At 33.8% G+C, this 66,887-nt stretch overlaps 8 protein-coding genes across 8 annotated transcripts; 2 read left to right on the forward strand and 6 right to left on the reverse strand.

The window, feature by feature from the left end:
- Positions 1-11,546: 11,546 nt before the first annotated feature.
- On the forward strand, positions 11,547-12,618 carry LOC109009442 (homeobox-leucine zipper protein HAT22-like). Its single transcript, XM_018989896.2, has 3 exons — positions 11,547-11,943; positions 12,203-12,282; positions 12,384-12,618. Exons 1-3 carry the CDS (start codon positions 11,569-11,571, stop codon positions 12,589-12,591), a joined length of 663 nt encoding a protein of 220 aa, XP_018845441.1. The 5' UTR covers positions 11,547-11,568; the 3' UTR covers positions 12,592-12,618.
- Positions 12,619-26,304: 13,686 nt separating this feature from the next.
- Positions 26,305-29,296, reverse strand: LOC109009452 (putative receptor-like protein kinase At4g00960). The gene is made up of 7 exons (XM_035683002.1): positions 29,009-29,296; positions 28,755-28,922; positions 28,537-28,670; positions 27,948-28,161; positions 27,290-27,521; positions 26,847-26,997; positions 26,305-26,757 (listed from the first exon to the last, which is right to left on the reverse strand). Exons 1-7 carry the CDS (start codon positions 29,241-29,243, stop codon positions 26,431-26,433), a joined length of 1,461 nt encoding a protein of 486 aa, XP_035538895.1. The 5' UTR covers positions 29,244-29,296; the 3' UTR covers positions 26,305-26,430.
- A 4,286-nt stretch (positions 29,297-33,582) lies between these two features.
- On the forward strand, positions 33,583-34,848 carry LOC109009451 (probable xyloglucan endotransglucosylase/hydrolase protein 23). The gene is made up of 3 exons (XM_018989903.2): positions 33,583-33,970; positions 34,126-34,319; positions 34,395-34,848. The coding sequence occupies exons 1-3, from the start codon at positions 33,683-33,685 to the stop codon at positions 34,774-34,776; spliced, it is 864 nt and encodes a 287-aa protein (XP_018845448.1). The 5' UTR covers positions 33,583-33,682; the 3' UTR covers positions 34,777-34,848.
- Positions 34,849-38,919: 4,071 nt separating this feature from the next.
- Positions 38,920-42,273, reverse strand: LOC109009453 (ribosomal RNA processing protein 1 homolog A-like). The gene has a single exon (XM_018989906.2). The coding sequence runs from the start codon at positions 42,029-42,031 to the stop codon at positions 40,337-40,339; it is 1,695 nt and encodes a 564-aa protein (XP_018845451.1). The 5' UTR covers positions 42,032-42,273; the 3' UTR covers positions 38,920-40,336.
- A 556-nt stretch (positions 42,274-42,829) lies between these two features.
- Positions 42,830-48,538, reverse strand: LOC109009454 (extracellular ribonuclease-like). The gene is made up of 8 exons (XM_018989907.2): positions 48,184-48,538; positions 47,202-47,448; positions 46,952-47,016; positions 46,787-46,851; positions 46,324-46,410; positions 46,103-46,233; positions 44,817-44,922; positions 42,830-43,235 (listed from the first exon to the last, which is right to left on the reverse strand). Exons 1-8 carry the CDS (start codon positions 48,402-48,404, stop codon positions 42,964-42,966), a joined length of 1,194 nt encoding a protein of 397 aa, XP_018845452.1. The 5' UTR covers positions 48,405-48,538; the 3' UTR covers positions 42,830-42,963.
- A 520-nt stretch (positions 48,539-49,058) lies between these two features.
- Positions 49,059-51,438, reverse strand: LOC109009455 (RING-H2 finger protein ATL43). Its single transcript, XM_018989909.2, has one exon. The coding sequence runs from the start codon at positions 51,084-51,086 to the stop codon at positions 49,518-49,520; it is 1,569 nt and encodes a 522-aa protein (XP_018845454.2). The 5' UTR covers positions 51,087-51,438; the 3' UTR covers positions 49,059-49,517.
- Positions 51,439-56,346: 4,908 nt separating this feature from the next.
- On the reverse strand, positions 56,347-59,402 carry LOC109009456 (midasin-like). Its single transcript, XM_018989910.2, has 2 exons — positions 59,178-59,402; positions 56,347-57,895 (listed from the first exon to the last, which is right to left on the reverse strand). Exon 2 carries the CDS (start codon positions 57,849-57,851, stop codon positions 56,670-56,672), a length of 1,182 nt encoding a protein of 393 aa, XP_018845455.1. The 5' UTR covers positions 57,852-57,895; positions 59,178-59,402; the 3' UTR covers positions 56,347-56,669.
- Positions 59,403-65,031: 5,629 nt separating this feature from the next.
- On the reverse strand, positions 65,032-65,700 carry LOC109009412 (EPIDERMAL PATTERNING FACTOR-like protein 2). The gene is made up of 3 exons (XM_018989869.2): positions 65,586-65,700; positions 65,457-65,494; positions 65,032-65,313 (listed from the first exon to the last, which is right to left on the reverse strand). The coding sequence occupies exons 1-3, from the start codon at positions 65,698-65,700 to the stop codon at positions 65,032-65,034; spliced, it is 435 nt and encodes a 144-aa protein (XP_018845414.2).
- Positions 65,701-66,887: the final 1,187 nt, after the last annotated feature.

The following is a 66,887-nucleotide window of genomic DNA, read 5'->3' on the forward strand; positions in this document are numbered from 1 at the left end:
ATATATTACAAAAATTAGAAAAAAAAAAAAAAAACAGCGCCACCATGAGGGATGGCCATTGTGCTAGCAGATCGGACAATCTAAGAGGTGACCACCATGGGCCATTTCGTGGGTGGCCCAAATGGGCCGAACACTCCAGTACTATTAACCACGATTGGAGTCACCTACTTATAGAAACATTGCACAATTCCAGTGATTTGTGATTCAACATTTATTGACATCTTTGAGGGAAAAATTACCTTTGGTAACTTGTTTGCTTGGTTACTTGCTTAGATAAGGTGTATCTATCTATATTATATTAGAAGAATTATGTTTCATCTACTTGGAGTTTGAATTGTCATTGATCTGGTAAAAAATTGCATTTTATCTGCCCAAATTATCATTGTTATTGATTGTATAAAAATCGCACAATCTTTTTGAAAAAGAATTGAGTTATTATTAAAAAATTAATTTTTTCATATAGATAACATATTTTATATTTACTCACTTTTTTTTAAAAAAAAAGAATGCCCGACCCTTACACACTTTATAACTGTAAATATAACTTGATATTTTGTTAAAAATCTTAAATTGACGTTTAAATCTCCTTTTAAAGTAAAAATGTCAGAAAATTACCAAAAAAGAATACAATTACTAGATCATAGGTGGGCGAAATGCAACTTTATTCACATTGGCAAGTCAACCGGAGGGAAAAAAAATAAGCAGCTTACCAAATAATGATGAGTGATTCAAAGATATCTCTGCTCATTGCATCATAATGGGTCATGCTAGCTTGCTGTTGGTGAACATCCTTGGATTCTAAATAATCAATCAACAATAGTATTGCTTGAGCCTAACTAGCTGTCTGATTCCATGTCTGTATAAATTTAATTAGACCCCATGCAATAGCCATCTTTAATTGATTCGCATCGGCCATGCCCATTGGTCCACTAAAAAGGGACTCAATTGGATTGGTCAGTCAACAAATTCTTGGATCTAGGGCGGTCTTTTTAGCACGTGGGTTGGCCATCTGTTGCAATCTAAAAACTATTAATTAATAATAAGAAGCATCAACATGACTGTCACGTACGAGTGAATTCATGTTGTGTGGTGGATCTCAGATTCTCAATTACAAGGCCGACCACTAGTCTTAATATGCCCTACTGCTTAATTACATGAAGAGTCTACTCAAATCTCTCCGATCAAGCACTTTGCATCGACTGGAGGCTACTAATTTAGAGTAGTTTGGCGACTATAAAAGAAAATCAGAAAATCATGATTGCCTCACATGATTATTATTCATTTCAATGATTTTTTCTTAAAATATGAATCTATGTAGTGATTGCAAAGTGATCTTCTTTATGATTGGAGTGCTATATATCTTTAAAAAGCTGAAAACAGTGCATGTGGGCAACTGACCCATTTTCTTGACCAAATAATATGGTAAAGGCATTTATGTCTATAAGACATGAGACAGGCCGTTCAGGACCCATTATCTTGGAGAGCTGCACCACTACTGTATAATGTCTCTAAGATGTGATGTGATAACAATCTTAGACGTAGTAGATTTACAGGCTGCGATCTCCTTAATTACATAGATCAGGAATAGGATCATGATCATAATGTCTCTAAGATGTGATGTGATAACAATCTTAGATGTAGTAGATTTACAGGCTGCGATCTCCTTAATTACATAGATCAGGAATAGGATCATGATCAAAATGGTTACAATTCATGTGCTTCTTTGGTTGTGATCTGTCTATATATGAGAGTTTGTTTGCGTAAAGTGAGAGAATTTGAACCCCTTGTAGTATTAATTAGTACCATTAATTAGATCCATTCACTGATGGTTTTAAATGATTCAAGCAAGTGAATTTCAATCACTAGTCATGTGTTTGACATGGCGAAATATATATGATCAGTTGTATTCAGATCAATGAGTACTTTGTCGTAGACGGTGGATTCTCATGTTGGTGTTGCTATATTAACCATTAAATTAAGAGTAAAAGGACAGCAAAACAAAAGTACTGTTGGTCCTGATATTGTGGTTAAGAGCTAGCTGTTTTAAAATTTATAAAGAAAGTCGTCAGAATATTGTTTCGTATTGAAATCACGAGGATCGAGTTAATCTGAGAGATTATATATTGAAGTTGAAAGTGCTGCAGGTGGGAGGGTTTTGCTCATATTTCATTACTTTGTTGGTGGAACCACAGCCAGAACCAGAACTTGAAAATTGAAAGTGCTGAGCTTGCCCTCATTTATTTTCGAGTGTGCTAATTTGGAACGTTTTTAGTACTATTGAGATCAGTTTCATCGTTTCATGAACTTCAGGACAGAGAACTCATTTTGATCACTTGTGTCCAATCCCTTTCTTTTTTTTCTTTTTTTTTTTTTGGGGGGGGGGTATGCTTGCCAATAAATGTACGCAAGAAGCAGCACTAAAAGCCTAGATCGGTATATATTTTTAATTTTATCAAATTACAGAAACGAACATATAAATCCCGTTCTCGACTTCTCCTACTTGAATTTTGGAGGGTTTAAATGTTCGTTTGGAAACTTTGTAACCAACTTGCACCGGGAAAAAAAAAAAAAAAAAACAAACTCAGAGAGAAAAGAGAAAATCAGCACCTCTTACTATCTTTACAATCATAGATTGGTTTTTGTTTCTTTGTAACAAGTATACTGATCGCCTTCATTATTAGCGTTTCTGGGCTATCGTTTTGGTTGAGAAATTGGCATATATAGCTGAGACGTCTATAAAGAAAACAATATATTTATATATATATATGTTTATATATATATGTCTCAGGACTTGATCTTCTCATGCATCTATTCAAACATACTAATACAAAGTAGTATTGCATGCATATTCCTCCTCATATATAAAAACGAATTATAATTAGCACTCCTAAACTGTCCTAAGGTTTAGGGTGCCTCGGAGTTGGGATCGGATGTGTTGTCACCCCATGATAATCAATGTGGTAGACAAGCTCACGATCTAAGTTGTACTGGCCGCTTCTTGTACGTTTGAGGGCCATTGAGCCTTCTGCGACGGTACTTGATCCTTTCATCTGATCTTCACCAATCTGCATTTCGATACATGCATACCCAATATAAGCTAGGCCGTATCCCGAAGTAAGATCATTTCGATTGTAAAAGGTGTAGATATCGATTGATCATCTGGTAGAGAAGTATTGGCAATTGGCATGGGGAAGCTAAAAGGTAACTTTGTTAGCTTGTTTTTCCCTCAGAAAATAACTAGATCAATATTAATGGGAGTATAACTTGACAGTATGCAATCTTTTGGTAAGTCTTCTGAAAAAAACTTCACATGGAGAGGGACTTTTGAGCTTACCTTTACCTTGTGATATTTATGCTTGTCGTAGGGACTTAACATGATGCCCAGTTTCCTCACGGACGGACGGCCTGCAGGGAGCTCAATAAAGGAAGATGAGGTAGTAATTAGAGTTGGGGAAAAGAAGTAGAAAGCGGTTGAAAGTAGACATGATAAGAAAACGATGCGGGAAGATCTCATTATTTATATAGCCAAAATATAAAAACTTCCTATTCTTTTGGGTCGACGAAAAAATGGGTAGAAAACCAAGTATATATAGAAGGGCGCCATGGCGTTGCACAGAGAGAGAGAGAGAGAGAGTCTATTATTGCGTAATTAAGGGGACGGGGAAACATGTCTCAGCCCATGCCTATGATTCTGCAGCTAATATAGATGAGAGAGACCCAAGACGGACCCCAAACCCTAAGGCCAGAAGACAAGCTATGTCCCATGCTCTTTACGAATTAACTCTCTTTGGGGAGACTCCCGCTGTACTATTATAGCGGAAGAAGTCATTTTCTCCTTGGTATTGTTTGGGGAAGTGAAGGGAAGAAACTGAGTTCACGTGCGTGTCTCCATGCCAAACAAAACCACTCACGATCGATTGAATCATTCATCCATGGTTGTCCTCATCGATAAGGACTCTAGCAATATTGTGGTTATGTCATCTCTCTCTCTCTCTCTCTCTCTCTCTCTCTCTCTCTCTCTCTCCAATGCCCCATAGGGCATGCCCTTTATTTCTTTCCTAAGTAAGTTTTTCATGGATAACAAATTAAAAGATGAAAGGTATATAAGAGGGGGGAATGGGGTCCTGATAAAACTAGAGTGTTTTACTTTATTTAGTTGAATGGAAAACTAAATTAAGAGAAAAATAATAAGTATTTAATACTAAATTGATCATGGTTGTACACAAAATTTATACTATTATCGTCATATATATGCTTATAACTTAATAGCATCTATATTCTATATAGATGACAAAAAAAGTGAGGACCATAAAGATTAAATACATAAATTAGGTGAAACTATTTTTATTCATACAATAATATTATTGTTGAAACTAGTCAACAAATTAATTCATATTTTAAACTCTTTTTTACATGATTTTAAATATTTAAATCGCATCATATATATTGTTACTATTTTTTATTTATATTAAAATAATTAATCTAAAATTGTCATAAAATATCGTCTAATTCATTAAATTGTTCCTTCGTTAACTATTCCCATTTATTAAAACCTTTGGTTCAGAGCTAAGTTGAATATGGGTGTGACAAACGTACGAAACTCTTTTCCTTTCCTCGGATGGTCGACTCTCTTCCAATAGTGACCGTAACTATATATATATACCCTCGTGTTGAATGTGTAATCAACTTGACCGGCTCAATGCAGGCAATTCCCTATAATAAGGAAACTACAGCTATTGATCAAGATCATGCACCAGCCATGCAGTCAAAGACCTTGGCGACTACTTCTAATTACCGGCTCTTCTTCTTCAGCCGGTAATAAATTCAGCAGTGACTTCGCTCATCAAGTTTCTCAGTCAAGTTTCTTCTTTCTCAGGCTTGAAGCTATTCCCACACCAGAAGGCCTGCTTCTTAGTCAAAAAACGCAACATCATAGACCTTCTTGACCGCACAAAAATGTCAAATGCAAAAGCCATGCATTCTCCTATGGCCTCCAGCACTCAACTTTCTATGTAAGATGGTGCGAATTTCTTTGACCCAAGCCTTTATCGCAGTGTGGTTGGTGCCCTTTAATATCTATCCCTTACTCAACCTGACATTGCATTTTCGGTGATCAACAAGGTCTGCCAATTTATGCACAAGCCCACTGACAAGCATTGGGCGGTTGTTAAACGCATCCTGCGTTACCAGCGTGACATAGCAGATTTTGGACTCCTACTCTGTCTCAGCAAGACCTTTGGCTTATCTATGTATTCCGACGACGCTGATTGGGCGGGTAGTCCAGATGACAGAAAATCGACGGGCGGCTATTGTGTCTTTTTTGGTCAGTCCTTGGCCTCATGGAGTTTGAAGAAACAACCCACGGTGGCTCGATCTAGTACCGAGGTGGAATATTAAGTCTATTGCCAATGCTACCTCTGAATTGTTGTGGATTAATTCCCTCTTGCAAGAATTGGGCATTTCCTCCACTACTTGTCCGAATCTTTGGTGTAACAATCTTGGGGTTACGTACTTATTGGCTAATCCAGTACTCCTTCATGCACGTACTAAACATGTTGAGATCAATTATCTCTTCGTGCATGCGTGAGCAAGTTCAACCACGTGCATTATTCGTTCAGTTTTTGCCGAATGAAAAGCTCAACTTGCAGATGCCCTCACCAAGCCTCTGCCTACTGCCAAGTTTCAAGATCTTCGCACCAAGCTGTGCGTCCGCTCACTCCCGCTGGTGATAATAAGGAAACTACAGCTATTGATCAAAATCATGCATCAGCCATGCCTCCAGACATGTCACCGTGATTCATGCACCAGCAATATGCATTGTCTTCTTTCCCTATATAGCTTGGCCTTTTTTCCCTGTATAGTACAATATGCTACAGCTGTATATGTACTTGTAATCCTATATGTATACATGAATATACCACTCTGCTGATGATAGAGAGAGTTTACCAAAGGTGCCTCTTTGTCCGTAGCTCTTTACCCCATGAGGAGAAACAACTCAGTACTATTTAATTATCTTTTGCAAAACTAAATTAATGTTTAACGCCGCAGAATGGCCTCTTATATATGGGCCTGAATGATCCAGTCCAAATACTCCAATGAACAAAGCCCAGAACCCAGTACTGGAACGTTGCTGGCCACAAGAAAAGGGTTGGCCCTTTTTTGTGCAAGAGGGCATGAAGGGAATTTATTGTAGGCCGATTGGGTAAAATGGATGAATCTACTTGGACTCATGTCTTCCTCCAATCTTTAGATCTAAGCGGCCTTCAAAGTCCAAACAGGATGTCAAGCATTGTCCTGGATTTCCTGAAATGGCATTATTAATTCTAACTTTTTAAGGTGTTTGACGCTATGAACAAGGACTCGCCATTCAAATGAACAATACTAATTAATTTGCCGAAAGTTTAGGATTCACCATATATAAATTTGGAAAATGTTAGTTGAACTTATAAAAGTGACGGATAAAAGTGATCAATTGATTTTTTTTTTAACTTAATGGTTAAGAAAGTGAATATTAATGAATTAGTATTTTTTTCTATTTTTTGAAAATATTTAAAGATATTTAAAAAATGATTCTAATTAAGTACATTTACACTTAATGGTTACAATTTTCAGTTTAATTATCGATTGATGTAGCACTATCCTATAAATTTAACATTTCTTTTACGTTATTTGATTTCCACAAAAAAGTCAAATATAGGAATTGCAAATTGAGTTATAATAATAGCCTAAAGTCCATCTAAGCATTTATTTCTATAATTCAATTATATATATCTACTCTATTATAATAAGTGATTATCTAAATATAAATAGTAATTTTTATTTTTTTCATTAACTTTTTTTATTTTTCTATTAAATCCGTTAAGTCCTATTTTATCATAAAGTCTTTAAAACTCTTAACCATTTGACTGTATCTTCATTGAAGAATTTAATGAATGATCATGTTTTACTAAAAGATCCTTAAGACTCTTAACCATTTGACTTGTAACTTTCTTATAGAATTTAATAAATAATTATATTTTACCAAAAAACCCTTAATAGCCTCAGGCGCACATGAATTGATGTTTTTTTTCATGTCTTTTTTATTCTGACAGGTTATTCATTTTCCTTTTTTTTTTGTTTCACTTTTTTAAAATTAAAAATTAAAAAATATTTTATTATTATATAGAGAATAAATAAATAATTTAATATAGATGCAAATTAATACTCATATATTGTTAAAGTTTGATTTTTTTTAAGACTAACGCATTCAAAGCGATTCTTCAAAAATATATATATATATATTGTGCGTGACGTCACAAAAACTTCTGACGATATAATTAATGATTACAGGAGTTGGACAAGAGGAAGACACGCAAATTGACCTAGGCCTTTGGACAATCCACCACCAAACACGTAATAATGGTTCGTACAACACAATTTGGGTCTTCTCACATGTCAAAAAAGTCCGAAACAAAAATACAAAACACCGAATGGCACGACCATTCAACGCCCACAACCGTCATCAATTGCAAATACGTATATATTAATACTGCACAGGGAAGTGCTAAATGTTAAAACGTTTTTCAAGAGATAAATCTTAGAGTGCTCCAATCATTAAAAATGAAAATGGTATTTGTTAATGTCAAAAAATTACACAACATGTCGAAATAGGAGATAGAATCATTTCTGGTCCACGATGGTGTTTCGGGCCTCAATCAAGGTGGTTTGGAGCCTCCGGTAGCGGTCCGAAGCGGCTATACGAGATTCGTACATATATCCACAGCAATGAACAGAAAATAAATACATGAAAAATAAATAGAAGAAACATATAAATTTATGTGGTTCAGTACTAGGTCTATACCTATGAGTCGTTTGAAGGACAAGTTCACTATAATATGAGTATTTTATAGTATTTCATAATCTTTTATTTCTCACTGTATAATGTAAGTCAGAAATTTATTTGTTGGAAGATATATTATCTCTGGAGCTCTCGTTGCAAAGTTGAAGAAGCCTTCCTTTTCTCCTTCGGTCTAATCACTTTTTATCCCTGCTGACCTTGAAAGTGATGAGAGATGACAGATTTATTTCACTCATCACTTGCGTGCCTGACTTGCGTTCCCCACTTTCTAATTTTTCTCTTCTTTTTCCTATGACATCTTATTCTCCCTTGTTCCCTCCTTATCTCTTCTGTATTTTCTTTCTCTCTCATTCTATTATCCTCTAGTAAGGTCTTTTGATAGGCTGAGCTTGATTTATTTAGGTATGAGACATTTTATCTCATTTAGTATCAGTCATGATATCAGAGTTAATTTCAACCAAATATATTATATTTAAGTTGTGTTATTTACAATAAAATAGTATGTTAAAGATTATAATAGTTAAGAGTAATGATAAATTTACATATGTTTTATAATTGAGCAATACTATATATAATATTAGGGTGTGCAAGCTCCCCCATACTTACTTTGAAAAAAATGGGATCCATTATTAACAAAATAACTTTTTTCATATGAATCTTAGATGTATTCATTTTTTTTAAAATAAATGCACATGACTTGTACATTTTAGAACTATAAATATCATCACTCTTTTATAATTGAATAATACTAAATACAGTTTTAAAGTATGCAAGTTTTGTGCACCACATTTGAAAAAAAAAAATTCTATTATTAAAAAATATTTTTCTTTATTTAGATTTTAAACTTATCCACATTTAAAAACGGAATACGCCAAACTTATAAATTTTAAATTTCCTTGTAAATAATACTTGTACGATGGAATAAGGTACATTCTCTTTGGAAAGTAATATTGTATCAACACAGTACTGGTCATTGTGATTTTCGGTAGGAAATAATAATTGAAAAATTTTATTCATCATCCTCACATCACACATTATGCATAATTTTTTATATATTTTTTTATCTTATTAAATGTGTAATGTATGGATGATTTATAGAAAAAATCAATTGATTTAGGAAGAATAAAACAAAATAAATAAATAAATAAATGTAATATGTGATGTGTAGGGCTGCAACCCGACCAATCCATTTATTGTTTGGGGGACGACCCGATTCAAGAGTGGGCCAACCTGACCCGAGATTGGAAGAAGGCAAACTGCGAATCGGCTCCAGAATAATGCAAAACCCAAATCAAAATCGAGTAGTTAGTAGAGGCCCATTTTGCGAACACTAATCACCAAGCCTAGGGACGCATCACCTTCTCCAATCTTCGTAGCCATGAGAAAATAGTAAAACACGAGTATCACCGAAGATCCAATCTTAATACATAAAATGGGAAAAACAAAAGGACAGGAAGAGTTTTTGATTTGGGGAGGAAACTTCAAAGTTTTTGGTTTCTAATTCCTACATGAAACAAATGCTTCTACTCTTCAATATAATGGGATTCGATTGCCTGCTTCTACTCTTCAAGTTCTGTGAAGTCTCCTTAAAATAGAGAGGGATGACTAGGGTTTGAGATCCTTAAAACGTATAGTCGGTTTCAACGGGTTCGACCCACAAATTACTTCAACCCTCTTTTTTGGTTGGATCGGGTCGCACGGACGGATGGACTGGGTCTTAGAGTTTTCTACACAGGCCTAGTGATGTGTATGGATGATGAATAACAAAACTATTAATAATTATGACGTAAATTGTCAACATTAAGGTTGTATTTAGGTAGTGAATTTATCTCAGATATTCTGTTAATAATTTTGAGAAAGTAATGATAGAATATTGAATAATAATAAATAGTAAATAATAAATAGTAATAAAATAATAAATAAAATATTAGAGCATGCACTAGAACTCGTATTCAAGTCAACCCCTCGGTGGTATGCATACGGTTCTAGCCGGCCTAAACGATCCATGATATCCATAACTTGAATTAGCACTTAATTTTTAATAAATGATAACGACAGAATTACGACTTTTTTACAATTATATATCTTACACTCATTTCACCATTTATGAATGCAATTGCATTAATTTATTAAAAGGGGAAATAATATTTGCACACATAGAATGTCTAAACATTATATATGTTTTTTTTTGAAAAAAATAATAAATATAAGATTTACATAAAAATAATAATTTTTAATAATAAATCTTATTTTTTTTCAAAAAAAATATTACTTATACAATTTATAATTGTATTTAACATTACTATTGTTTTTGTTTCTATCTAATTTATTGTTCAATAAATTCCCTTTCAAACGTCGTAACTCCAAAACTCAATAATTAAAGAAAAACATGCAGTTTCGAAAAATAATCATTCATCATCATATAAATTCTGCTGTTTCTTCTAGTTACCTAGCTGAATATAATGCATGTTCTTCAAATTTTCCAAGTTATGTATTACGGAAAGTTATTGATTTGGTCAAAGTGCATGAATCGTGGGACTTAGAAGAACAACGCGTGCTTAAACGTACGGATTCAAAAGGAGTAGCCTTCACGTACAATCATTGGGAATTTTCACTTTCCCAACCCAATGCATCAAATCATGCGACATCGTGCGTATCAACAGAATATTTCCACTTTTGAGTTGATACATACAATATATTTTCACAATATATTTCATAATAATATTATAAAATAAATATATTTTTATAAAATAATATTATTTTTATAAAATTACCTATCATTTAATACATTATTGAGAAATATATTGTAAAAAATATTGTGTATATATATCATTTTCCTTTCACTTTTGCCATAAAAAATAAACAACTATGCATTTATAATAATATTAGGATCTCAAGGCATGTTTGTTTTCGCATATAAAATGAAATGAGTCGAGATAAAAATTAAAATTAAGTCAAATAAAATATTATTATAATATTATTTTTATTTTAAAATTTTAAAATATTAAATTATTTATTTTATTTTATATGATAATTTAAAAAAATTATAATAATTAAATGAAATAAAATAAGATAATATGTGAATGGTTGTAAAAACAAATAAGTCCTAAACTCCCTGCAATTATTTTTAAAAGTTATAATTGCAAATGACGTGGAAACATTGTAGACGTAATAGAATTTAATTTATAAAATTAATTAATTTTTTTTATAAATAAAATCCCATAATGTCAACAATTAACATGAAAAATGTACACGTCACACGTGGAAAGACTTTTTTTTTTTGTCTTTACTATCTATCATATATAGTTTGGAAATATATGGTGTGGACTCGTGGGGACAGTGGACTTCAAAAATGCATCAAATTTGAAAAGTCCTGTAGAATTCGAAAAGTCAAACATCTTATGGCATCAAGCTAGGAAGTTTGGGTTTCCTGAAAGGAGTCATGACATGAATTCTAACGCATGCCTTTACTCTCTGGTATTAAAGTCTCGAGATGTCATTACTACTGATTGCTAAAATATTACATAAGTCTAATATCTACTAATAACTGATTGAAAATATTGAATTTCCCAAGTTAATATCGATCTGTAGCAAATCCTCTTCTTATTGCCTTCAGCTCTCCCATTTGGCAATTTCATTCATCTCTTCCTTCCTTTCTTTCTTTGTTTTTAAAAAAAAAAAAAAAAAAGAATTCTCTCTGTCTCTGATCTCTCTTTCTTTCGATCTGTACCATGGAAGATGATGGAGCATGCAACACAAGGCTCCAACTTCGACTTGGCTTGGGCGAACATGCTCCGAGGAACGAGAGACACGATGATGATCACAAGGCCGAAAAGTCTCTGGTTTGCTTGGGCTTAACGTTTGCTCTTCGCCCAGAAGAGGAAGGCGCCATCGACGTGGATCATAAGGCAGCTGACAGATCATCGACGCTAAAAAACATCGACAGGGACGATGAAGAAGAATATCCGAATAAGGAAAATGATTCCAATTACAACCACAACAAGATGATCAAGCTGGAAGCTGGTGGGAGAAGGAAACTGAGGCTCACTAAAGAGCAATCCATCTTGCTTGAAGACAGCTTCAAACTTCATAGCACCCTTAATCCGGTAACATTTCCCATGCAGATACTTCATTTTTTTAATATTTTGTTTGTCATATATATATATTGTTAGTAATTTATTGGATTTGTTTAATTTTCAATATTGATCAGTTTGATCATTTGGATGCCGCCCAGATCGTATTATATATATATATATATCATTAATTTATTGGATTTGTTTAATTTCGATTCATCTAGATTTATGCGTTCAAGAGAGACTAAAGTAGTACGGATGGATATTGAATGAAAAAACATGCATGATGCAGGCACAGAAACAGATACTTGCTGAACAATCGAATCTGAAGCCCAGACAGGTGGAAGTTTGGTTCCAAAATAAAAGAGCAAGGTATATTAATGTCCGATAATGAATTTTTACATCGATCTCGTTTTTTCATTTATTTTTTCGTAAATAATAAAAAGGAAATAATTAATCCATTCATGCTGCAGAACCAAGTTAAAGCAGACAGAAGTAGACCATGAATTCTTGAAGAAATGGTGTGGAAGTCTAGGTGATGAGAATAGAAGATTGAAGAAAGAATTGGAGGAGCTACGATCGCTAAAATTAGTTGGATCAGGAGTACCATCTCCTTCATACATTCAACTCCAAAAGGCTGCAACTCTTAGGATCTGCCCCTCGTGTGAAAAAAAATCCTAGAACCTAATGAAAGGGAAGAACGCGGCGGTCTCCGGAAGAATAATTAAGAAATTGTAGATCGATCGATCGAGCGGCTTTGGTGCTGCTTGCAAACTGCTCGAGAGATATTTTATTTGCTTCATATATATATATATATATATAGCCACAGATGCAATTTTAACAAGTACTTAATTAACAACAAAAAGCACTTATCATGATCTTAATGCATTCAACATGAATTAGTAGTACTACTGAGCTTTAACCCAAATAAGTATTGGATGGCGCCTATTTATGATGAAGAACCTTTTAACAGATGTATGGTTAGCCACATGACCATATATGCATGCATATATTTCCTTTCCCCAAATTTATTATTTGACAAGAAAGTCCATACATTTTTCTTTCCAAAGTACTCTCTCTCTCTCTCTCTCTCTCTCTCTCGCCAATATATATTGGACAAACCTGATCATGATGACATGAGTTTCATGGAGACTGGAGTTGAAATAAAAGCAGCAGCCGGTATTTTTGGTGTTTTAGGTATATTTTGTCATTTTTCCAATCAAATTAGAAAAAAACTGTTTAGTTGTAACTATTTATCTCTTGTAAAAATGACTATTTTCTATTAAAATGATTCTATTTTAATTATAAATAGTCACTCTCGTCATATATAATCTGTCACAAATGGTCATTTTTTTAATATAAATGTTTTATGTAATTAAAAATCTCTTAATTCCAACCATTAGCGCTACATCTTTGGGTTCTTTTGGGAGGTGAAACTCATTCTCCATTTTTTTAAAAAAAAAATTCTGCAATGGACTTATCTGAGGCTAAAGAAAAGGAGGGATTTGACGAGAGGATTTTGTTTTGTTTTGTTTCTTTGCCTTCTTTTTGTGTGCTTGGTTATTTTATATATATATATATATATATATATATATATATATATATTCGATTCCATTTTTTCAGGAAAAAGTCTATTTGCAGCCGGCTAGGAAAACTGAAGGGACACCGCGTCCCACGTGGCCAGTTGCAAATAGACTTTTTCTTCCTCAAAACCAACTTAATAAGCTTTTCCCTCCCTCTTCGTATTCTTCTGATTTTCCCTATGTGGTTTGTTCTTTTCATTTTCCTTGTTTTAAATTTATTAGCTTGTCAATGAGCAGATGTTTCTCCGTCGGTGCACTTCTCCTACTGGTAGAGATTTGCTTCATGCTCTTTTGGTATCATTTTTTACATATTGTTTCGTTAACGAGGCCCTAATTTTTTTTCCTCACCAGCTTGTAAGCAGTAGAGGATATGGCCTTCTTGGCATCTGGTTTGAACTAGTGGGGCTAGAACAAAATCACCCATTTTTTCCTCTCTCTTCGGCGTGTTCTTTCTCCAAATGATGTTCTTTCTTCAGCATGTTCTTTCTTGGTGGCGTTTCATGCTTCCCCTGAAATCCCCTTTCTCCCATCTTTCTGCTTTCTCAAAATCGCCTTTCCCCCATCTTGATTTGGGCATGCCTCCATTTGTCGGATCCAGCCAGTCCATCGTCCGAGAAGCTCCTCCCCAACAACAGACAATGCTGGAAAGCCCAGTCATAGCCACCAGCAGCTATAATAGTCCCTGGATAGTGCAGTGCGTCTTGATCTGGGCACGGTATATGGTACACAGTATATGGTAGTCCCTATTTCTCTTTGGCATCAATTACTAACAGACTTTCAGTAATCTCTCAAAGAAGCGAAAGTAGAATGGTGAGGTGGTTGGAGCTTACGGGGAGGATGATGGCTCATGTTTGTTTACTCCGTTTGTTTTATATATATATATATATATATAGGCTGCCACATCAACCGGTTACCCGACGGCTCCCCACTGTCGGTTGTATGTAGTAGAATTATTTTTCCAGAGCTACTCGGATTCCCATCCTCCTCCACTCCAAATACCATACATGTACACCTTCTACCTTCTAGGTTTTTTTTTTTAAAAGTATCTTCTACCTTTTATTTTTATAAAAATAAAATATAAAAAATTAATTGCTCCGGTGGTTTCTTTCAAATTCTTGTATGCACATCATATAATTCTTTTGCAACTTGTTTTAATTTAGTACGTAACATCGATTGAGAACATGATCTCATGCATGTTTGAGTTCGTAAGCTAGTTTAATTCAACTTTAAACCACGTACGTACAGTTAATAAATGAATAGAGATTAATGTAAAAGTAAGGGTGTCAATATGTGATACGACCTATTAATTCAACACAAATATGACACGATAAAAGCAGGTTAGGATTTAATTTTAACGGATTTGAGTCAAAACGGATTGACCCGTTAAGACACGATTGCTTAATGAGTTTAATAACGGGTCAACCCGTTATGACCCGTTAAAAAAATTAAAGTTACAATTATACATTTATACCTAAAAATAAAATTATTGGAATTTTAATTTCGATATTTTTATTATTTGGATTGTAATTTTAGACTTGTAGTTAGTTTTATATTTTTTATAGATATTGTGATTTTAACATTTATATAAAATTATGCTAAACTTAACTAGGTTAAACGAGTTAATTTCGGGTTTGTTTAACTAATTTATATAAACGGGTCAAAACGGATTGACACGACATGACCCGTTACGTTAATATGTCGTGTTAGGGTTTGAGATTTTGACACGATAAACTTAATGGACCGGGTTAGGGTTGACTTATATAATATAATATACATGTTTTGACACGACCTGTTAACACGATTTGACACCCATATGCGAAAGGAGCGAGCTAGCTAGCTAGTTTGGTATATAGAGATATTATATACATGTACAACACAAAGTGCATGCATGCATGATTAGCATAACATACATGATGTACATACCATTGTGCATGGAAATATATACCATGCATGGAAATAATATATATATATATATATATATTATTCCAGTAATTATATATATTGATCGTTATAATTTTAGTAGAAATTATGCACATATACTTTATGTACGAATTAAGCATTTATAGCAACCGCTTGTTTCCGTGCTGCATTCACGATTAACCAAGAAATTGAACTGATCACAGAATTAGACTTAAATTTTCCTTCGTACGTGCTGTTGGGGTCTCATTATTCTTGTTATTAGTTTAATCTGTAACTCTTCTTCAATGATGTTGGTACCGTACAATTTGACTTTAGCAAGTATTATAATGACATTTTTAGTCTTTTTTTTCCCAAAAAAAAATAAAAACAAAGGAATTCTAGATATCAACTTGGTTGGGAAGGGGGGAGTTGATGATTAATGCACCTCAGTCATGGTATGGTTCCATCAAAATGATGCAGATGTTAGTAGGCCGCCACTATATATATATGATCTATTTAATTGCTATAATTAATATTGTATCAGATTCAGTACCCCTGCTTTTGGTTTAAGATGTAGCTAATTAATTATTATAAGTATCTCTTTCAAAATAATATATATATATATATATAAGAGTAGTACTACATCATGTATTTATAATTTTACTTATATTTTTACTTACAAAATTCATTTTGTAATTAGTTATATTTTGAAATTCAATTTTGAAATTTCATAATTTTTAACATTATAATGAAATAAGTTTCATAATTTTTTTAAAATACATTTAGCATTTTCTATATTACTAATTTATAATTTTGATCATTTTGCAATGGAATACTGCATGGGACAAGGAAGTCAACCATTTGACTACTTAATCCCACTGATATTCCTATTCCTCTCCATTCATGTCTCAAGTTTTAATTTTCCAAGGGATCAATATATCCTTTTGTCAGTGCCCCGAGGGACACTTAACGGACTTAACCCAAAATTTACCGTTCTACCATAAATATACGTAATCAATTACGTACGTACGAAGAATCAGACCCAGTACTCAAACTATACTGTCTAATTATCCAAATTCTAATTAAATGATTACCCCAAACTTAAGGGAAAATCAGCTACAATATTAAAGGACAGCTCCACAAAGTACTGAATAAATTACTCGAAATCCATTTTTTTCACTGCCAATTATATAACATTAATTAGCAACTGCCCAGAAAGAGTTTTTTTTTTTTTTAAAGAAAAGCCAGATCAAGATTTAATTGTTCGGATTATATCGTGTTCTTCTTTACATAGTTTTAGCAATAATCATGCACTTCCTGCTAGGAACAAAGGAAGATCACATTTTTTGGAGGGTGAAAGAACCAAAAAAGGAGAAAAAACTGAAAAAAAAAAAAAAAGATCGTCTTAATGACTCGTAAATATTTTTCTAAAAACTTTCATGATCAGTTACTGTCCCACTTTCTTAATCAATTATAACAGTACTATTTAACCATTGGTACACCCATTTATAATTAATGAAAAACAGCAGTTTTGAGTCTATGATCGTGATCCCGTTCCCCAACCATACTTCCATAATTAAGAGATGAGAAAGAGGCATGATCATTATTCATTACAAAACAAATTAAACTATGGGTACTGCTAGGAGTGCTACACACACCATGCACTTAAGAGTAACCCCCTCCCTGCCTTCCGTCCCGCATGGTCGGGGGAGGCTGTCCCTCCCCCCACTCAATTTAATAAATTACAGTCTACCAAACTCAAAAATTATTCATAGGTATAAAATTGATTAAAAATATATTTTTGGACCCAACTTGTAAATTTAAACTTGTAAATATGACTATAATTTAAAAATTGTATAGTTTTTAAATTTGTTAGTGCATATTTTGTGTAAGTTGTAGTGTAGTAGGGTGGTCCTTTTATAGATTGCCTTCAAAATACAAGTCTCACACTTAAAGCAATGTTAGACTCTTGTATTATCTTGGCATACAATACAATCTATAAAAGGGTCACCCTACTACACTACAACTTACACAAAATATTACTTAATATATATTACTATATTTATATATAGTACAAATAATAAAAATTTATAAATATATAATATAAATATATATTTATATAATAAAATATATAAGAGTGCGGGGTGGGATTGGGCCTCCCCCTGGGTCCAGTGCTGGGCGGGACAACGGGGTGTGGGGGCCCGCTACCCGCCCCTAGGTAACTCTACTATACACCCATGTTTGTCTACTTGATGTACCCCTAGTGCAAATTGTACTTTTTTTTCACTTTTTAGTTTAAACATTTTCTAAATATGTTTAAGCATTTAAAAAAAAATCAATACACTAATAGTTACTTCTTTAACTATTAAGTATAAAAAATTAAAAAATAAAATAAAATATATGAGCGGTCAAATTGAAGAGGCAAACTCAATAAGCATATTATCTTTTTCCTTAAACTATATGTCAAATTAAGATATATCCTTCGATTTTAAAATAAAGATATTATTTGTCACACTTTCATTTCAATTAAATATATTAGAGTATTTCACCATTGTATTTTTAAATAGATTAAACATAAAAGAGTACTTACCCGTCAATATTTTAAACTAAATAAATAATCTACATTTCGATTTTTCGAGTATATTTCCCCAATTTTGACTTTGTGAATATGATTTCTAATAATCTATATTCCCCATGAAAAATATTGTGAAAAATACTGTGTATCATTACTCTAATTAATTATGAATGCGTGCAAGATGACTAAAGAATTCAATACAATCTTGTCGTAATAAAGAATGCGTGCTTTCCATCTAAGTTTTTAAGCGTTATTATTAATTAATGTTGTAGCTAGCTTTATACGATAACGGCGACCTTAATAATTAATTAATGTTTTTTTAAACATTGCGGTATGGCTATTCTAGGTTTTTTTTTTTTTTTAAACGCTAGTTTGCTCCATATTTAAAGATATTTAAAAAATATTTGAAAAAAAAAAAGTGAGACACGCCCTCATGTAGAAAGATTTATTTTTCCTCCGAGTCTATAATTTGGGGGCGGGGGATATTTTTTGGCATATTTTTTTTTTTTAAGTAACGTGAGATACAAGTCTCACAAGTTTTGTACGAACACTTTATAAAAAAGTGGGTAATACTAAAAAATAATAAATTCTTTTATATTTTTTAAAGTGGAGTCTAGTTTTATACAAAATGTCTATACAAGACTTGTCTATGTAAGATTTGTATAAATTATTTCTCTATTTTCTTATACAAATTATCTTTATTATTAATCTTTTTGGCATATTTTCTACTTTGTTATAATTAATGACCATACAAAATAATCATGTGTAGTCCCATGTAACAGCATTCTTGACGTATCATCTAATGAGTAATGTTACACGTCAAGAGTATTGTTACACAATCTCTTAAACTTTCACATATATTTTTTTTAAAAAAAAATTTAAAATTTAAAATATTATTTTTAGTTTATTTTTTTAAACTAATGCAATTCTTTTATTTATTATTTATATATTAAATATTTGATAAAATAAAAATTTTAAAAAATATGATATATAAAAATTGTATAAATAATAAGAGATTGTAAAATTTTTTTCTCAGGCTGTGAAATTTTGACAGTGATGACTAAAATAAAATCATAGCAAAATATATTAAACAAAGACGAGGGTGGTCAGCGCATGCACCTCTCAATGGGGTGGCTGATCACTATTTTCTCTCTATTTTTTTAATCATTTGTTTATAAATATTTTTAATTCCTTTGATTTGCTTTTAAAAATTTGGCATAATATCATGTGGCTCATAATTTTCCAAACAAAAGTACATTAGATTTTCTTTATTATTATTGATTATAACCTGAGTAATCGTACTAGTGGCTAGAAGAAAATGGGATCCATTAACAATTTTTAATTGCTAATTGTGTGTTGATTCTCCATCCTTTTTTCTAAGAAATAAAAAATTCCATAAAATCATCTAGGTCCAGCGATGATACAGAGATGAATAATTATTCTAGATTATTTTCAAATTATTTTATTATTATTTATAAATAATTTAGTACTATTTATAATTAATTATTCACTACTATTTCATTTCTACTTACAAATGATTTTATTAATATTTACAGATAATTTGAAATATATTTAGATTTCGTTTGAATAATAAAATGAGATGAGATGAGATGATTTGTGACTAGTAGTGAAATGATTTGAGTTAATATATTTATCAGATTTTAAGAAATAAAAGAGATAAAGTTAAATAAAATATTATAAAATTATAATATTATTTTTATTTTGAAATTTGAAAAAATTAAATTTTTTTTTTTTATATTTTGTTTATAAGTTTAAAGAAATTACAACGATTAGGAAATAATTAGATAAAAAAAAATTAAAAATTAAAAATTAAAAAATATTTATATTTATTATATTTAAATATTATGATGAGATAAAATAAAATGAGATGTAATAAAAAGAGATTATATGAGAGTATTTTACTATCTAAACTAAAGCTTAGCAGTCAAAGAGGAACTTCTTCCGCACCATTAATTGGAAGCATCTTCTTCTTCCACGCGTAGGTACGCCTCTCTTTATTTATTTATTTAGCATGGAAACAAAGTCAATCAATCCTTACCATCCATTACCTTATTTAATTTATTATTATTATTTTTTTTCCACAACTTATAAGACAGTTTGACTAAACTTTTGAAGACGGATGCACGTTTATTCCTTGATGATTGATTGGTTATATTTGGACCCCATCATGTCTGATGGTCCAAGCAAATTAGATGAGGACTTTAGGCTTCAATATTATTTTCTGATCTACTATGTACATCATCATCATATCTCGAAACCCACCAGGTAATTAATTACTAGTACTCAAAACTGTCTCTTAATTTCACTCTATAAATTCTTTAATAATATTAACTGATCCTTCACGCACAAGCAATTCTATAGAAAAATATATATTTAAAAAAAAATGTACATGCATGCATTAATCTTGTCCCCCCGCCTAGTGGAAATAGTCTTGTTTATTTTGAAAAAAAATTTCAATTTATTTCATCTAATTATTATAATTTTTATAAATTCACATATAAAATAAAATAAATAATTTAATTTTTTTTTAATTTAAAATAATATAATATTAAAAAAAATATTTTTTAATTTTAATTCATTTCATCTAAATTTCTTCCTTGTCACGTTCATGAATAGTTTCACTGGAACCTGCATGCATCTCCTTGGACCTTGACCACCTCATTCACTATCTTCTTCATTTTTAGAGGCCCCACTTAAGACTGGCATGGTCCAGACTCCAGTCTACCCATTACAGCCCCAATCTCCGCCTCTACTTCTAAACAATTCTCAACTAAGCCATGTTCCTAATGCTTTTGCAAAATATTCCAACTAAGATAAAAGAAAATTATTTATATATTAATTTGTTATAATATAATAAATTAAATTGTAAATTGATTTTAATTATAAAATAAACTTAATGCATCATATCAAATGTAATCAATTTGTAAATTTATATTTTATTATTTTCTTCGTGAAATTAACATTTTTCGTTTCAACTGGCATGGTCGTATTAACGTGCATAATTATTGATGGAATAATCGCTTTTCTGTTTTCTTCCTGATCTACTTTTCGCTTTCTGGTCAATGGCCCTAAATCTAGAACGTGCTACTCAATAAGGCTAAAATGTTTGACTTAGGAGCTCTTTTGATATTAAGATGAGATGAAATAATTTTAGATGAAAGTTAAATAAAATATTATTAATTATTAAAAAAAAATTAAATAACTTTAAAATTGAGAGGATAAAATCATAAGATCAAGTATCATTTTCCCATCATTTTAATGTCTACGGATTGAGAACTTATACATGAATAAAATAAGCAACGATAGAAGTCTATAGAATTTTACAGAAAAGTAGAATTCAAATGACTTACCTAATGGGCCCATCTTTCGTTGGTCGTGCCTCCGCTATTCCACCGATCAATATTTGGTCAATACGGGGTGCATTTTTATTGGACGGAATATGGGCCCAATATGTCATCCTGGAGAACATGGACTGGACTTGGTGGAATCCACACCTCGTTGTTGGGCTATATTCTAAACACAATTAAAAAACAACGCTGAAATTCAGCGTGTAAAAGGAATGTTGTTACTACCTCTAGTACGGCTTCTATAAGTAAAAGATAAATTATATTTGAAGTTTTAGAATGTATAAATTTTACATATTTTTTTTAATAATAAATTGTATTTTTTTTAAATAAAATGCGTAAAACTTACGCTATGCAGTATGTGGAAGTTAAGTAAAAAAAATCTAGCTCCAAGTCCATGAACCACCCGTATGCATGAATTGAGTAATGTTAGATACAAGTTCTAAATCGATAAGTTTCATACAGATATTTTATAAAAAAGTAAGTCTTATTAATAATAAATAATTTATTTAGACTTTTTTAAGGTATAATACATTTTTTTTATAAAATCTTATATAAAACTTGTCTATTTAAAATTTATATAAATCATTTCTCAAATGAATTACGTATCCTCTTTCGACTTTTTGTCCCAAGACAAGACTAGATAGATTGTCTCTCCCATTTATTAAACCACCACTTTTGGGCAATCTAAGAGTCCAATGCTGCGCAAATGGGGATACTATGAAGGCGATGGAACGAACATTAATAAATTTCCAACCAGCCTAGATAAAAGATCATCAGTTTGACAAGGATGATGACTTTGGAAGATATATATCGTCAATGCTTTAAAAGCTGATATATAGAAATCAACCGAAAGTGACTAAACATCTCCCAACTCTCCCATTACTCTTTCACCTTTATTTAGAAAACATCGATCTGAACAAATTAATGTGCTCTGCTTTTTTCTTTTAAAAAAATAATAATAATTCACTTTATCCAGTCTCTGTGTCATGGAATTCGCCATTCTAGCTAGTTAATTTATATTATGCAATTATTCAAATAACTTTTCCTTTCAAGGGGCTTATTTTCTGACATATCGACTGTACGACTTGTTAGATATTCATCAATTAAGTCTGTCTATAAATTTATCATGCATTTGGACTTCCTTAATTGAGCCTCGGGTTCATTTGATTCATCAACTCTTCTCAATTCATCATTATAATTTTTTTAAAATTTTAACATAAAATATAATAAACAATTCAACTTTTTTAAATTTTAAAATAATAATAATATTAAAAAAGAATATTTTAACAATATTTTATCATTTCAACTCAAGTTAGTTTAACATCTAAATGCAGCATAAATTCTAAAGTCCTAGGTAGAAAATAAATAGATACATAAAGTGTATCTTATAATATTTGATGTTGTTCATAAATTTTTTAGCAATTTTAATTGCTTGATAAATGTTATAAGATATTTTTTTATGTATTTATGTATCTAAGTTGAGAAATCTTATATATAGATCAATATTTAGTAAGGAAAAATGATATTTGTAATCATGACAGTTTCTATGTATTCTCTCTGAAAAAATTAGATAAATTTAATATTCATGTGAAAAAATTATTTTTTAATAATGACTCACATTTTAAAATTTTTTAAAAAATGAAATATGCGGGAACTACTCACTCCAATACGGTATATAGTTTAATGAACATTTATTAGATGATTGTGAATGAAAAAAAAAAGAAATTTTTGCTATCTATTTTGATTGACACTAATACAAAATGATAGAAAAATTTAGACTCCGTTTAGATGTTGAGCTGGGTTGAGTTCTTTATTAATGATAGTGAGTTAAGATGGTAAAGTGAGTTTTGTGGGATCTACTTAAGATGTAGAGTTTACTTAAGATGAGTTTAGGGTACGTTTGGATCCCAAATCTATCTAAACTTATTTTAAATCATCTTATTTAATCATTACAATTTTTTTAAATTATAAAATAATAATAGTATTAAGAAATAATATTTTAACTTTCATCTCAACTCAATTCAACTTAGTTTAATATCTAAATATAGCCTAAATATATTTAGATGTTAAGATGAATTTATATGTATTTATTAAAAATTAAAAAAAGTTGAATATCATGTATAAAAAGATTTTAAATTGAGTAATTTAAAAATTAAATATTTAAATATTAAAAATTTAAATTTAATTTAAAATTAGGCTAACTGAATGTAACTATTTAACAACTCGGACCTTAAAGTTACTAATAACCAATTATAACAATGACCAGTCGAGTCATATCGGAATGGCCTATAAGACTGTACACATAAGAAGAGTAAATGAGCGCTTGACACCACCTTGCATGTACCTCATGTTTAACGGAAAAGGCGGGATTTAAGAAGCGACAGAGCTGTCCAGACGTCGTCACCCCGGCAAGGCCAACCACATTGGCACATTCCCAGGTTGTCTCTGTTCTAGGCTTCTAGCCCGAACATTACAATTTACCCTACCTCCTATCCTTCATTAACTCAATCAAAAATCCCAGCATGCATCGGCGTGCTTTACAAGCAAATGCAACCCATGTTCGGTCAAAACCTCCCATTAATGTTTCACCAAAAGTTCCTTGCGATTCCTTTTGTACGTGTCAGTTTTTAAGAGCAAGTGGCCAGAGAGGCTCCCACTCCATTGCTGAAGGTATATACATATATCTATCCACCACAAGCTCGGTCAGTTTGTTCTAGGGGATCTGGGAAAGAGAAATTCTATTTATTATTCTCATATATTATATATTATATTATTTTTATTTTTTATTTTAATAAATATGTGATATATAGATGATTAAATAAATTATAAAAAAATAAAATAAAAAATAAAAAAATATAATGTGCATAATAGCAAATCTGGTCTGAAAAAGACCGTAGTAGTAGCTAGTAGGATGGACAGCAATGGGACAGAATGTCGTGTTTTTGGGCTTTTTGGGTCTTCGATCCCAAGTTCACATTCTGTTTTGTTTAATCGGAAATATATATGCGCGATGGAATTCAGAGCAATTAATGAGGTTGTTGAAAAATTCTGATAGGAGAGAATGCGACGTTATTATGTTTGCAAGTATTTTACTGTATATCCGAGGTACCATAGTTAATGTTCCTGTTCCTAATTCCTATACCTCTCTCAGCCATATCCTCCTATTCAAATATATCCCCCCATTCCTTTCGCCTGATCTCTCTCCCCATATCATCTGTCGCTTTTCAAGCATATATACAATCTTCTTGTGGGTCTCCCCACAGATCTTTTCACCCTTCATATCTGCTCTTTTTTTTTTGGTTTCTGTAGTTAAGAAGTTGTTTCATTGAAGCATTCCTACAATGAGATTACCGGAGTTCATACTTCTGCTATGCCTTTTGTCATCAGCTATTGTTGACTCTGATGCAATGGGAAGGATGAACATGCTCGCAGCCATCGATGGTGCTCCGAAGAGAAGCTCGAACCAGACATTAGAAGCAGCTAGCAACCGCAAGTACTCCAAGAGACTCAATTTTCGGTCGGAGCACCTTTCTAAGTCCGAGAAGTATGATGACACTTCGGCCGACAACAAACGAATGGTTCCCACAGGTCCTAATCCCCTACACAACAGGTAGAACATGTGAAGAGCTTTAAGGACCCGAGCTTAAAGTACTTGGCTTATAAAATTCATGCTGTATCATTAAATATTTCTCCATGTTAATGTTATGGATCATGAACAGAGGAATGAAAAGATTTTTCCTTCTTTTATGATATGATTGCATCTATACTTCTTCTTCCGGCCTATTGTTTCTTACCCTTTCGATATGTGTAAGGTTCTGAACTTCTAAAGTTAAGCTCCTGAAATGTTACCACCACGAGTAAAATATGCAAATATTTTATCAGAGGGAGGGAAAAAATTAAAAAAACGAAAGAACACACCAAAAAAACAAAAAAACAAAAGCATGGCACCTGAACGTTAATATATGCTTTTTTTTTTTTTTTTGGGAATTTGAACATAATTAAATTCATTTTATGCGACTATTTACGTAACTATATTGAGTGGTTTCGAGTTTCATGATTAATCCACGGCCGCAAACAAGCAGGTGAAGACCAGGAAGAAATTAGTTTTGTCATCGTTGCCCTTTATATCTGATGGGTGAAGGGTGAAGATTTTGGAAAATTATGAGGATCAATGGTGAAACGGAAAGAAGAGGCCGGAAAGATGTAAGAAAAAAGAAAGCCTAATATTTGTTCACTTCACAGAATCACAGTATAGATTCGACATGTTTTCCTGATAAGGAAAACGGCATTGAATTTAATTAGGTCAGAACGCAGAAGAGAATTTAATGGTAGGTGCCTCCAGCAGCTGCCCGCAAAAGTGCCAGATCGACTGCAATGAATTCAAAACTTCTTTTTTCTACTGCACAATTCGTATGGTATTTGTAATGGAAAAAAAATTAAAAAGCCACTTTTCCACACAAAGCACTTCGTAGGTCGTGTTCCTTCCAACAAGAAAAGAAAAAAGAAAGAAGACAGTACTGGGTGTAGTGCATGGTGCAAGAGGGAAAAGTCAGACAGAGAGGTGGCCATTGGATATCGTGTATGGAGGTTGAAGACCCATGCATGCATTTGGAGAGAGAGAGAGAATGATTTGGCTATAATTGTGTCTGGTGGTTTTAGTTTCCCTAATTCAGTTGAGTTGAGAATCATGGTCAAATGAGATAATCACCTTCAGTGGACACTGTCAATAGTGGATTTTCAATTCCATAGAAGAAGGATCCGGTGCTTGTTCCAACCTTCTTTCAGTCAGTCTTGACGGAGCGCGCATATATATATATATATATATATATATATATATATGTATATATATACCTCATTTGTCCAATACTGTAATTAGTAATTACTCGAGGATTTGCAATGCAAATTAGATATAACTTCTCTACAAGTATATATGTATACATATCTAACAAAGAGAGGTAACTGGGAAAAGCAAAAAGTACAAGAAAATGCACATTAAGTAATTCAGAAGATGTTAATAATAATAATTGCAACACTTGGATTAATCAATTCTGCTTCCCTGTTCTATAAAAAAAGAATGGAAACCATGACATGTCCCTTAATTTGGTGTTCTGGGTAATGAGGGGGTCTCACTCTGCATCCGAGAAGGGAGGGCGTACGATATTGGGGTATCCCAAGAAAGGCTTTCATCCTTGTTACGCCTTCGATCCAAGAAGAGCGGTCTCAATGGTGTTTTAGTCAATTCAACTTTGCATGTTAATAAGGCCACGATCTCTGACATGGGGGGCCTGAAATTTGCATGATGCTGAAGACAAAGCAAGGCGACATGGATTGCCTGCAAAACATCCTTCTCCACAAATCCATCTTCTCGCATTTTTGGATCAATCAGATCAAGCACCCTCGACTTCTCATATAGCTTCCATGCCTGTCATGGATATGTGAATGATCATTGTCAAGTGTTGAACAAGCTGGTAACAGATATTAAACAGGAATTATGAGAAGGTGAAGTCCTACATATTCAGGAAGATATTGCATTTCCGAGGGTAAAGATAATTCTGTATTTTTCCTGCAACCGATTATTTCAAGGACAAGAACCCCAAAACTATAGATGTCTGCCTTTTCAGACAACTCTCCTCTTATAGCGTATTCGGGTGCAGTATAACCCCTGAACAAAAGGGAAAGAGAACAGCAGTTAACAATGGCATCATGCCTGCAAATTTAAACCACCAATCATAAAGATCATCCCGACATTAAAGAAGTCAATTGTTTCGTGCATGAGATTATTTCAGACGACATTATCATGGATCATTCTGATAAGCCGAGGAAATACACATCCCAATTAGTTTTGAGAGTCATACAACTTGCTGCTCTTCACAAAGCTAGTTTCAAGGTGCCACCGCCAGTCTTTTAGACCTAAGAAATTTCTTCATGGGAGTTATTTTGGCTCAAGGACTTACAAAGTTCCAGCAAAATTAGTGCTGAGATAAGCTTGATCTTCAGGAAAGAACCTAGCCAGACCAAAATCTCCAATCTTTGGTTGAAATTTGTCATCGAGAAGAATGTTGCTAGCTTTGATATCTCTGTGAACAATTCTCAAGTGCGAATCCTCATGTAGGTACTGCAACCCTCTCGCAATGCCAATTATTATTTGGGATCTGATGCTCCAATTCAGGAACTGATCACCTTTTCCTGTATTACAAGACCATTAAAATTTATAAGTAACAAAGACAGACAACAAAGGCATGAAGAACTTTGCATGCATTATGAAAAGTAAATCCCCATTTTTTTTTTTTTTTTGGTTAAGCTGCAAATCAACTCATGGGAAAGATGAACATTAAATAACGCTTGATGATAAGTATAAGTTCACAAGAAGTAAATCGTCCAAAAGTGACTGTGGCTTTTAATTCCGTCTTCAAGTCTTGAAGATTGCATTCCCGAATTAAACATGCACACAAGTATAGTAGGGTTAAGCACAAAAAAAATATCAAAGAATTTATTTATTCTTGAAGATGACCTTATATACTCCAAGGCTCAAGCAAAGGGGTAATTAATGGAAGTTCTCCAAAATACCAACAGACAGAAGGATAGGATAAGGTTGGGGTGGGGAAGTTATACCATATATTAGGAAGTCCAAGCTTCGATTCTTCAGATATTCATACACAAGTAGCCGTTCAGGCCCCTCGGAGCAACATCCAAGAAGGTAAACCAGGTTCCTGTGTTGGATGCTCGTGATCAACCTCACCTCTGCAAGAAATTCTGACTCTCCTTGTCGGGATGTATCAAGTGACAATTTCTTCACTGCCACCAACCTCTCATCCTCTAACTTTCCCTTTTAAAACCAAAAAAGAAAAGGCATTTATGAACTTTATAGATCTTGAAAGCAAAATATTCTGTTGAAATCAAAATAGAAAATAGAAAATTTGTCATTCTAAATGGCTGAGGAACTCTTAAATAAGTGCACCGTTTAGTTTAAGTAGTGTGTAATGAAATTAATTTATCAATTGACACAGTATCTAATTTGAAGACATCAACAAGATAATCAATGCCTTTAGGCCTAGATGCCAAAATTGCTTTCCATTTGTTTCAGTATATGTTGATCTAGGATTCTATTATGATGCATAAAGATTTTTCTAACTTTAAAGAATCATAATTTTCCTTGTACTAACAAATCACTCGACGTCTATCTTGGGTTCGGCATTAATACCCGATAAACAGGCCCAAATCCCCCTTTTCCGAGAAGATTAGCATGATGAAAATTCTGGGTTGCCTTCTTCAGTGTCTGGAAATCAAAATGGCTAATTGTTCGGAGATTACCGCTGAAGCTGATTTCTTTAGATGCTGCAAAATAAAATAAAATTCACATGTTGAAATCTAATTAAAGATTTTGTCAACTTTTCCAATATAATTCATGAGTCATACCACCTGCAGGCCGCAACACATCTGATGGTTTCACGCATATCCGACGGATTAATCCAAGAATCAGCAATATCACAAGCACAAGTAACCCACCCAGAAAAAAGAACAAGGCTGGAGAACCCCACTGACCGGAGGAGCTCTGTATCGCCAATGCAGAGCTTGCTGGAGCGAACGCTGCATGCATGAAATAGTGAAAAAGTGAGAGAGAGCGACTAAAAAAACTGGGATGAATTTGAGAATTTCCAAGTACTGTGGCATACGTCCGAGTACTCGGGAAGGCATTCTTATTGGCGAGCAAAGGGCGTGTGATGATGCTGCTACTGTCTTCGTTTCTGTTGCAGTGACGAAGTGATGATATATAACTTGATCAACAACTGCAGGCGATATCCATTCTCTCCCTCTCCCTCCCTCTCTCTCTCTCTCTCTCTGGGTACAGTTGAGTTTTCCGAAGAGGAAGAGAGAGGGAGAGAGAACATGATTAAGAAGCTTTAGCATAGAAATGATCGCGGGAATGGAATGCCGAACGAACAGAAGTGTGTAAGAGCTAACGATAAGAAAGATCCAACTGTACTGTCTTGTGAACAGCGACGCGTTATTCGAAGCGTTTTCTTTGGCAAATTGCGTTTCGTTTCCCATAATCTTTCCCCGAAGAAAAAAGAAATAATTAAATAAATGCGTTTTATAAACCAATAGTAGAATTTAAGTGTAATGTACTGTTGATTACTGTCATTGAAGAACAGGTCGTTGGACTTATATTCAAAGTTTGGGCATCCAAATCCAACATCCACTAAAGTCGGGAAAAAAAAAAAAAAAAAAAAGAAAATTCAAAGTTTGGGCTAGAGAGTGGGTTGGGCTCATACCTAGTTTAGCTAGGATATTCGGTTTGGCCCAAAAGCTTGCAACTGGGCTCCCTAAAAGTGGAAACGTAAAAAAGGACCCATTTTAATAGTCCACCAGGAGAGTCCAAGCAATTACTTTAATTAGCGACTACTGTTCTATCTGATTATTCAAATAAAACATACGTACTATTTTATCTACCTACCTTGTATTTTATATAAGAAACATGATTGCGTCATATTATATATTTAATGCATTTGGACCCCAAGACAAACCATGCATGTATTATAACCAGGTTTCCTAAATTATTTAGGATCTCAACAAGTGCAGGGATTTTTTTTTTATACTGAATTTGAGAAAAAACATTAGTCTGACTATTTATAACCAACCGAGTCTAGACATCCGTCTACATGAGCAAACAAAGATGAGAAGATAATTAAAAAGCAAATACTCAAAATGTAAATGGAAGACCATCCAAAAGGATGGGCTTGGGATACATATATTTTCCCCCTTTGGAGGATTTGTCTATATATTTTAAGAACCATCTGGTTTGGATGTCCTTGTCCTAATTATATTTAGCTGAGAAATATTGCCTTGGCTATATAAGTAATTTTATAAAAGTAAATTTGTAAACTTACGTGATTTGATGTAGCATATCAAATTGTAAAATTATTTTTACTACAAAGTAAAACTAACATATTATATAAAATTATGTCAATTTGTGAATTTACTTTTATAAAAATTCTTTATGACCGTAACACTTTTCTAATTAGTATACTACAAAATTCATCAGCAGATCAATTGTTGAAAATTATAAGAAATTAAGGGTAATGATAGTAATTAAAGGACTAATTGATGATCGATCACTACAGGAAAAATGACTCGTTTGTGACAGATTATTTACGACGTGAATAACTATTTATGATAAAAACAGATTCATTTTAATATAAAATAGTCATTTTGCAAGAAAAAACTAGTCACAAATAAATAATTTTCTTGTAGTGGACCCAACTTGATCATAATGTGTGTGAGCTGTAAGATGTGATTTGGATTAATGCTGCGAGGCTTGACTAAAATGATCACCAATTATATTGCTCGACTATTCTGTGCATGAATATCAATATCAAAGCAATATTTAAGCAAGCATGGATGGGGAGCCATCAGTTGAGGAATATCCAAAGGGATGGCGTGCATTTTACTCGCACACGTTAAAATGACATTCCTGTGAATAAAGAAAATGGGTTCTAGCTGGCATGCATGCATGCATACCAAAACCAACAAATATCTCTCCCAATTAAAGTTATTAATGTGGAAACAACTACTACTCCATTGTGTCCTATCATCACCTAAACGACGTACGTACGTGACGGTGCCACCAACGAATTATTCCAATATTATATATATATATATATATATATATATATATATATATGCATTACGCATATATATGGTACCCATTAATCAGATCTCATTCCTTTAAATTGAATGGACTTATAATTATTATTATTATTTTTTTCCTCCTTTCATTGTCGACGATGGCATCAAAATGCATTGCCTAGCTAAGTACTGGGGAAAGCTAGAATTAGTACTCATTCTTTCGTGTGAAAAGCACATAAATATTATTCCCAAAGCCGCATCGAAAAAGATTATCATGGCCGGCCTCTAACCATGTTTTTGCTGTAAAAAATTATGCAAGTTTTAGCAAAGGGTTTCCTTCTTGTTAGTTAATTAATGTTAGACATGCATGCATGCATGCAGAGTATATATATTAATATATATATATATATATATATATGGATATATTCGATCTACATGATGCTTTTAATACAAATATATACTACAAGAAAAAAAAAAATCGAGAACATGATCAAGCCTTTATTAATTATGGCCCATGCATATATAATATAAGTGCATGCCAACTTTGCACGACAGCAACATTAATTCATGACCAGAGTAAGAACAAGGTTTTGGTAGAACTCACATTATTATCAAGTACTAACTTCTATATCTATTAATATTATATATATCTAGCTACCAGCTTCAATCATGTATAGTTTTGAAAAACATGACAGCTTGCTCGCTTTATTTGAATCTATCCATGGATACATGACGTACTTGACTTGTTCGCCAACAAGTTATATATATAATATAGAAATGCTTTAGTTGTAAATTAGAGATTTTTTAATAAAAATAAATTTAGAAATTTATCTGATTTAATGTTGTATGTTAGATTGTAAAATTACTTTTTATAAAATAGATCTAACGTATTATATAAAATTATATCAATTTGTAAATTTATTTGTATAGTTATAAGAATTCACATATATATATATAATAATAATAAAAAGAAGAATTCTCACCAAAACGTTCAACTCATGTTAAAACAAATAATTTGAAGAATCTGGAAATTTATACATGGTTTCGACTATATTATTATTATATATGGATTGAAGATACTTAAAAAAGACATGAAGACCTAGCTAGCTAGCTACCTCCTATATATATATATATTTCCTACATAAATAAATTATATATTGAAAGTATGAACGAGTACTGGACAGCTAGCTGTGCATGGATTAATGATCGTCGTTGCCTTGTCTTACCTCACAACCGCGTAGAAATATATAGATCATAATTTAGAACATGTCAAATAAAATAGAGATGAATCAAATGGCGCCTGTGAGAATGTGACAACGGATCGAGAAAGAGATCATTTTGAGGACTAAATATTTATTGTTCCAACTAATTATATTTGAATACGAATTATAGGTCTTTATTTAAAAAAAAATTATATAGATATGAGATAATATAAATATCTTGATCGTTATGAAATTCAAAACTCTTCATTTAATTATTATGAAAACCTACTTAATTTGACAATTATGAAAATTCACTTGATTTTGATAATTATAAAATCCAAATCAGAATAATAATCAAATAAAATAAAATTCTTAATTTTATATCATTATCTCCAACATGAATGTTCTAACAGCGCTTTGGACGTCATTTTATTACTAGCTGTGTTGATCCCACCACACCTCTGCCACCAAGGCCAAGTCAACCCATATCTCTTTCAAGCATGCGTTTTTCCCAACCACTTCTACACTGCCTGGTCATGTTTTTGTTTCTCGAAAAACGATATAATTATTTGCTATCCTTTTTACATGTCGGACGTGATGGTGACTATTCTCCAAGCTAATTTTAATAAATAATTTATAAGGAAGGAAGACAAGAATTATTCAAAACAAACGAATCAATCAAACGTTCAATTCAAAATTATCAAAATTGAAGATTAACAAAATCAACCCACAAATCAAACTGTAATAGTTAAAAATTAACTATATCAAAATTTTATTAAAAATAACAAAATTTCAATAATCACACAAAAAGTAAATACGTAATAAAAGAAATAATCTGTCAAAAATCTAGACCAAATCAGATTTAAAATCACTTCCTAAACGATAAATGAAATATTACTATAAAAAACAAAAAAATAAATAAAAATAGTGATTCAAAGGAGAAAATAGTAGATTTTGGCATAAAAAAATATGCACACCGAGCATAGCTTGGTAACTACAACGTGCGCGTCAAAAAAAATTTTTTGAATTGGGGTCATATGCACGATTCTGATATATATCTGTAGCCAAAGTTATGGACAAAATACCAAAACGTGCCCAAAACTACCCTAATCAAGAAAAGATCACGATTTTCCGCCATCTTTGCATTAATCTACCACTTCAAGGTATTTCAGTACTGTTAACATACAATCTAACAACTCAGCATCATCTGACTCGAATCCTCCTGCATTACTTTTTGATTATTATTCTTTTCTTATTTAATTTTATATTATTATTTTTATTTATATATCAATTATTTGATACAACCTCAGAATTAAATGAGGGCGAAGTAATAATTAAAGACAAGATAAATATTAGTTTCTTTTTACTCCTCCCATACATGTACATTACTACCTTCCCCCGTCACTTATATATACCTCACCATCATTTTTCCATGCACTTCACCAACATCTAATTTCCTCCGCTCCCTCTCTCAAAACCTGACACCATTATCTGTATCAGAACACCCAAAAATCAACCATGACTAGTTCAGGTAGTTCAATCACGACTAAGATGGTTATGGTTTTTCTTCTATCCATCAGTTCTCTAGTATTGGCAGCATCGGCCGGTAACTTCTACCAAGATTTTGACATCACTTGGGGTGATGGGCGTGCAAAAATACTCAACAACGGCCAGCTTCTAACGCTGTCTCTTGACAAGACCTCTGGCTCTGGTTTTAAGTCGAAGAAGGAATACTTATTTGGCAAGATTGATATGCAGCTAAAGCTGGTGCCCGGCAACTCAGCTGGAACCGTCACCGCTTACTATGTAAGTTCAAATGGTTTTGCCTGATCTTTGCTTTAAGTTATTCTTGTTTTAATTGTACTGATCTCTTTTTCAAGCTGAAACATGTATTAGAAAAAATAATATATATTGTCGTGCGTTACCTAAAACACCTTTCTGGACGTTTATGCATGTTGCAGCTATCATCTCTGGGGTCAGCTCATGATGAAATCGACTTTGAATTTCTGGGTAACCTAAGTGGAGATCCCTATATCCTCCATACAAATGTCTTTACGCAGGGGAACGGCAATAGGGAGCAACAGTTCTATCTTTGGTTTGACCCCACCAAGGACTTCCACACCTACTCCATTCTATGGAATCCTCAAAGCATTATGTAATTAACATCTCTCTCTCTCTCATCTTTCTTTTTTATTGTCTAACATCTATCATGCTTTTTATATATATATAGTTTCTCCGTGGATGGAACTCCCATTAGAGAGTTGAAGAATTTAGAATCAAAAGGCGTCCCTTTCCCAAAGAACCAACCCATGTGGATATACTCCAGCCTCTGGAATGCCGACGATTGGGCGACACGAGGTGGCCTAGTGAAGACCGATTGGAGCCAAGCTCCATTCACTGCTTCTTATAGAAACTTCAAGGCCCAAGCTTGCATTTGGTCTTCAGGCTCCTCCTCTTGTTCATCCAATAATTCATCCGCTAACTCCTGGTTGACAGAATCCCTTGATGCGACAGGGCAAGAGAGAATAAAATGGGTGCAGAAGAATTACATGATTTACAACTATTGCACTGATATCAAGCGCTTCCCCCAGGGACTCCCTCCCGAATGTTGATCACTTGCATGAACTTCATTTTGTAATTAACTATCAAACCATGCACTTAATAATGTCCTGTTTCACAGCCAAGATCCTTTGCAACACTTTATTTTAGATAACTAAAGATCGAATCTCTCCTCCTATGTATAAAATATATATATATATCCTATTTCAATATTATTCATTTGATTGTATTTATAAAAGTAAGAGTTTTGCTACACAACCTTCACGACACTCCACATTTCATATATTTTTTTAATTTTTTAATTTTTTAATATTTTTTTAAATTTTTTTTGAATTTATTATTTTTAAATTATTTCAAATTTTTTATTTTTTATTTATATAATAAATTTTTGATAAAAGAAAAAAATAATAAAAATTAAAAATAATATAGAGTGTGGAGTATTAGAAGGTTGTGAAGATTTTTTATAAGAGTAATGTTATATACAGTCGTGGAATGTGTAAATATCATGCAGTCATTTTGAAAAAAAGTAAGGTCTATTCATAAAAAAATTAATTTCTTTTCATGTAAATTTTATATTTATTTTTATTTTTTTAAAATGACTGCACGACACTTACACACTTACAATTACAAATGTCATTTCTGTTTCTGTAAAAGTAAATACAGTACAACATGCCTTATAAATTGGTGTAATAAGAAACTGATGGGCGGTGCTACAGTTACCGAGAAATGGTACCGACTGAGGTGGAGGCCACCTTGTGTCTATTAATTAATAAAAAAATGAATACAGGATCGGATCGTCTCCCTCGTTACCCCAAACCCAGTTTCATCCATCTTCTCTCCCTCTTTCCATCAGTACTCACGGATACAAAATTTTCTCCGATAGTACAAATTCACCAAAATTTGTCTAAAATTACTCATGAACATTGGCCTCTGAAACTCCTCCCACAAAGTTAATTGGCCAGTTCGTTCACTTCTCCAGGGACTTCTCCCTTTCACTTAGTCACCACAAGCTAAATGTATACTAAGCTTAACGTAAAACACCACAGCCAAAGCTCACGAGTTTTTGAAGGGAAAACTTTGTTGCTTTTGCATGGCGATGTTGATACGTACTATTTTCTTCAAGCTAAGCAGGAAAATGTTACTGTTTGGTCGATGGTGAAGTTCAGGAAATTGAAAAGAAAGATGATTTTGAAGTTCTTAGCTGTGAACCAAACAGTAAAAGTTCTTTGTTTCCTAATAATTTGCTCAGTTTTCTCATCAAGCAAACGGGGCGTTTAATTTCGAAATTTCCGTTTACAACCTTTGATGAACCAAGTAAAATTATGTTGAATTGGGTTTTGGGTCTGAATGGGAAGTTTTGTTTCAGTGGAAATGTCTAACGGAGAAGTACCAACGACTTCATTTACTGGTCTGAATGGCAGGAAACCATGCATAAGCATGATTAATTACACTTGCTCAGGGGCTTTAGGGTATCAAAATGAGAGATGCGAGAGGCGGAGGAAACTTTGTTTTTTTTTCTTAGGAAAATGCTGCTGAGCTCCCGCTGGCCGCTGGGGGCTCCGCTGGAATTTTTTTTTTTTATTTTTTTATTTAGTGATTAAAGAATTATTTTGTAATAATGTTATAAATTTTTTATTTTTTTAAACATATTTAAAAGTATTAAAAATATATATAATGAAAAAAAGCAACAAAAAAGCAAATATCCAAAATACACCACAGCGGTTACTGTAGAATCACTTTTTTTTAATGAGTGCTTAGGGGGTGCTTGCTCAGCAGTAATCTCTGGGGCAAATTTTTCCTTTTTAATTTTTTTTTATTCATATTTTTTTAATATTTTTAAATTTGTTTTAAAAAAAATTAATATACTAATAATTATTTTCTTAATTAATAAGTAAAAAAAATATAAAAAATAAAATAAAATAAAAATAAAAAAGTAAAATGAGACGGCATGTTTCTTTTTTAATAACCAAGTGGCAAGTGACGCCTCCCCGTCGGTAGTTTTTATCGGTAGAATTTTTCGGTAAAAGTAGCATTTTTCTTTGCAAATATGTTATTACCTTAGATATATAATTCTGTCAAAAAGTTCTTCCCGGCTTCTCAGAAGGTGGGAAGAAAGTATGTTCGGAATTTCATGTGTTGAAAGTTTTTCTTAGTGTGGTGAGAAGAAAGAGAAGAACTTCTCCAATAATTAGCAGGAATATGGGAGGAAATAGGAGTTTGAACTTTGCGTAGATTGGTTTTATTGGACAAAGCAATTATGACTCGTCACCGACACAAACACCATTGTGAATTCACACAGTAACAAGAGGATTTTTCACCAATACAGTTATGATTTGTCACCGACACAAACGGATTTTTCATGGGCTTATATTTGTTAAAGTAATGATATACACAATATTTTTTATAACATTTTTTACAATACATAATATAAAGTGAAAATATTTTTGTAAAATGATATTATTTTTATAAAATATTTTACAATAATATTCCTTATTTTAAAACCTGATTGCGAAATGATTAATATTATTCATCATCTTAATTTTTATCCTCTCATTATCTTATGATGTGACATTAAATGATTGAAGATTATTTATTATATTTCACTTATAAACCTATCATCTAATGCCACATCATGAGATGATAAATATATTTTTACTTGTGGAATGAATATATGTTGTGAAAAGTATTGTGTGTTTATCATTTTTCTATTTGTTAAGGTAAGAGCATTCATCATTTTTTTGTCATATTATCATCATCACAGCCAAGGGAGGTAATCCAACAAAAGTTAGATGAGGCACATTACTTATTGATCACAAATCTTATACCCCGGATGCATGCATTAGATGAGGCACATTACTTCTCTATCATGGCAAAAATTAGCAACATATCATGAAATGTCTGCGAAACCTTAACCCTAGTTGCCTTTTGAGAAAAAAATCACAGAATGTTTGATGGTCATCCGAGTTAGGATTACCCCGCCATATGGATCGGACCCCACTAACACTTGTGAATTAACCTCCCAAGTATACAAATTACTATGTGTTGTTTCAATGCTAAGTTGTGTTTCAATGCTTTGGATTGGTCTGTGAATACCCATTTCCTGGTATAAAAGTTATAAACAATTAACCATTAGCATTGAAACATCAAATAAGACTTGACACAGCACATAAGCAATGACACAACACATAACACAATATTGAAACAGAACATAGCAATGGGTTTGCACAGACCAACCCAAAGCAATGACACAATACATAACATTCAGACAACAAATAAGCATTGACAGAGCACAAAAGTATTGAAACATAACACACCATTGAAATAGTACATAGCAATGGATCTGCACAGACCACCCAAAGTATTGACAAATCACATACCATTGAAACACACGAAGCATGCAAACAGAACATAGCAATGGGTCTGTACAGACCAACTCGTGGGTGTACAAACTAGTCTTGGCATCAATCGAAACATCACATAGCAATCAAACCAAACAGAACACGAATAATCTCAATTGACATAGCAGTAATACCCATTTCCAACAAAAAAAATGCACAAATCGAACTCGTATAGGTAACCCGTGAGAAATCTAGGGTTTTTTTTTTTTAAAACCCTAGATCTCAAAATCTAGCCACACAGGAACCGTATAAGAGGTCAAATGGGGTAGAGAACTTCGGTGCAAACAGCCATGGAGGAGAGTTTTCCATGGAAGAAGTCGAATAGTCATGACTACACAATGCGCATGGGGGAATCCATGAGATTAAGGAAACCTAATGCGATTGAAGAGATTGGACTTACAGTGATGAGAGAATGCAGATGAGGTCGTCGATGGTGGCCACGGGCGAGGGAGGGGCCAAAACCACAAACGCAGCCAATAGTTGAAGGAAGGGGATGCAGGAGGAAACCTAGAAATCAACGATTTTGGTTTGGGGAGGAACAATCGAACCCCATATTTGGAGATTCATTGTAGCATCTCCATCCATTCAGTGCATTCACCACAAAATGGGGAATGAAATAGAGAGATTTGGGCAAAATTTCCAAAACAATTTTCAAAATTTAAGAATTTTGGGAATATAGAGAACGGGCTATAAATGCTCTAAGACAATAACAGCTCAAGTATCATAATGATTATAGCTCATATAATTCGTAACAGTAATCGTTTGAACAAAAGAGAGCTTTAAGTTATACAAAGAAAAGGAAAGGAAAGGAAAGGAATCTTCATTCATCATCGCTTTACACTAGCAGTTGGGACAAGTGTCATTGTCTAGCCATTGGAAGTTACAAGTTCGATTTTAAAGAAAAGAACAGCCCATCCAAAGAAGCTCAGCCCCCGCGCCATCCGAATCCGATGCCGATAACTCCTGCAAACATATACTGCAACTACCGGTTCTCGATGGTTTTTAGCAACAAACGTCTCCGCCTTCTTCAACCTTTCAATAACAGTTCTTAGATGCACACTGCTCGCAAATCCTCACCGCCCAAACCCAAAAGCACCGAGCCTCACGTGATCCCTTCAACTCGGATGAATTCAATCTTGGTGACGAGGGAAAAGGATTTCAAACTTCATTATTTTATAGTTCAAAGCGTTGCAGTAACCAAGACTTGGCGCTTGCTAGAAGCCGTTCATCGACCACTTGGGATGAGAGTATCTATTATTGCACTCAAACAAGTGCATGAATTCTATCATTCTAGAGAATAAGATGGGTAAGGTACTTATATTTTTGTTCTTATATTATTGTACCTCTAAGGAAGAAGTCCAACAAAGAATATAAGAACAAAAATAAAAAGCAAGAAAACGGAAACATGCACAAATCGGCGGTACAGATGTGACAAACACGAATCATGTAGACCAGAATACACATGTTATAAAGCCCCCCAGAATTGATGCAACATTTTCCCAAATAAATATTCAGATCAAGGATAGCCACAAATGCCATCATCAAAGAACTTTGAAATCATAAGAGCATAGACTACAATACAAAGGCAACGTTAAAAAAAATTAATCTTGATACTGAAAAAGACACGCTTTTTTGGGCAAAATGTCTTAGACGAGAGGCAGTAAGAGAAGAAGAAAGTAAATGTCCGAACTTCCAAGTATCACTTTTATGGTATGGATCCTTTTCTATAATTATGACTACAAAACACTACCCTCTAGAAGAAAAGGGATCTCCTGATCAAGAATTGGGTTGTCCATAACACCATCTATATCGGAAAGACATCTTTAAACTAGAAGGATTATAGGAAAAAATGTAATGTTTCACAGGCATGGGAAATATATTTTTTACAGGAAAAAAATAACTTGATATCCAGATATCAAGAAAATTCTGGATATCAATGAACTCAAATATCAACCTGAAAGCATTGGCATCATCTCGGTGCAACATTTGATTTTTGCTTGACGAATTAATCAATATCAATATCAAAATAAACCTCAGCGTTCTGAAGATAACAGAAACCAAGCAACAAAGAGTAAGATGGGGGAATCTTCAAGGGTAAGCGTATTACAACCAAACATGAGAGAAATTTGTTCCAAAAAACTGGACCCAACAGCATGAAAACTACTTTTTTCCTTTTAATTTTCTATCTTTTGGCTTGGAGCATGAAATCTATCTACTAGGTAGAACGAGATTTCAACTTCTTCACACGTTTGACAGCCGGGGAAATGGTTTTTATTGCCTTCCTGGGTTTCTTTGCAGAAACAGCTCTCTTCTTCACCTTTTTAGTTGCAGGAGGCATCTCTCTGATAGGACCTGGAGGTAACCCTTTCTTAAGTGCACTTCCTCTTGGCGTAACAGAGGGGGGCAATCTCAAACTTTGTGGAGGCATCGGACTGTGGGGCTTCCACACCAAATTATTCTTCATGGAAAACCTTACCTTCTTTGCACTCTTTTCCCCACTCTTCGCACTTGTGCCACCATCAGCATCCCCCTCACTGTTTAGCTCAAGATTTTGGGATTTCTGTTTCTTTGCTCTCTTTCTCTTCTTAGATACAGTACCATTAACTTTAATTTTTGGCAAATCACAGGCACTCACAACATCAATATCCAAGCCAGCTTCAGCAGCAATCTTCTCAAACTGAATCTGGAGATTCGAAATCACAGATTCATTGAATGTTACAGAACCCCCAGCACCAGTATATTCACCGTTTGGATTCATCCCGTTTGCAATAGCTGCATTCTCCTCTCTCTCTGCAGGACTATCCTCTAAAACCGTATCAGCAATCTCAATCTTCTTTGTCTTCTTAGATTTTTTGCCACTGCCACCTGAGTCTTTCTTCTTTTTCCTGCACTTCTTTAAAGACTTATCACCAGAAGACACATTTTCAGCATCTGCACCAACCTCAGCAGGTTCCAAGCCAGCCATTTCCATCTCGGCACCAATAGGAACCAAAGTTGGCACTTCTTCATCACTTTCGACAGTATCAGGAATCGGAACCTCAATCCCTGAAGGCGCCGCATCCTTCTCCAACTTGGAAAACTCCTCATACAAACCAAACAGTACCTTCCTATTCCCCTGACAGCATTGAACCGAAGAACCCAATTCATAAAACTTGCTCGAAAACCCCATGGTCAATGCAATCGTCCCAAGCACCACAGCTTCGTCACTGGAATCAACCTCATCCCCAACTTTCTTGATCTCCAATAACTTCTTCCCCATTTTTAACAACTCATCAAACATACAAGACCTAATCTTCCCTAGCAACACTTTATCAGGCAACTTCCCCATAACAGAAACAAACGGCTCCAAAAGAACCTGGACTATTACAGAGCGAACAGGAAGGAACGGCCTAAGCTCCTCAAGAAAAACGGATGCAATATGGTAATTAACACCACTGCCCTGAAACTTATCATCAGAGAAGAAAGTCCTCTCCACCAAAACACCCATAAAACGACTCGATAGTTCGGAATCCCACGAATTATTTTTCAACAAAGCGAAAGAATGATGCAAAAACCTACGAATGAAGAGGTAGAACTTGTCTAACCTGAGGGCGTCGATGCCAGACCACTCACGGCGCATGGTGAGGAGGAAGACAGAGAAGTAGTGGAAGGAGAGAGGAAGAGGGAGGCGGAGGAGGACAGAGGAGAGGCGGTCGACGAGTTGGGACTGAACGGGAAGCTTGTCGGCGTGCCAGACGCAGTAGAAGAGGCCCTTCCAGAGCTTCCTCATAAGATCGTCAGGTAGATCGCGTTGGGATGGAAGCCATGTATTGAGAAGGAGGATGAGAGCTTTGTTCCGGGTGCTCTGGTTGGATGCGCCGAGCTGCTTTATCAGGGAGATCCCTTCTTCTGCTTGCGCTCCGTCGCCCATTGTTAAGAGGCACCAGATTTAACAAGCCTAACCTAACCTAACCTAACCTAACCTAAACTGGTTGGTTTTCAGTTGAGAAAATTAGGTTGGAGAAGGAAAGTCGAGAATATTGCTCAAATGCTTCAATGATTTCATAACCACAATAGATTAATGTTAGAGCAGAAGCAGCAGCAGCGGCCAGCGGTCGGTCCTTTTCTGAATTCTGAGATGAAAACCCTAGGGGACTTTCTTCGGTTTGTTTGGCTTCGGATATTCTGATATTCATTTTTATTAGTACGTGGAAGGGGGCATCCTAGGTCCAAGTAATCTACCCGCCCCAATTATTCCGGGTTTGGGTGACTTAGCATGCACGTATCACCCTTTTTTTTTTTTTTTAACTGAGATACGACTACATTTTACGTATGTTTCAAATTGGTACGTAAATACACAATTTATTTTAATATCTATCGCTATTATTAAAAGGATACAAGTACATAATTATTTTTTTCCTGATTAATGTGATAAGATGAATTGAGATAAAAGTTAAAAGTTGAATAAAATATTATTAAAATATATTTTTTTAATATTATTTTTATTTTGAGATTTAAAAAAATTAAATTATTTATTTTATTTTGTGTGAAAATTTAAAAAAATTATAATAATTAAATGAGATGAGATGAAATGAAAAAAGTTGCAAAAAGCCCTTAATAAAATAGTTAGCAAATAAATGATTAACAACGAAAAACATCACCGTTTGAATAAGCTGCATTTTTTTTTTTCCAAGTAGAACCAGACAAAATGAAGAAGTGCACCTTCAACAATTTTAATATGTTAATGTTTCCTCATTCTAAAAATTGTAAGAGTAAACTATATGTAAACCCATTGAGAGGATTTAAGGGAAATTAAGAGCAGAAGGAGACGGAAGCTCAGAATGAAGAAAAATGAGTTTTCTGTCAAGAAGGATATATGGTTCTAAACTCTTTTGCATTTTTCGTATTGTGAGATCTGTTAGTCCATGCCTTGAGGGAAGGAATATTAGAACTCTGACGGCTTGGAACAGCATCCTTCCATATCAAATTGGCAAATTCTGGATGATCAACAAAAGGATTTCTGTTATGCTGATAAAACCTGCATATTCTTTCATTCCTCAACTTCTCTTCTCTTGAAGGTGGATCGACTTCATTCCATTTTAATAACGTAGAAAGCAGTCCCATCTCCCTCTTTCCTACAGATGGTGGAACCACGAAATTTGAGGTAATCAATACCTATTCGGAAGTAGCAACAAAGGGCTCTGAACTTTCAGCAACCATAAGAAACCATTACAAGCACATAGAGCAACAAGATTTATTTGGTAAGAGTATACTGGGTTGACTTTTGGCTTGTAATAAGTTAACAGTTTATTTCTAAATCAATGCAATATGCAACAACGGAAAGGGAAAATTTATTTCAATCAAGGTAGCATTTGCGAAGAATATTATATCAAAGGAAATTAAACCAAAGAGTTCAGCAGCAACTTTGAGGTTATAAGCATATCTTTTCATTTGCATATCTACAAGCAATCATGGTTGCTAGCGAAGCAACTTCAAACAAAATTTTCATCGCACGCACAAATTTACAGGGACATAAATATAATAGATAGCTATTGACTGAGAAAATGAATGCAGTGCATTGATGGCATGGAAGTGAAGGTGAAAATGAGTTTAAATCCAAGGTGGCAGAAGGGTAGCATAGCACAAGTGAAATAGTGAATGGAAGTATTGAAAGTAAACAACTCATAGTCACGACATTGGATGGATGGTGGCGAAGGTGTGGTAACAGGTAACAGTTGCGTTACTGGAGGTCATAGTTTTGGTTGCCAATTATAATGGCACAATGGTTTGGTGTCAAATGCCTTGCCCGAGACAACGACTGTCATTGTGTTTGTAGTGGAGGTGATGTTAAAATGTTGTTCAAGCAAAAAAATACTATTATACTTGTAATGGGGAGCCGTGGTAGTGATGATGATGCTAGTCTCAAAGAGCCGTTAATGGTAGTGGATGATTAAGGCAAGCTCACAGTAAAACACAGGGTAGGCGATACTGATCACACTGGATCGACCACAACCATCAATGTAGTAGGCAGTTGTGTTGTACATTGCTTTGTTTTGTTTTGGGGGGGGGAGCGCTGGTGGTGGCATGACTGGCTCAGAGATAGAGTGATGGAAAGGTTAGTAGCCACTGTCAGGGTAGTATCATAGTAAAGACAGCACGGTTGCCTATTCCAGACAAAAAAAGCAGGGTTCTATTGACATGGTAATGAAGCTTGGAAGTAATAGCAGCAGTAATGGTAATTGAACAGAGGGAGTCTTGGTGCATTGAAGGTAGTGATGGCCGCCTTGGAGAGGTTCCCCGACATAAGAAAAAAAAAAGGTAGTGATTGAGGCGGAAGCTTCATTTAAGTTCTAATTTAAAAGATTTTGAAAGTTGGGTTGCTGGAAAAACTAACTATTCTTGTTAAAAAGATACAGAACGAAACACCAGTCAGGTGTTTCAACTTCAAAATTGATGCCCTCAATTTTTGTTTTATAATATATAACCCAGTAAGAGTGACTAAGATAATTTTTTTCTGATTGCTATATAGAACACTGCCTGTGTCAAGTTTGGTTTCCTATTCGCTTTTTCACTTTCAAGTATATGAAAGAGGTTTTCTGCTCTCCCTTGGCCCTTTTTCTCCATACCGGAGGGTATATAAATCAGACAACCTACAATGAGAGTGGAAAAGAGCTAGAAAGACACGGTACAATATACTGAAATTTCTTGTAACCAACCAATGCTTGGAGAATCTGAAAGGCGAAGATCCGGGCCTCCACCTCGTTGATGAAACCCGTAGCAGACTGCCATGTACATTAATGCCCTTGCAATATCACCTCGAACCTGAAGTTAAATGGTATAGAAAATAACTTGAATTATGGGTAAGGCCAGACTATAGATGACAATCAATTTCAAATTAACAGTATACTTCTTGTCCAGGAAAAGTGACCCAATATACAAAGCTAATTACAAATGGAAGAAAAGCAGGTGAAAGATTACAAATATTTGCCGTGTGCCCCTTCAGCAGCTACCATGTGTTTTTCACAAATTAAATTGAATTACACTTATTTCAAACAAACCATACCAATGACTCGATCTTTTAAATCTGTGTGATTTATATTTACTTATTTAAATGAATAAAGAAACTGTAGTTGGTTGCCGGCCACACGTAATCAGGAACCCCAATTCCAAAAAGTCATCCAACACAGTGGCTTACAAAGCCTAGGAAAGGAAGCCATTTTTGGATTTTTTTGGTATGCTTTCCGTGAAACTTTTTTACTTCCAAAATCCCAGTAGACCTTTCAATTAATTTATCAATGATTCTTTAACAGCTAATAAGTTTGAAGATTTTAACCCATCTTAACAGAGAGAGACAGAGAGAGAGAGGGAGGGAACAAATGGTTTAGATAAGTTGTTTGAGTAGCATGAGCCTTTCCTCTACAGTTTGGATTGGTTTATAAGAAGCAGTTGATTTAGGTCTCGTTTGGTTACATAAATGAGATGAGGTGAGATGAAAGTTAAAAGTTGAATAAAATATTGTTAGAATATAATTTTTTAATATTATTTTTGTTTTGAGATTTGAAAAAGTTGAATTTTTTTTTTATTTTGTTTGGGAGTTTGAAAAAATTGTAATGATTAGATGAAATGAGATAATTTGTGAAAACAAACCAAGCCTTAGGCTACGTTTAGGTAGCGAGGTGATCTCAGATGATCTGTGAATATTGGTGGAAAAGTAATGATAAAATATTGAATAGTAGTGAAAAGTAAGTAAAAAGTAATAATAAAATATTAAATAATAGTGGAGTGATCTCACTACCCAAACACAGCCTTAGTCTCACCCTGTGTACCACTACCCAGAAGATGGGTTCCACCCACCGGAAGCAACCTAATGGGAAGAGTAGGAAGGCTCAACTTGTTGACCAAAATAGTTAGTTAGAAAACAGAGATCATGTTTTGAGTATCGATTTACCCCAGTGAAAGGTATATACAATTTAGATGTCTTGTAGTAAAAATATAAAATAACCTTTACAGGCGGTGCCCATCTTTCCTTGTCAGTTTCGGTGTCCATAGCAGCTTCTTTGTTTGCTGGCCTCAAACAATTAGTAGAGTTGGCATTGCATTGCCCATAGTACTTGTTCCCCCTAGATGAATTCACTGAAGGAAACTAGAATCTTTAACTAACATCTAACCTTAAGAGGTCAACTTTCATTTAGGTTAGACAACAGAGATAGATGCGCATCTTACCGTTCACATCTGCTGCTCGAATATTGTGTATATCAGTCAATGATGGACCATCAGTTAACCCATATGAACGAGGCCACAAGTGTTCCCCTGAGAAAATAGCAGCATCAAGACCTCTATTTGGTTGGAACTAGCAAGCTATAAGCCAATACAGATGATTAATTCAATTAGATTGTCAAACAATTCAGAAGTACATCACGTTAGAACAGGTTATAGAATGAGTGGAAAGGCTTTTCTCCATATCAGAATGAGAATGACACTAAATTGGCAGCAATAATCTCATTACGTAAACAACATACAGCATATAGGCAACTTGAAATAAGGGCAGAGTTGCCATCTTGTTTTAATTATATCTGAAAGTACACCTATAATAGTCATAATTGTAATAGTTGAATAGTCATAGCATAATTGAGACTTTAAATCATCAGAATCTTTGGTACATGCAACAAACTAATAACTGACTCACTATTCCATCCCTCTGCCTTTCCTGCTAAACGTTTCGGGACAACTCTCAAGGAGTAAATTTCAATTCTGCATTAAAAAAAAAAAAAGAAAGCTCAAATAGTAAGACCTTTATGGTGGATGTAATAATTGGAAAACAAATAGTAAAAGTAGTTGAAGTAACCCGTACATCCCTGATGAAGCATCTGGTTCATCAACATCAGCGGCGTCAAGAATCTTGAGGGCATCCCACACCTGTTAGTGGAAAAGATTAAAAAAAAAAAAAAAACTTTCTAGGTATGGGCACTGAGTAACGGAGTACTCAGGATAAGTAATAGTAGTAGTCTTATCAGGAGCAATAGTAAGAGCTAGCAGTTAAACATTACTTATATAAAAAAAAAAAAAAAAGCGCTAGCAGTTAAACATACAAATGAGATCACCTCTTTGTAGGACAAGGAATGATGCCGAGCAATGATGTGATTCAACTTTTTCTTGAGTGATTTGCCTCCTAAATTTTTTGCATCAGCATAATAGTTGTTCACATCCTCACAAGCATATGTGAAAGAAGGAGCTGGATAATCAGAGGCTTCTGCAACAAGATTCAGGCAGAACAAGTAAAAGGAGATAATCCGAGAGGTCCATCTCCACGAGTTATTTAAGCTAAACCACATGGAATCCCATAGGCCCCTGAAAATAAGGTTTTATTAGAATTTTCATATCGATTTGGGTTCAAGAAGACAAGAACCATCAACAAGTTACAGTTTGATAAGACTGGAAGTGAAGGTTTTGTTTGTGTCTCTAGTTTGTCTTGTTAACATCGTTTCTATTAGTTATTATTTAGGTCATGTGACTAGCAAAAAACTTTTTACGAGTTTGATGGTAGAACCTATTTGTTATATATGGGGTGATGAAAGGCTGAGATTCTATATATACTAATGGCTATAATGGATAAACTTGTTCGAGTTATTACACAATATTTTCTTACCAATTTCATATAAGTTCATGAGATATGAATATTTCTTGGGACTCGGAGGTCGTAACAACGTTGTATTGTAAGCGACCCTTTCTTTCTTTTCTTTTATTTTTTTATTTTTCCTTTTTTGTGACATAAGCGACCTTTTCTTATCCATCTAATTCACAAACTTGTTAGAGCGTTATAGGCAAACTTGTTCCAGTCGAGGATTGAGATTTATCTTTTGTTATTCCAATATCGATGTTTTTCTAGGTTTGTTATGATCTTATGATCTTTTGTCATGTTCCTTTTGTTAAGATTATTAATCAACCAAGTTTTTCCAAGGGGGAAAACAAACGGATAGAGGCATTTCATCAAACATGTTAAGTGCGCTTTGAAAAGCCATTGCTGAAAAGCCTAAAGCGTATGTATTGGAGTCTTGTCTTGAAGAGATGAACTATAATGCTAACCTGGAAAGGGTTTTGGAAACCCAATTACGTTCCAAGGTTGGCCTGGTAGGATGGACAGTTCTGGTCTCGAACTTGGATCCACGGGTTCGAAATTGAGAAAGGTTACTTTCGAGCCGCCGGTAGCTACAAGACGGCATACGTCTCAGCTTACATGTCCGCACCGCCACGGCGTAGGATTTAACCAAATTCAATCTGCCGTCGATAAGGACAGGAGACTCCATGTTTTGGAGGTCTCCTTTCTCTCTTTTAAGTACTTTTTAGCTCCTCTCCTTTCCGCAATAAGAAAGGTTACTCGAGCTGTATAGTGTACAAAGCCTGCGCAGGTTTTCGAAGTTGTATCGGTTTTCCATGCCGTCATTTTCTAACCAAATTGCGGTGGGGCAAAATTGGGGGAGTGAAACTTGGGTCCAATAATAGAGGGTTGTGTTATATTTCACAAAAATAAATTTATAATTCACCTTATTTGATACAGTAAGTTATAATAAAAGTAATTATACATACTTGAATTTATTTTTGTGAAATTATTTTTAGCTAAAACTCTCTAAATATTAAAGAATAAAAAGTATAAAATTAAACTATACTACCATACTAATATAAGATCACGTACATAACCTATATTTATCATATCAAAATTGAATACGATATCACATATATATATATATGAAAAAAAATATTTACAATCGTGAATTATTTAATTACTATATAATCATTTAAAAAAAATGAATAAAACATAAAATTCATATGAAAAAAATTAATTTTTTAATAATAAATCTTCACTTTTTTTTTATGCAGTATTTACATACTTTAAAATTGTATGTAAAATTACTCCACATATATTATCACGAAATTGTAAGTGTAGTTTGACAAACTCAAAAGGAAAAATAAAACTCTTAAACTAGTAGTTAATGAACGGTGAACCTCACATCCCCATAGACATATCATCATACATGTGTTAGCATAAACATTTAGAAGTTTTAAAATTAAATCATAATTTAAGATACATGCTATTCACATCAGTAATGTACGTGAATATTATGCCCGTTGTGCTGTACGGTACGGTAAATATTGTTAAGAGTAACATTACTCTTGAAAATGTATTTCGCTGTTCATTCTTTTTCACTTTTAAACCCAACGATGGGGGATCATTGATCCGCGGGAAAGAAATTGTCTCCATGGTGTCCGCGGTCGTCTGCAATATCCGTCCCTCCAAGCCTGAATGTAGCAGCCCCGCCCCACGCCAAAATTCCTCGAAAAAGAGAAACGGAAAAGGAAATAGACAAGCAGTTATTTCTTTTCCTGTAGGCTGGTGGTGTACAGTGTACGAATAACTAAAGCTAAGATGCAATCGTAGCAGTGGTACGTTCCGACCGTACAGCTGGCCGTGTTTGAGAAATCCAAGCCAACCACCTCGAAACCACCCCCGCCTGCCTTTGTTCTTGTTCCTCGCGCTGCTGCTCGTATTGGTGGCTGGGGTTTTGGAACCTACTCAAGCCTGTGATTTCAGACACGCTTCTCGCATTTATTACGTTTCTGCCACCCCACCACCCGTTTCCGCCAATAATGCTACTGTCATGCTGCCGCGTCATTGAAGGTCGAGATCCCGATGCTGACGACGACAATCTACGGCTGTTACTTATTATCATTTCTGACCGTAGATACAGCAGATCTGACGGCTGTACATCGCTCCACCTTTGGTTGAAACCACCGGACCCGGGGGAGACAATGATCCGGTGCTCGAACCTAGTTCGATCCAACCCTGTCCTCTCGTCGCTCAACAAAAGCCCATCCTTACGGGGACGGTCAAAACATCCGACGGCAACGGAGTCGCTCTTCTTTCTCGAACCTGCACTGTCGAGTGATCTCCTAAACGACGTCAGATCCTGAGAACCCGAGTCGCTGGCTCTCTGCAAAATCATTTGCAAGAACCCGGTCCCCCTCTCTCCTGCAGATGAATGCCGACCCGAAATTCGCCGTATGTTTGAAACCTCACATAATCTTCCGCTCTCAACGTCTGCGACAACGGAGTCATCCGCCGGTGATGGGATGGGCTGGTTTTGGGGTAAAATTTTGGGGTCGTCGACGAGAAGCACATCTTCCGGGTCGACCCGGTAACGACAGAGCGGACAAGTGGAGTGAGCGTCGAGCCAGGTGTCCACGCATTCAACATGGAAGGCGTGCTTGCACTTGGGGAGCAGCCTGAGGACCTCTGCGGAGTCGAACCTGGTGAGACAGACGGCGCACTCGAGCCCTTCCTTTTGGCCCCTTAGGGACCTGAACCGGAACACGGGCAAGGACTCTATAACGGTCCGTTCAATGCCCGAGTTCTTCCTGGCAGCCGAGGGCAGCGGTGCTTGCCCGCTAACGACAATGCTTCCACGCTTGCAGTGCTTGGCGTAGAGGAGGAGGAGAAAGGTGACGGAGAACATGGTGGTCAAGATGGCCACCATAACCGCTATGCCGGGCCTAAACGGCGAGAAACTTGGTCTTCCATTGGGCAAGGGTGGAGGTGACGGGGGTGGGGGTGAAGGAAATAGACCATTTCCCGTGGCAATATCGCCAATACCTCCGCCACGTCCCGCATCAAAAGCAGCATACTGAACCACGTCGTCTGCAGCAATAGAAGAAGGCCAAATAATGGCAGAGAGAGTGACGAGGAGGAGAAGAAGGGGCACGAGCCTCGTGGGCTTCAAATTAAAGATGCCCATGTTTGACGGACGCTGGGATTGAGGATAAGTACCGGACGTTTTTGAATACTCAAATAGCTGGTCTTTATTTTTCTTTGTTTTTGTTTGGGTGAGGCCGAAAAACGTGGGTTCTTGTTTGTAGTTATTGTTTTTGCGAGAGAGAGATTCTATGGGATGGATTTGTGGGAAAAGGTACAAAGGAGACAAAGACAAAGGCATCTATATGTGTATGATCCAACTGAACTTGATTTAATAGAGTGTTTATTTTATTGTAATAATTGAGGGAAGCATTTCAGGGGAGATGATAGAATTTAAAAAAAAAAACACACATAAAATGGATTTTTGACGTCCATTGTGCATTGCAGACAAATATAACCGAACGACATCAGCGGGTAACGAGAAGAGAGAGGTGTGGTTGAGTGGATTTAACGGACTTTTCGTCACCAGAAGAAGCACCTTTAGGAAAAATAGCCTATGGCTGATGAAAACTCAAATTTCTGGTTACAGAGATAGCTACTCACCTGAATGAGATGATGCATATGCAGCAGAGAGAGATTTAGAGGGAGAAGGATCTATGGGGCCGGCTCTGAAAAACTGCGTGAGTCTTACAGCTAGCAAAGAGTTATAGCAATAACTGATCACGTGAACCATGCTTCCCACTGCACCAAACAAACCATAAGATTGGTCCCTATAGGCTATTGTCAAACGTCAATGCCAGTCTCGTGTCTTCTGCGACTCACTATTCTTTTTCCCTCTCGCCTTCTTATTTCCAAAATTTCTTCTACAAAATCTTTTCATTTTCTTTTTGGCAAATAGCGACTTTTACTCGGGGATGAGGTCGAAATCTTGCAGACGAGATAACAAACGGCGCATGCCTGCGGCTCTGCGCATGCACTGTGCGAATTATAGTAGTTAGCCTAATCAGCTCGTTGAGTTCATCGATCTCTTCGAACTCCTTGCTTTTCCGGGGTAACCGCCCATTACCGATCCGTATAAAGTTTCAAATTTTTAGGGTAACCATAAGAAGGCCTTGGTCTTTCTATTTTTATTTTTTATTTTGTACTGAGATTGGCCGGTTTAGAGGGGCAGTCAGGTTAAAGATCTAATCATTTATTCAAAAGTATTAAAATTGTTTGGAGACTAATTTAGTTAAAATTTTAATCCTCAAAATCATAATATTTTATTGCGTTTTCGAATTCGACGTACATATCAGCTCACTCTATTAACATTGGCCTGTGATAGTCATTTTCCTTTTGTCAGTTTTATTCATCTATCAGTATTTAATGACTTAACATTATACTCATACATAGTATCAAAGTATTTTAATCCAGTCTATAGGTCGTTCCCTCTATGACTTGAACTCGTGACGTGGTCCTTACTCTAATATCAATTATTAAAGATCCAATCATTGGTCCAAAAGCCTTCAAGATCATAATAGGTCATAGTTCAAAGCACTGAATTTGTAGGACTCAGACACGCATGGAGAGAAAGATCTTTGGGTTCAAAGATACACTTCTTACATTTTTTCCGCAGAGTCTAGTGGGTTAGGCACGCGAGAGGTGAGAGTCTATCAAAAATGTAAAATTCGTATTTTTTAAGTTAAGAAATGTATATAACTTCGTGGAAAATGATACTATGCTTCCAAACGTGTCTACTGCATTTTAACCTTTTATTAATAGTTAAATAAGTGACTATTAGTTAATTTCAATTTGTTTCTTAATAGTTAAGGATATTTAAAATGTTTAAAAGAAAAATAAAAAAATTCATTTAGACTTGTATATATATTTGGGGTGCACATTTGATGTGCACCCTAGTATTGTCCTAACTCTATATAGATATACACCATTCCCCAAATACTACATGGACAATGATGGAGATGATATGTCCATGGAATGCTGCTAAGGATCAGAAAGACCATCTTGATCGATGAAATGCATGTGTTGATGTCGAAAAAATCGCATAACAAGTCAGAATGAGAGAAAGAGTAATTTCTAATCCACTGGTTGACTTGGGCCTTGGTCGGTGTTATTTGGAGCCCCCCGGTAGTATTCTACAGCGATTGTACAATATCGTTGCATACATCTATGGAGGTAAATGAAAAACAAGTGCAGAAAAAATAAAAAAAAATAAACACACAGATTTACGTAGTTCGATATGTTGTCTACATCCACGGGCATCTGGGGAGGAAAAATCTACTATAATATACTTGTTTATAGTCTCTCATGACCTCTCATTTATTACTGTACAAAAAAAAAAAACTGGAGCTATTCCTCGAGAGGTTGAAGAAGAATAAGATCCCGTCCTCGTTGGTCATCTGGCTCTTTGCTTTTATCTGGTCATTCATTGTGCGTGCTTGCTTGTCAGGAGATAACTGGTCCCTTTGCGCGTCTGTCAACGGAAGTCAGGTTTGACCCTTGGCATGTTTGAGCATTCCTTCCATTTCTCACTTCCTTCTGACACCATCCTTCTACACCTTCTGCACCTATAGTCACTTATTATCTCCTACTCTCTTCCTCTCCATTTTGTCATCTATTGTGGCATGATAGGTTAGGTTTAGCCTTCGGTAGACTGGGTATTTTATCCTTCATGGTATAATCACTTCATTTTGTATTTTCTTGTTTTTGATATTTCTATGTTTCTTTTAGATTTTAAAAGAAATAAAGAAATACAAAAGAAAAAATATAGAAGTATAAAAAAAATATAAAATGAAGTGATCAGTAGACTTCTATCGGTCAAAAGCGTCGGTTCAAAAAGCATTATCCTATCTCCATATGGTTAGCAAACCTCTCCACGAAGGTCGACGTTGCTTTGTTGCCTTTGGGAGGTCGAGTCACTATAGTTTCAGCTGATGCGGGCTAGCTGTTGGCGCTTGTCCCACTTTGATCCACTTAAACATGTTCCACATTATCTGGCACCAGTGATAATGCTGAGCCCTTTTATTTTCGTAAAGAGTATAACTCTTGACCATTATAATAAATATAGCATAGTTTAATTTATAAGAGAATTTAAAATCCTGACACGTGGTTACAAATTGAATCATACCTTATCAACAAAGTAAATGTTGTATTTAAATTTAAAAATAATATTTAAAAGTATATATATATATATTTTTTAACATTGGTATTGAATATCATTCTTATTACTTGCGCATCTTGGTCTTTGCACATGCTTACATCGTCGAGAAGCTTCAACAGACCAAAATCTTCAGCACTAGCATCACCACTTCCGCTTAATCCTACTTTACATATCAAACCCATTGGTAATGAAAAAAGAAAATGAAATATTTGAATATCAATGATTGTTTTATCATGAAAAACTCGCCAAGCCATAAGCAATTATTCAACGGGCTATGGTACCACTACCAACTACAACGATCGACTTGTATAGAGAAATATATGTACATTTTCTGTTTAGGTGAGCAACCCTATCACGATTAGATCACATATGAGATATCATGCATGTATCTGATTTCGGAGATTCTCATTTCATCAGTACATGATCACAGTATCCTCAAAACTCGCAATAAGAATTATGACAATTTAAATAAATATTTTTAAAAAAACATCATCAAAATTAGTAAAGAAAAAACGATGACCATGACAAATGATTCCGAAAAGCTAATAATATATAAAAATAAAAAATAAAAAAGAAGGAAAACTGACCAATTTATGAGAGCTGGTTCGTGCAGAAACAGCAACTCAGACTCGCTTCATCTTGCACAACCATGGCCAATCCATCTTCTAAGTTCCATCGGATTCCAGAGAAAGAGCCACGATCAGGAGGCCCCTCCAGAAAACCAAAAAAAAAAACAAAATTAATAAACAGATGGAGAGGACGTTGGTTACTTAATTTGGGCTTTATAGGTAAAAAGTATGAGATAAATTAAGAAGAAAGATAGGAAGGGAAAAGCGCATGCAAGCGGTTCTGAGTCCCATAACACGTTTCTTGAGAGATGTGCCAGACGTCTCGTATTCGTATCTTCCAGCATCACACGTACGCTCATCTTCGATCTTGTATGAAGTCTCGTATTCGAATCTTCCAGCATCACACGTATGCTCATCTTCGATCTTGTATGAATCAATGATTATAATATTATCGGAATATAATTTTTATTTAATAATTTAAAAAATTAAATTATTTATTATATTTTATATAAAAATTTAAAAAAATTATAATAATAAAATAAAATGAGATGAGTCTTAATCAAATCAAGCCTTAGTTTAACAATTGAAAAATTATTATTTTTTAAATTGAGGTCCCGTTTGAATATAAAAAAGTTTTCAACTCATATCAATTTATCTTATCTAACCATTACAATTTTTTTAAATTTTTACACAAAATATAATAAATAATTCAACTTTTTCAAAATTTAAAATAATAATAATATTAAAAACTAATATTCTAATAATATTTTATTTAACTTTTATCTTTTATCTCAACTCAATATCTAAATCTCCTCTAAATGTATTTAATCATATTTAACCAAGTGTAATGACCTTTATTTCTTATTATTATTTATTTTCAGAATTATAGAAAGTATTAAAGTAAAAAAACATTTTGGAAATGATCTATTTATAAAATATAGCATTTTCGTTGTAATCGGTTTCTCTATCGGAGAATGATCCATCCCTTCACAGAAATAATCTCGTTAATTGATGTATTAAATGCTTCAACTTGGCTAATGAGGCAAACGCCTTTTTTTTTTTCTCGTTGCAATAACCGAAGTTGTTTTACGGGACATTGATCCTCAGCTTTCGTCAAACCAAAACAAGTCCCACCGACCAGACCAAAACAGGAAACATTAGTCGCACCGACGAATCTTTTTGATTTTCAATGATTACAAAACGATGTCATTAGCGTAAACTTTTCGAAGCTTTCTTTTTTCCTTTTATATCAGGTGGACTAGACAGACATCTATGGATTTTGCAATCCTTTTGCTAGCTGACCGAGAGAGAGAGAAGGTTCATTCCCAACTTTTTGTTTGGGAATTCAAAAATTCTTACCATTAATAAAGTAGTTACAGATGATTGCAAATTACAGGATGGGTATCCTGTTTGTGAAATAAAAACCCTTTGAACTACTCCATTACAATACTAAACTGCCAGCATGCATCCAAGCAGAAAATTTTTAGGCTGCGTTACATGTTGAGTTATTTATAAATATTAGTGAGTTGAAATAGTAAAGTGAATTCTTTATAAATAATGTGTTTGAATGTTAATATGAGTTTAGATATATTTATGAGAAGTTAAAAAAAATTATAAGTCCCACGTGTAAATAAATATTGAATTGAAAAAAATTGTGATTCTCACATATAAAGAAGTTTTGAATTGAGATGAGTTTAATAATTTGAGAGTTTGATATTTGAATGTTAGACTCAGATTAAAATTAGACTAAATTGAATTGATCTAAATTGAGTCTAACATTCAAACGGACCTCAATCTGGGTCTTGCGAGTCTTGTTTCATGGGCACAAACACAACTGTAATCTAATTAATATATTGCATTATCTACTTATAATATTGAAATCCTAGGATTTCCTAGAACAATTCAATTGAGCCAGTTTTCATCATCAGCACACCTAATCAACGGTAAACATACAGCAAATACAGGAAGAACATGTACAATTGCTCATCTCCCTGAACATGTCGATCATTGGAATTAAGAAACACCCAAGGGAAAAATCCAACGTCTTCATTGAAAACCATCATTCTGCATCATCTTCACAAATTTTCATATTATTCTGGTATCCGCCTAAGCCTCCAAAATATTATCCCCATCCCTATCTTCGCTATAGAATGAGGATTCAGAAAGAATCAAAAGACTCGTTCTGTGCTGCATCTTCATTCTCATCTTCCGCCTGAGATTCTGACCCTTCTTCGGTTTTTCTATAAACTGTACCCTCACTTTCCTTGGTGGTTTTAGAAGCAGCGCTCTCATCAGACGAAGTAGATGCATCAATGTTTGCAGTCCCCTTTAGTGCAACAGACTCAGAACCACTTAATACTGCCATCTCCTTATTGGTTGCACTGGAGGTAATATCCATAACCTGAATCGATTCATGGAATCTATCTGTTCCATTCCAAGATCCAGGGGTTTCCATCAGCATCAATGTTGAATCACTGTGCACTTTTGGTTCCATATTTTCCTCCTTTAGTGATATAAAAGAATTTAAGCCAATCTCTGAATTGGCTAAGCCAGATTTAGAACCTTTTTCACCACGAAGAGCATCTCCAAAAGCGGCATTTTCTACCTTCCCCCTGTTGCTCGCCTCTGAGCCTGAATCTTTTATATCGACCTTAACTTCTAGTGCGCCACTAGTTTCATTGTCCTGATCTACTTCACTCTTCTCTGTATCCTCTATTTCTTGCTCCTTCACCTTTCTCAAACCTCCAATTTCAGTGCTTATAGTTCGGCTGTTCTGCATCACAGCACTGGAGGCATCATCACCTTTGTAATTTTCCTCTCTTGCCTCCTGGGTATTCCTTTGAACTTCAATTTGGGCTTCATCTTCAAAAAAGCTTACATCCTCAATTTGGTTCCCATTCCCTTCACTATCTAGCTCTTCACTTCCTCCCTCCCTTTCCCTATCTTCTTCATCGATTAAATCATCAACTTCCTCAGATTCTTCCTCTTCGACTCTCCCCTGCTGATGTCCATCCATTTCATCATCTCCACTACCCCTTCCTTCATCCTCATTTTCTTCTGGTTTTATCTCTTCTATCACTTGTTCCAACTCTTCTTTTCTTTCTGTTTCCTCTTCTCGAGGATGGAGGTCCTTCCTCCCAAGTTTTATGATTTCATGCCCACTCTGCATTTTTTCAGATATCTTGCTGGAGTTCTCCTCAGATGCCTTCTTCCTTTCATGGGAGTGTTTGACTTGGTAAAGCAACCAAATGCAAATGGCAAGCAAAAGACATATCTGTATTGCATGCTTCACCTTGAAGCCTTTTGACTTCTGATTTCTACTAGGTGATTGTTTCAACATGGTTGATTTCTTCAAACAAGCCTTCCAAATATCAGCAACAAGTTCTGAACCCAACCAACATGTTGGAGATTTAAATTTACAGTGGAATAACCAGAAAAGAGATTAATCAATCTAAATAGGCAAAGTCAAACTAAAAACTCAAAAAAAAAAAAGAACCAATATTGCAAGAAACCTAATTAACACTTCGAGATATTTAGTTGTTCAGAGTAAGGAGAAGAGAAGAAAAAAGTTTGGCTGGTTCTTTGTCCCAGCCTGTTGGCAACAACACCAAAATTCTTGTCACACGGATATTTTGCAATTTTGGTAGTGGTACAACCAACATGACTAAAAAAGTGAATTTTGGACTTTCCATCTCTTATATCGTTGAAAGCTACAATATTCGTGGTCATACCACTACACTTGTGGTGTTACCACCAACATGACTGGAAAGAAGTGAATTGCAGACCATCATCTTTTATTATGTTTTGGTTGCACAACGGAGACAAACCAGTTGGATAATGAGATCAATGTAAAGGATGTCTTTGTTCTCCAGGTCCACTACTATTGGAAATCTGAGGTCAAATCGATTTATTTATTTCTTCATGTCTTCTCAGCAATCAACCAGAGTGGCAGAGTTTCAACCAAATCAACTAGACTACCATACTGTGAAAGAAAAAGGAACCTACGCAGGAAAACACGTCTCTGGATGGCTAGATGAGGTCATATGCGCTGTGTGTGTAAATACAAAACGGTAGTGAATAGCATTACTTAGGAACATTTGAACAGTAATGCGCGGTATATGCCATGAGCAATCATCCCAGTTAGAAGGAAGGAAACGGCTATTTACCCTTTTCTTTTCTTTTATTTTTTGGTCCATAAATAGCTATAAAATTTAAAGCACTAAAAATAACACCCAGTCTAAATCATAACTCTAAAATTGGTGGGCACAAGTCAAAATTGCATCTTTAAGTAAAATAATGGGATCAACCCAAAAGATTAGATTTGGTATTTAAAACAAGGGAAATGAACCATTTTGGAAGAGACCCAAATACCCAGAACTAACCTTCTTGGCCTCCTGGGCCAAGCCCTCTTCTTATCCCAACTTTAGAACAACAACTACCCCCAATTACACAAAGGAATTTTTTTTTTCTGAAAATTTGAGAATTCTGCAAGAAAAATTGTGTCGAACAAAGAATAATAGAGAAATTGCTAATTAAGCATCGGTTCGTGCATCAGATTGCAGTAAATCCAAGCTGATTTCACACCAAAAAAAGTAAAAAATCAATGTAGAAAAAGCAAATGCGTGAATGCAATAGATCACAGAAAAGAAGTGTGGGAGAAAGGTACCTGTCGAGTCGCTAATAAACGTAAATTGAGGCTTCAAATTGGCTCTATAACGAGTCTAAGAAGCTTCCTGGCAAAAAGATTTCTTCCCTCGAAAATTAAAAGCAGTTAAAGAAGAGAGAAGACTGTTGGGAAGTTAAAGGGTGTGAATAGCGTGTCCCTCCCTCTGTGCAGAGCAACTCCAAAAAGCCATCGCCATAAGAATGAATGAGAGAGCTTTTCATTCGTGTGACAGAGAAAGGTGAGCATTTTATTCCTGCCATATTAAACGACTTCGTTTCTAGTGTATAGTACGAAATCCATTAAACACTTAGTATTTTTGCATTTAAATTTTACTATTAAAATGGGTCCCTCTAGATTGAAATTTGACAATCTAAGATTTTGTCACTTCTAAGATTATATCATATTATTAAGATTATATCATATAGTTTATTTTTCAATATTCATCTTAATAGTTAAAATTAGATAAGAAACAAAGTGTAAGTTTTTGTAATTGAAAAATGAAATATATTAGTTTTATTTAATAATCCGAAATGTAAAGTGTAAATATTTTGATACGTTGAGGACAGAAAGTATATTTTTCCATATTTAGGATTGAACAGGTATAAATAACATAATTAATCTTTATATTTTGTACATTATATCTTTTTAAAAAAATTTATACATCAGTCACTATTTATTTTTAAACTTCACACTTATAAATTTTTTTAAATATATAATTTTTCATAAAATATAAAATGTGAGATAATGAATAATAATTGATGAGAATAATTTTTCTATTTTCTTAGATTTGATTTTGAGCGCAAATTCAATTTTATCATTATCACTTTTTAGGTTTATTTTCGGTTCGTTTGTCATATTTATTAACTAATCCAAGATAATGTTGATGCGACATGCCGAGTGTATTTTTTTTTATATGTGATGCGCACTGGTTAAAAAAGAAAAATACAAATTTTTTTAATTTTTTTTTAAATTGTATAAATCGAAGAATAAACCAGAGAATTTTAAAAATAATAATATATTTTTTAAAAAAAATTAAAAACGTACATATACAAATACACGAAAATATATAAAACAATGAATTTTCATTATACTATTAAAAAATTTAAAAAACAAAAAAGAAAAACTAAGGAACTTTAAAAAAAAAAAAAAAAAAAGGGCAACTCCTATTAATATTGTACCCTCCGAAAATCTACCAGCCTTCTAAGAGCATTTACATCCGATTCCTTAAATTTTTCCTTAAATTTTTTCTTAAATTTTAGCTAAAAAGGACACTCCCTATAATTTTATCCTAAATTTTATTCATTTTTAAAAAACCTTCTACATCCCATTCCCTATCATTTCTCTATTATATTAAAATAATATTCTTCTATTATTTCTTTATTACTTTTTTCTCTCCTTTCCATTTTCAAACTTAACTACTTAATATTTTTTCTTATGTTTTGAACTATTATTATAATGAATATTTTAAACAAAAATTTAAATTATTTTTTTAAGGGTTTAATAATATTTTTAAAATTATTATTTTTATATTTTAGTAATTATTTATATTATTTTTAAAAATATTATTTAAAAGTATAATAAATATGAGTATAAGAGAAAATGTAGTTGATTGAAAAAAGAATTTATTTTATTTATTTGAATAAAATATTAATAAAAAATGATTTAGGGGATGAACAATGGTTTCCTATATTTAGGGAACCACTGTTCATTTCCTAAATCAAAATCCTAAAATAGGAAATAGGATGGGAGGGAATTTTTGAGCTTTTTTCTAAATTTTTCTTTATAATTTAGAGATAATAGTGATATGGAGAATGAGATCGGATCAAAGTTTTAAATTTCGTACCGTACCGGCCGGTACGGTCAAAATTTTTCGTTTCGGCCGTCCGGCCGGTACAGGTACTATATGTGTTCCATACCGGCTAAAATATCGGTCGTACCGGACTGTACCGGCCATTTCGGCCTAAATTTCGGCCTGTACCGGCCGATATTTCGGCCTGTGTATTTTTTTTTTTTCGTTTTTTCAAATTACAAATTTATTTTTTAACCCCTAATTCAGACTAGACTATTTATAATTTATATATATATTTATATATAATTTATTTATATATAAATTATTATTTTGAAATATAATTTTTATATATATATTTATATATATAATTTATTTATATATCGACTATTCTGAAACGTTATCCCGAAACGTTATCCTAAAACGGTACCGATACGTCATCCGGTACGGTATTCAAAACATTGGATGGGATGCTCTAACTTATTTTCCCGAACGCTATGTGCAGAAAGTTAAAAAATGAACGAAAACGATACGAAACAAGGTGAAATGAGACCGGGCCTACCGGCCTGGACTAGACGGACAACATCATTGATCATAGACAAGCATGCCTGCACGTGCACGGGCTTACACTAATATGAAAAATATTTGCATGTTTGGAATGTATAAGGCGCACGTTTTTTTTTTCTAAAATAAAAGTGAATAAATTTGAGACACGTAAAAAAATAAGGATTAATTATATTTTATCCTATCAAACTTTCATTCAATTTATAATATGAATCTGAAATTATATAATAATTGTATCAAAGTGGATCTTCAAATTTTCAAAACTTTTCAATCCTCTCATTCCGTCTACCGGCAGCGTTAAATCTAATAAAAATTGACTATACATATTGTTCACGTGCATAATATTTACTGTAAATATATAATTTTTATCTAATTTATTAATATTGATCAGATAAAATATAAAATAATATATGCTATCAATTAATAATAAATCATAAATCGTTAAATAATTTTTTTTATTAATTTATATATGGTTAATGAATATTAAATAATTTTATTGTGTACATAGATTATTCATACTTGCTTGCAACTTAGATATAAAATAATCTTATATATGGTTAATGATTAATGATTTATTATTAATTGATAAGAATATATTATTTTATATTTTATATGATCAATGATAATAAATTAGATGAAAATTATATATTTACAGTAAATTTCTGTTAGATTTGACGCTGCTGGTAGACGGAATGAGGGATTGAGAAGTTTTGAAAGTTCGAGGGTCTATTTTGATGTAATTATTAGTTTCGGAAGTATATTACAAATTAAGTAAAAATTTGAGGGGATAAAATGTAATTAATCCAAAAAAATAATTATTTTGACAGTAGAATCTACTTTATTTTAAAAAAATGCGCAAGACATACGCACCATATAACCGAACATAACATTTTTCATATATAACAACTAGTGACCACATTGCTTGCGTGCGTGCGTGCATGCATGCATGAGAGCGGCATGTCAGGGGCCGGATCAGGCAAAGCAATTTGATATGTTCTGATCAAAAGCTAATTACAACACATAAAACAAACAAACAAACAATAATACGATCTTGGTACGTACACAGCAATATTGTTGCCAGTAGGGGATATATATATTAATATATGATTGCTTAATTTGTACGTAAAATTGGTGGGTTGGCTCCAGAATCGGATTGCAAGTTGGGAGCTTGTGTGCGTTATCGGCAAGATCATGCGCACGTACTTACTGCGCGCGCGCGCAGGCTAGCTAGGATGCTGAATCGCTGATGATTACGGCTTGGCATTTTGCATGCATCATGTTTGCCTAAAGGCCAAAACAAGAGACATATATATTACTATTGAGTTTTCATGCTTGCATATTTATTTAGGAAGAAATTGAAGCAGATCGAGAAAAGCGCGTAGTTGTTAGTTGTCGCTATCACCCCTTGCGCACAGAAAAAGATTGCGGTTAACCCGCTAAGGATCAGCTATTACAAACAATGGATCGCATCATGTTGGCCTGTTGGGAAGAGAGATCAGCACGGAAGACACAGAGCTCAGAACTCAGAACTCAGAAGCAAGCTAGGAAGGCCACGTACATATATACCTTGCTCATAAATGATGGATGATGATGGTGAATCGGTGATGACGACGTGCCTTTTCTACCATCGGGTTCTCCGAAATATATACATATATATATATGGAAGCTAATAATTACAAGAATAAGAATAAACATATACTATAATTTGCATGGTCCAAAACCAAGATTATGAACAGCTTTTCGGAGATTAATCATGCCCCAACAATGACAAAACGAGACGATCATATAAATAACGGATTGATCCAACCGTTAATTATAACCCAGATCTTGATCACCTCCATAACTACGTACCAGATTTGTGCACTTTCTAACTATTATCAGTCCATATAAACCTATATATTGACATGATACCAATTCCATCATGGATGTTCATAAAAAAGCCTATTAAATGATCAATTTACATAATAAAATATCGATATTTTTACTTATTTTATAAATATAATATATCGCATAACAAACTTGTAAATCATGCACATATCTCACGAAACACTTGCCTAAAAAATCTCTGAAAACATAATCCAAATTAAGAAAACAGTAAATACAATACGAGATCATCATGTGAGACGTGTTGATCTGTAGTTAATTTATGCCTTCGAGGTGGAATGTCTAAAATGCACAGGCTTCATGATCGATGCACGCGGTATCTTGTAAGATACGAAAACAAAACCCTGATGCCCGATGCTTTTGATATGCTATATATTCTTCCTATTTATTAGTATTCGCCATAAATTAATTTACCGACCTCGAGATATTAAAAGAAAATGTCTACATGTACATCAAATATCGTAGAGGTAAAGGATTGCTTTGTTAAAAGCTGTTGGTATCCGTTTTAAATTTTGAATAATGGAAGAATTTTATCTCATTTTACCTTATTATTATAATTTTTTTAAATTTTTATATAAAATATAATAAACAATTCAACATTTTTAAATATAAAAATAATTATAATATTAAAAAAATAATATTTTAATAATATTTTTTTTAACTTTCAACTTTCTTCTAAAATTATCTCATCTCATTATTTAAATTGTACCATATTAGCTAGATGACTTTCAATATGAGATGAATCAAGGAGATACGATGAGAATTTTGTGTATAATAGTAAGATGATTTGTAAATAATAGTGAAATAGTTTTAGTTAAATATTTTTTAAATTTTACGAAATGAGAGAGAAAAGTATGAATAAAAAATATTATAAAGTTAAAATATTGTTGGAATATAATTTTTTAATATAATTTTTATTTTAAGATTTTAAAAAGTTGAATTATTTTTTATTTGAAAATTTGAAAGTTTGTGAAAATTGAAATGATTAATTTAAAAGTATATGTGTTTGAATAATATTTTCTGAAGAAAATAAGAAGAAATGCGATGAAAATTATTTTCAAACCCATGAGTATAATTATCTTCAAACTCAAACTTTAATGCAAAAATTCCAAATATCGTAATATTATATATGGTATAAGTACGTATATCTATCGTCTAAAAATTAGTTAATTATTGCTTATATGCAGTCCTTTTACATGAAAATTCTATGGTTTTATTCATATATATCCTTTAGGAGTACTTGGGTTGTCTTCCTTTAAGAGAGATTATTTGCACGTCACTTATAAAAGGTTACATTTATAAATCTTTAGTTATTAATGATTGATCAGAATTAACATTGGTGGTGCAAGTAATTTGCATGTGTACAAAAAGTGGATACGGATCAAATGGGCACAAGTAACCAGCGAGAAAAAAGAGAGAGAAAGTTCGGGGGACACGACCGGGAAGACTCCGAACACCATCGTACAGGGAAACGGTAAGCTGGCCGTAAGGGGAAAACTCAGAATATCAGAGAGAGAGAGAGTGAGAGAGAGAGAGGGGCTAGAGTATAGAATTGAAGTAATATCTTAATTACCAATTAACTTGAAAATAAAATATCGTTAACTGCATGCATGGGGGCGATCAAGGATTGAAAATGAAGTCGCCGCACTTGCACTTCCAGCACATAGGCTTGTAGTTGGAGACGCCATCTCTGGAGTTTGCAATAGTAGTACTGTGGCCGGTTGCATGACTTGCATCAGAGATTAATGGGATTCTCCTCAGCCTTTGCACTCGCGGTACAATCGGGACCTGAACTGCCTCGCAGTGCCCACAAGTGCTGCACCTCTTCTCGCAGTTTGGCGGCCTCGACCCTATCTGACCTCTCGCCAATATCCTTACCCATTTCTTCTCTGCTCTCCCTTCCTGTGCATTATATATATGAATCGAATTCAAGAGTACTTGATACATGAAACACTACGGAATTGGATTCAGATAAAGGGAGCTCATGCTAATTAAGTATATAAGGAAAATAAGATAAAGCACTCTGCGGGATTGTTGTTGCTTACTTGAGCTGCGTCAACTAAGTACTTGGGAATGCTTCTCCCTGTAATGCATAAAAGTGATCGGAGTCCAGGTCAGGAAGCAAAAAGAAAAAATATATATATTTAATTTCTACGAGGATGGTCATTAATTACCTTCAGCCGTGAATCTCACTATCGTCATGCTTGAAACCAAAAGCACGATGAGCGTGGAAATTAGTATGTTTCTATTTCTGTGCCAACAAACGCAATTTTCATCAGTGCTGTCCATTTTCTCACTGAAAGATGTAGCAGTTCTTTTGAATGTAAAACCTTGAGGGAAAACAATGGGAGGGGAATAGACTAATAGTAAAAGGCGAGCTGGGGGGAGCCTCGATTATTTATATGAAAGTGATATTCTGAAAACTGAAAAGTGTCCAAATAGAGGTCCAAGGGATTGAAGGACACCTCGATATATAATAGAATTAAGATCACTCCATTTTACCTCCTATATAATTCGCAGTCAGTGGTGGACGTGGAAGGCAAGAAAAAAGTACTTTACATGAGAAGTGCTACAGATACAAAGAGATTATATAAAATAAATCTATAAATTAATATGATTTTATAGAATCTGTTAGATTTATTTTATAATAAAAGTAACTTTAGAATCTGACGTACCATATCAAGCTACGTCAATTTGTAAATTTATTTTTTAGTATTTCCTACGTGGCTAAAGCATTTTTTAATATTAAATATGATATTTACATAAAAGAAAAAATCTATACAACTTCTTACTATTTATACAATTTCTACACACTACATTTTTTTTAATTTTTTTTATTAAATATTTAATATATAAATAATGAATAGAAGAATTTAATTAATTTAAAAAATTAAATTAAAAAAAAATTAAAAAATTAAAAAATTAAAAAAAATATAGTATATAAATTATAAAGATTGAAAAATTTATATAGCATTGCAATTATATAAAAATAAATTAATTTTTTAATAATAAATTTTATTATCTTTTTAAATAATTATATAATATTTACCCGTTCTACCATTACGTGTACCATTATTACTTTATTTTGAAACCTACAAAATAAGGTTGCTTAAGAGAGAGGTGACCCCAATCGAAAACGCAAGCTGGACCTCAACCTCGTTTCACGATCCCACCAAAAGCCAAAGCTGCGTACCGTATGTTTAAATACCTGGAAGTGGCAGGAGTACTGCAGCTAGGAAGGATGGACAGCTGAACGTACGGCAACATTAATAAAAAAAATATTAGTTTACTAATATTTACATATTTAATTTTTAACTAAAAATAAATAAAAAATTCAATCAGTCATTTTTATCATTTTTAACATTTTCTTATAAATATATATAGGTGTTTAACATTTTCAAGAGAATTATTTTAATAAAAAAGAGATTATACAAAAATTAATTATGTCTTAATATAATATGTTAAATTATAAAATT

Source organism: Juglans regia, chromosome 11 (genome assembly GCF_001411555.2).
Source record: "Juglans regia cultivar Chandler chromosome 11, Walnut 2.0, whole genome shotgun sequence".
Lineage (NCBI taxonomy): Eukaryota > Viridiplantae > Streptophyta > Magnoliopsida > Fagales > Juglandaceae > Juglans > Juglans regia.

What these genes read in the sequence shown, in the direction of transcription:
- LOC109009456 (XM_018989910.2), bottom strand. Translation starts at nt 57,851, where the DNA reads ATGTTGAAACAATCACCTAGTAGAAATCAGAAGTCAAAAGGCTTCAAG.
- LOC109009451 (XM_018989903.2), top strand. Translation starts at nt 33,683, where the DNA reads ATGACTAGTTCAGGTAGTTCAATCACGACTAAGATGGTTATGGTTTTT. An exon ending in GAACCGTCACCGCTTACTAT is followed by an intron (nt 33,971 to 34,125) that starts GTAAGTTCAAAT and finishes TGCATGTTGCAG; the next exon opens with CTATCATCTCTGGGGTCAGC. An exon ending in TGGAATCCTCAAAGCATTAT is followed by an intron (nt 34,320 to 34,394) that starts GTAATTAACATC and finishes ATATATATATAG; the next exon opens with TTTCTCCGTGGATGGAACTC.
- LOC109009455 (XM_018989909.2), bottom strand. Translation starts at nt 51,086, where the DNA reads ATGCCTTTGTCTTTGTCTCCTTTGTACCTTTTCCCACAAATCCATCCC.
- LOC109009452 (XM_035683002.1), bottom strand. Translation starts at nt 29,243, where the DNA reads ATGCTAAAGCTTCTTAATCATGTTCTCTCTCCCTCTCTCTTCCTCTTC. An exon ending in GCCTTCCCGAGTACTCGGAC is followed by an intron (nt 28,923 to 29,008) that starts GTATGCCACAGT and finishes TCATGCATGCAG; the next exon opens with CGTTCGCTCCAGCAAGCTCT. An exon ending in CTTGGACTTCCTAATATATG is followed by an intron (nt 27,522 to 27,947) that starts GTATAACTTCCC and finishes CTTGTAATACAG; the next exon opens with GAAAAGGTGATCAGTTCCTG.
- LOC109009442 (XM_018989896.2), top strand. Translation starts at nt 11,569, where the DNA reads ATGGAAGATGATGGAGCATGCAACACAAGGCTCCAACTTCGACTTGGC. An exon ending in TTCATAGCACCCTTAATCCG is followed by an intron (nt 11,944 to 12,202) that starts GTAACATTTCCC and finishes TGCATGATGCAG; the next exon opens with GCACAGAAACAGATACTTGC. An exon ending in TTCCAAAATAAAAGAGCAAG is followed by an intron (nt 12,283 to 12,383) that starts GTATATTAATGT and finishes TTCATGCTGCAG; the next exon opens with AACCAAGTTAAAGCAGACAG.
- LOC109009454 (XM_018989907.2), bottom strand. Translation starts at nt 48,404, where the DNA reads ATGGAGTCTCCTGTCCTTATCGACGGCAGATTGAATTTGGTTAAATCC. An exon ending in AAAGGCAGAGGGATGGAATA is followed by an intron (nt 46,411 to 46,786) that starts GTGAGTCAGTTA and finishes CTATTTTCTCAG; the next exon opens with GGGAACACTTGTGGCCTCGT. An exon ending in GATGGGCACCGCCTGTAAAG is followed by an intron (nt 44,923 to 46,102) that starts GTTATTTTATAT and finishes ATTTAACTTCAG; the next exon opens with GTTCGAGGTGATATTGCAAG.
- LOC109009453 (XM_018989906.2), bottom strand. Translation starts at nt 42,031, where the DNA reads ATGGGCGACGGAGCGCAAGCAGAAGAAGGGATCTCCCTGATAAAGCAG.
- LOC109009412 (XM_018989869.2), bottom strand. Translation starts at nt 65,700, where the DNA reads ATGGACAGCACTGATGAAAATTGCGTTTGTTGGCACAGAAATAGAAAC. An exon ending in AGTGAGATTCACGGCTGAAG is followed by an intron (nt 65,495 to 65,585) that starts GTAATTAATGAC and finishes TATGCATTACAG; the next exon opens with GGAGAAGCATTCCCAAGTAC. An exon ending in ACTTAGTTGACGCAGCTCAA is followed by an intron (nt 65,314 to 65,456) that starts GTAAGCAACAAC and finishes TATAATGCACAG; the next exon opens with GAAGGGAGAGCAGAGAAGAA.